Here is a 72,089-nt window from a genome sequence, read left to right on the forward strand (position 1 = left end):
GATTCATGGACCTAACATTCCAGGTTCCTATGCAATATTACTCTTTACAGCATCAGACTTTACTTCTATCACCAGTCACATCCACAACTGGGTGTTGTTTTTGCTTTGGCTCCATCTCTTCATTCTTTTTGGAGTTATTTCTCCACTCATCTCCAGTAGTGTATTGGGCACCTACTGACCTGGGGAGATCATCTTTCAGTGTCCTATCTTTTTGCCTTTTCATACTGTTCATGGGGTTCTCAAGGCAAGAATACTGAAGTGGTTTGCCATTCCCTTCTCTAGTGGACCATGTTTTATCAGAACTCTCCACCATGACCAGCCTGTCCTACCAGTCACCACCCCTTTTTCTATCTCTGGGTGCTTTTCTTGAAAAGAGTCTAAAAATAAGGCATTTGTAGCCTTCTAGGTTGCTTTGTTGACAACCTGCCATGACTATTTTTTTTTTCTTTTCAAATAAGGACCATGCACAGAGAAGTCAGAAAACTAATAAAGATCTTACATTCATTTCAATTTGAATTTCCTGGAAAGAGACTCTTAACCTAGAACATTTCCCTTGCTTTACAGGAGCTTAATGAAATTGTGTTGGCCACCAGGTCTGCAGTGTTCAGTTTTAACACTTTAATGTCCTAGTAACTAGCTATGTTTTACCATCCAAGGGGACAGTACTGTTTTACAAAGGCAAACCAATATGCACTCTGGCAAGATTTTCTCCTGGGTGGATAAAATATTTATCTTTCTAATTAAGCTGAGAAAAAGAGGGCTAGGGAGGTGGGGAGAGAATGGTTATGGTAGAAGGAAAGATATGTGAGAGATTAATTCAAGTGTGATCCACCTGAGGGTGGGCAGAAAGGATCAGAGCTGAGTAGGGCATACCTTGCTGCTTGCAGATTTGCTGAAGGACATTGCAGTCTGGGAAGGCAAAGAAGAGGAAAGGAACCAGCATTCAGGATGCGGCGTAGAGGAAGACTGGGTTTGAGCTCAGTGGAAGTCAAGTCCCAGATCACTATACCTAACCGCACTTATTATTAACCATTGTTTAAATTGAAGTAGAGTTAATTTACAAAGTTGTTTTAGTTTCAGGTGTGGAGCAAAGTGATTCAGTTTTACACACACACCCGCATATACACACATATATATGCTATATATTAGGTCTTAGTTGTTTATCTCTTTTATATATATAGTATGTATATGTTTGGGCTTCCCTTGTAGCTCAGTCAGTAAAGAATCTGCCTGCAATGCAAGACACCAGGGTTTGATTCTTGGGTTGGGAAGATTTCCTGGGGAAGGAAATGGCAACCCACTGCAGTATATTTGCCTGGAGAATCCCATGGACAGAGAAGCCTGGCAGGCTACAATCCATGGGTTCACAAAGAGTCGGACATGTCTTCGCAACTAAACCACCGCCAGAGTGTATAGGCTAATCCCAAACTCCTAATTTATCTCTCCCCTCTCCACCCTGCCCCCGGCTCCCACACTATCTGCTTTGGTAACCATCAGTTTGTTTTCTATGTCTGTGAGTCCATTTCTGTTTTATAAATAAGTTCGTTTGCATTATTTCCTTTAGATTTCACACCTTAGTGATACAGTAAGGTATTTGTCTTTCTAGGTCTGACCTAAGTGCACTGTTATCTGGTGAGGCCCCTCCTGCTGGCCAGCAGCCCGCACACTGGCCACCGTGGACCAAGAGCAGGCGGTCTGTCTGCGCCCCAGGACTTAGCTCGGCCCCCCACACCGCTCTCTGTCCCTCTCCGTGAAGTCCGTCCCAGGAGGGAGCAGCCCAGGATTCCCGGGGTTCCTCCAGGATGGAGGGGGGGGCCTGGACACCTACGGGAACAGGGGCAGCAGGCAAAGGAAGCGCCGGCGCCTGGAGGGAGGGCCGGATGAGACCAGCCGAGCCAAGGTCCCCACGAGGTGGGGCAGAGCGGGCCGGCGCGGGCACAGGCGCCCGTCCTGGCACGCACCCGGGCGCGCACGTCCCGCACGTGGCCGGCGCGCACACGCTTCCCGCAGGAGCCCTTGTTGCTGCGCTTGGTTCAGCGAGCCCAGAAGCAGTGGGAAGAGCTGCTGAAGTCAGCGCTTCCCAGGGAAGAGACAAGCAGGTAAATGACTAAGAAAGCTCTGCCGGCAGAGACCTACATTTGGCTTCTGGGAAGGAAAAGGATGACAGCCGGCAGAAAGATGGGGCAGTCCGCCAGCGCAGAAGAGGGCGGTCCAGGGCCTTCTCTGTGGGCCGACTGCTTCCTGCTCTCTTTCTGCAGGCTGGCCTCCAACGCTCCCACCTTACGCCTCTCAACACACCTCTAAGTTTCCAGGAGACGGATTCTGATTGGTCCGGATGACTATTCTTAGTCAACACCAGGGAGAAAGGGTGGGTCACACAGACTTGGTATCTGTGGGTACTGAAGGGATTTTTCCAAAAAAGTGCTGGGGGCTAGGCAGCCAACCCAGAGGTCCGTGTGTTACAGCTAGGAGCACCTGCCGCTGCCATTTCACACGGTTGGCCCCTGTCGGGCTCATTGTCTGGTTAATTGTCTTTTCTTTTTTATCTTTTTTTCCCCAATTATATTTATTAGTTGGAGGCTAATTACTTTACAATAATGTAGTGGTTTTTGCCATACATTGACATGAATCAGCCATGGATTTACATGTGTTCCCCAAAACTAGTACAGCCACTGTGAAGAACAGTGTGGGGATTCCTTAAAAAACTGGAAATAGAACTGCCATATGACCCAGCAATCCCCCTCCTGGGCATACACACCGAGGAAACCAGATCTGAAAGAGACACGTGTACCCCAATGTTTATCGCAGCACTGTTTATAATAGCCAGGTTAATTGTCTTTTCATATGAAGTCCCCCAACCCAGATTTCCCCAGGCCATTACATTTTCAAACCTAAAGACATCTTGTTGCTTTGGTCCCATCCTCAGAACTCTTAAGACCATCTCAAGTCTCCATTTGGTCATCTATTCTTTTTAGCTCCCTCTGCCCATAGGCAGTGCTCAAATAAAGGTTTGATACGGAGTTAACATTCTGGATAAGAGGCTAGTCTTTGTTTTGATGCAAGTCACTGAAAAAATTGCATGTCTATGTACACACTGCTATGTTTGAAATAAATAACCGACAAGGACTTACTACATAGCACAGGAAACTCTGTTCAGTACTCCACAGGAACCTGAATGGGCCAAGAATGTGAAAAAGTATAGACACATCTGTCTGTATCACTGAATCATTTTGCTGGACACCTGAAATGAACACAACGTTAATAACTACACTTCAATAAAAATAAATACATTAGAAAGAAAATGGTAAATACATGGAAAACAAAAAGCACTCATTTCTAATAAGCAATGCTTATTTTTGCTTTTAAACAAAATAATGTATATAATAATTTATTATGGAGTTTGTAACAAACATAGAAATAATATATATAACAATAACCAAAAATAAATGTAGGATTAGTTTAAAGCTCTCTCTAGCTCACATAGCTCTGGAAGTCAACATTCCTTGTTTCTAGAGAATTGACAAGATATAAATCTACCTAATTGTACTACAATTCAATTCTTCACCTTGAGACTATTTTAGGAGACTTTGTGATCTGTCTGACTGAAAATTAAGCTATTCTACTACCTGGAATATCTTAACTAGAGAAGGGATAGGAAATCTAATAACTACTCCATTGTGTCTGAAAAGAAATGAGTTAATATGTAGAACAAATGCTGAAACAGAGTAAGCCTCCCTGTGTATTACATTTTTGTTAATATTGCTACTATTATTTTGATGCAAATCATCAAGAAAATTGTCAGTATTTTAGGTGTCACACACCCACACAAAGGAAAACATTTATACAATAATAATAGTTAGTAATGATAGGCTCAAACTACTCCAAAGCTTACCATCTCAACACGCCTACCCTGGCTTATAGCACCAAGAATTATCATTATTTCCCTGTACTAGGAATCTGGTTCATATATTCTTATTAAAGGAAGTATCACAGACTTTCTTCCTTCTGTAATAGCTTAGGCATCCTGCTGGGTTGAGATTTAAGTATCAACAAGCCTTGCAATGAGATACCAACAAGAAACCCAGAAAAATCGGGGGTATCACACATCTTGTCTGACATAGGCAACAACTTTCCTCCACTTCTGGCTCTCTGTTTTGTATAACAAGCCCAACTCTTGTAGTTATATTACATTAAATGTCCTCAGAGTCATCACCAACCCTGAAAATCCCACACTGAACTCTCCCTCCCAGGCCAAATCCTCAGAGGCTTCATCTGTATTCCAAGGGAACTTTGTTTTCTTTTTCTTCCCTTTCCTCAACCCCTTTAATCCTCTAGTTCAAGCAATTAGCTTTACAAATATTAACTGCAATCAAGGTCTAGCACATGTGGTAATTTTCCCCCTAATAAATCAATCAATTCTTTCTGTGGAGTGTTTCCCCCCCCTCCTTACTGTCATTAGAGAATGACAATACTACTTCAGGATCCCCAGCAACTTGATTTAGTCAAGGAATGTCAATCACATTTGCCAGATTTTGCTTTAAAGATGAGAAAAATGGGATAGATTCACAAAGGCCTCTTGTCTTAGAATAGGAAGCTTGATAAACCCTTGTTGAAGCTCTCTTAGCGACGCCTTGGCATATAATGATCCATTTGGAAGAAAATCGAAATCACTATTACTAGTGACAAGTCAGACAAAACCTAGAAGCGCTCACTAACTAATCTAAAAATTAATAATTGGAATAATCATCCATCTACTGTTTCTTGGCAGGGTAATGTTCTATTATACCTAACAGGTTAGTACAGCAAAGAAAAAGAGAAATAATCTAGCAAATGGACAAATTTTAATGCTATCACTTGTGAAAAAAATGGGTTTTAGTTTCGAAGGGAATTAAAGGATCTTGTGGTCCATGTTTATCACTGTGCTTGTCAGAGCTGGTGTTAGGGTTGGGGTGGGGGGCTCTTAGGGAATAAGGAATGAAGGGGGCCCAGTGACAAAGCTCCTGGATCCCCATCTCTCCCAGTATAAAAGCTCAATTTTTATCTCTTATTATACCCAAGAGTTTAGTTGAGGAAATGATTTCTCTGGTTAAAAATAATTTGAGAATTGCGTATATGTATAGCTGAGAACACTATGACTAACTGACTAAAACAAATGCTAGAAAAATTAAAGAATTTTTAATTTAGTGATGGACCCAGAGCCAAACCCGAGAGCCCATCTTTATCCCCAGCACTGTTCCCACAACCCACCAAATCTCGTTCCCTCTTACTCGCAGGGAGCAAATCAGGTGAGCACCCCTATGGCTTTGGATTGGAGCCTTTTCTTTTTTTAAGAAAATGACCTTAAGGGTAAAAACCAATGAAGCCAGATTAGTACAAGAAGAGACATAAATACAACTTTGGAAGTAACAGAACTGCCTGCAATGGTACTTTTTTCTGGATACTGGTTCCAATCACACTGAGGAATTATATCATCATTCAGACCCAGAAAGGGGTCATGGTGGGGAGGGTGACAAGGCTTAGTTCCCTTCCCTTATGCCACCAAGTGTATTGCTGTTAAGATTGAGAGAAGTAAAGATTTCAGTAGGATTCTTGATGAAAACTTGCTGACATTAATGACTCAAATTCTCAGAGAGACTGCAAGGAAAATGGTGTCATCACTGTCATTCAAGACACTTAAGATGAAATTTCAAAAGAAGGCTGTCAGGCATAATGACTGCCAGGTTCTATTATATCACTCTCAGAGGGTGGATCACACACACACCATGCAGCCTGTGGGCGGTTGGTATTGGAGTCTGAAAGGGAGCTGCACAGAGAGGAGGGCGGGTGGGCGTCGGGCCTGAGGGCGCCCTTCGGAGACATCCAGGGGACATCGCTGCGGGTGTTCACATGGTGACTTGCGGTAAAGCTATGATCTATGACCTGGTCTTTCATCTCAGATACACCAGAACTTGGCCTCAGCAGGGCAATTTGATGAGATCATGCTCTTGGTGCTGAATAGAATTAAGGAGAGTCTGAGCTATCAAGGCAATGCCAGTTTAGTAATTTGCAACGGGACCCTTCCTCTCCAGTGACCAGATGGCCATGCCTGCTGCGTTCCAGGGCTGAGACACCTGCAGAGCCCAGCCAGTCATCAGAGGGTAGCTGTGTAGAATGGGGTCCGAGCCCTGATTCCCAGCCCTGACTGCACAATGCCATGACCTGGAGTGATTCAACATGAATGCGTGCTTGGTTCTCAGTCGTGTCCAACTCTGCTACACTTTGGACTGTCAGGCTCCTCTGTCCATGGCATTTCCCAGGCAAGAACACTGGAGTAGGTTGCCATTTCCTCCTCCAGGGGACCTTCCCAACCCAGGGATCAAACCCGCATCTCTTACATCTCCTGCATTGGCACACAGGTTCTTCACCTGCTGAGCCATCAGGGAAGCCCACTTCAACATGAAGGCCCTACTCTAAAATCAAACAAATCTGAGTCTCAGGGATTAGGACCCAGACATTAGCAGTTTTTAAAAAAAATCTCAAGTGATCCATTGAGCAGCTGGATGAGCAAAGAGATCATCCAGGACACTGTGAGGCTTTAGGTCTCGTTTCCGCTCAAGGATCCATGAGTTGTATGTCATAGACCAGCAGATAATTTTTTAACGCTGGGAACAGATATAGGTTTGCCAATTTTTTAACTTGTCAAGTTAAGACACTAAAGATTCAACTACTATGATTTCATTAAGGAAAGGAAATCTTACCAAAAATTAGGAAGGGCACAAATTTAAGAATAAAAGGTGAGTTCACTATGTTATATTTATTTTTCTCATGCTTCTGTAGATCAGAGAAAACCACTACAGACTGATGCAAACTTAAGCACTGATGTGATCTGACTGCTGTCCATGCACATAGTCAGGGCTTTTCTTCGTGGGCAGCTTTAGGTACATTTGACTAGTTTTGTTCATTAACTAACATTCTACACTGGCTACCCCTCTCTCGCCATGTCGTTTCTGAGGAGGTATTAACTATAATGATTAAGTTATGGGTAGTTTCTGCTTCGAGGCTTGAAATTGTTCTGTTTCCTCCAATTACAGAATATGTTGATTTAATTAACTTAGCTCTGCCTAGACACCTTAAAGCTTCTGGGATGGGTACAGCACATGTACCCCCACATAACTGCTTACTGGGGACAGTTACGCAGTACCCCCTTGTTCTGCTAGTGGACAATGATGGCAATTGCTCTAAATGCAGTGGAGAATTAATTGGGAAGCCAGAGAGTCGGTGATGAATTTTTATTCAGTTGTGTCACATTCCATGAAAAGGAATTATGCTGTAAACTTAATTTTGAGCACCTCTTTGGAATCTTGTGTTTGCCCTGTCCTGTGACCATGGTTTATGTGCCTGCCTCCTTCCCTGAAAGGACACTGGTATTCTTGAATTGGTCCTATGCCTAGCTGTCGATCTTCAAGAAGACAGCCTCTGGCAATTACTAAAAATGGGTAGATATGCCAAGTAGTCCAAAGTTCCCCTCAAAGTTCTATTAACCTAGAGACTCATTATGTCTCTAGGTGTAGAATCTTCACTGATTAATTTCTTCTAAGCTACCATGCTTAAACGTGGATTGAGAGACTATAAGCTAACATAAACAGGTGTTTTTGACTAAGGGGGAAAATTCCATCTGCAGATGTCGGTGTTCCCCAGGCACCTAAGATGTATAACAGATGATGGGCTACTCTACCCTGTTACTTCCAGCCCAACCCAACCCAACTGAAGAGCTGCTCATCTCTTCCAGGACAAGGGCTGGATCTGAATCCAGCTCCACAACTCTCCTGGGCAAGTTGTCTGCTGATTCTGAGCCTCAGTTTCTTTATCTATGATGTGGGCATATCATTGTGATCTTCTTCCTTGTCACTTTATGGGGTAATCATGAGAATTAGGTAAGACACTTGGCAAGGTATCAGACATACTATGTTCTAGCTGAAAGTTCACTTTGTAAGTTAGAGCCTAGCACACTAATGTGGCATAAATAGACATTCATTAAACACACACACACACACACACATAAATGAGTACTGTATCTGTTTGCAGAAAGAGGAATCTCACTGGAAATGCAGAGTTAAAAATCTGTCCCTGAATTCTGAACTTTAGTTTTCAGATCTTGACAATTTAACCAAACTCAGTTTGTGACTTAATCTTGCTCATCCCTTTGCCTCTTGTCTCCCTGACCAATTACCTCTGCTGGGACCTTTGCTTTTCAGTGATGAATTCCCAGTGCCTTCCATCTGACCACAATCTGTTATTTCCACAACAATGCCTCTGTCTTCTTTCAGATTCTGATATTTCCAGAACTACTGTAGATCCAGAACTACACTCCCTTGTCATTATCCCAAAGCAGTCAACTTTTTAAAGGAAAACATTTAGAAATCTAGATATTTGCATCTGCATCTCCATATTTCTGTGTGCCAGGAAAAAAAAAATTCTCCATCGACACACGGGTTCTAAATCATTGATCCAGGAGAAAAGGAGTTAGGAGTCCCAGTAGTCTGTCTATGGATCTTTAGATCCAAGCAGAAACCAATTCAGTCCAATATTTTATCCTGCTACAAAGAACATTTTTCAAAATCAATTAAGTGCCAGTATATTTGTGTGTGTACATATATATATTTATATGTATATATACATATATATGTATAAAAATTTGTGTGTGTGTGTGTGTGTGTGTGTATATATATATTCTTCCTACCTCTAATGAAACTCCTCTTCTCCTCCCACCTAAAACAAAAACAAAAATAAACTAACTTCTCAAGTAGCTGATCATTTACCAAGGGAGCCAAGCCTGTTTCTGAAAGTTTCAACTCACCCAATCAGACAGTAATTAGAGAAAAGGGGAGGCATTTATCAGGTTACACAGAGGACTGCATCTGTTATCTTAGACCTCTGTTACCAGGGGATAGAAGAGCAGATACTTGCAGGCACTTTGAAAGAGTTTTATTCTCTAGGTTCTTAGTCCTAAGATTTCAAATTAGAAGAAGCAGAGAAAAGGAGGAAGAAAGCCAAGCAAGCACGATGAAGCCGCCTCCACCCTGGGATTCTGACATTTAACCTGGCGAGAGATGCCGTCCGTGGTGAAGTTGCCGCTCCAGTTGGGATCTGTCTGTTCGGCTTCTCTAATAAACACAGTCAAAGGGGCAGTCATTTCTCCTTGGTCACACAGGTCTGGGTTCTGAACCTCACCCTCATAAGACCATTTCACATCATGCCAAGCCAACAGAAGAAAGTCATTTTCTGCACGGCTGGGACGTTAAGCTTTCTGTGTGCCCTCGGAGTCGTTGCAGCCCTGGGGACACCTCTGTGGATCGAAGCCACCTTTCTCTGCAAAACTGGGGCTCAGCTCGTCAACGCCTCAGGGCAGGAGCTGGGCAAGTTCACGGGGGAGATTCAGTACGGGCTTTTCCATGGACAGGGCGTGAGGCAGTGTGGCCTGGGAAAAAGGCCCTTTCGGTTCTCATGTAAGTAACTGTTCCATTTGAATTATTTAATAGTGTAGGCACGCTCTTCCAAGTGTTGCAAGAAATTATTTTTAAGAACCTTGCCCTGTTTATTGCATGACTTGTTGAAGAGGTATGAACCATCTGAAATGCATAGATCTCTTCTGAGCAGCTTCTTCTTTCTAGTTTTTGTTATTTCATTCTTTCTATTTTTCTTATGACAATTTACAGTTAATGAGTTACCAGGGAATTGAACTTTTGGTAAAGATAAGCATTCTTAAATATTAATATTTATTTAAGAAATTATGGGCTCTTTTTTAAAAGAGGGGAGCTTGGAGAAATAGGAGAGCTGTAAGAGAAGATCTTTGTTTTGTTCTTTAAAAAAGAACCCGTGTCATGTACATGTGTGGCTGAGTCCCTTCGCTGTCCAGCTAAAACTATCACAACATTGTTAATCGGCTATTTCCCAATACAAAATAAAAAGTTTAAAGGAAAAAAAAAAAGAACCAGTGTCATAGACTCCTTAACCAACTCTAGCTGTTTTTATTCCTTGCAAACATAACTTTGTTTCCTGTCTATACCCCTATTTTCCCTGTTAGGAACTTTACTGTTGATAAATATTCTTTCTTTTTTCCTTACCTAATTTGGATCACCTGACTATAGAAATTTAAAATAATGTGCCATGCTACCTGAGAAAGAATTAGATGCCTATTTAGGATAGAAAATTTGCCGCTGACTGACCTTTGAATTACATAGAGCATAAGAGACAGATTTTCCTATTGCGATATTTGTGAAATGGAAGTGTTACCCACAATATTTACTACCTGTGTGTCTTAAGAAGAGAATTTTTAAAAAATTACCATGTGAATAGGCAACTCATTAAATGAAAATTAATAAGAAGTCATTTGTTATATCTCTCCCAGCACACATTCAGAAATTATTATTATTTCAAAAGGGCTGGTTTGGAACAATCTTATGAAGACACAGCCAGTAAATTACTGCATAAATCAGTCTTCAGGAAAGGAGGTTACCAATTGAGGCATTTAAAATGAATTATTATTTTGCCTGGGTATTTTTTTTTTTTCCAGCATAGGTGGAAAGCTAAATTAATTGAATTTATTATTAACATATGCAGTGTCTAATTAAATTTCAGTGCTGGCCTATTTATATTTCCACAACATTCCTTACCACTTCCTAGCACCATTGGACACCAACTTTCAACTCACATAGGCTATTAAGTGACAGGAATTTGCACAGGGCTCCAGAAAGTCCCCAAGAATTAGTCTTCAGCTTTTTAAGAAATCATCATTGACTAGATTGGATGGAGTGGATCCCCACCCTTTTTATTGAATGGCTTTATTTCATTAAGGTAAGGGGGCTGTTAGAGTTGCTTAGCTTCCCAAGGGGTGCGGGGTAAGAACAAAGCAGAATGTCACACAAATTGCAACGGCATTAAAAGACAAAAAAGGAAAAAAGATGAGTGAAATGATTTAACCATGAGTCACTGGCAAGCTAAAGTGTGAGTAAAGCTTCTCATAAATGAATTTAGACAAAAGCAGAGATCCTGCAGGGGTTTTCTGGAGTCTCTGCATTTTCCAGTGAAATGAAGATAAACTTAGCTCATAGCACAGGATATATTCCAAAACAATAATATGTTTTCTAAATATGCACTTGACAGTAAGCCCTATGCATATTTTGTCTCATTGAATCCTCCCAGGGCCACATTCCTCTGTAGTTCAGTGAAGCAGTTTTTCATGGCTGTGTCCTAGGCCGGCCCTATCTGTAATGAAGTTGTTCTCATTGGGGGCCCCTTTGCTTTCTGTGAAGTTTCAGAGCTGGTGGGGTTTAAATAATACCCCCGCCTACCTCACACCATTACATTAGTCCCTGTGATTCTCTGAATGTTTTCCCCAGGCTAATGAAGAAAATTTTGCATTGGACAAATTTAGTTGGAGATTTATTCTGAATACGTTGGACATTGTCAGTGTCCATATTCTAAATGAGTTTTTGTTTGGTTCTGCTATATAAGTTTATGTGTATCATTTGTATGTGCAACATATGTGTCACTTTTAAAACTCAGATATATAATATAACATGAGGATGAAGAATGAACCAGAAAAATAGTTAGGCAATGTTGTCATGTTTACTCGTATTAAATATTCCCTATTGACCACTCTCTCTCTTTTAATTATAACAAAAATCTCCCCTGTGAGCCTGTACAATTATGCTGGGAAAACTTCTGCCTCGTTTACTCTGGCTGATCCTCACCCATTTATGGGTCAGCGGTTCATCTTCTCGAGATCCCTAGCATTCATATGGAGCACACAATCTCATTCATTATAATGAAGGACTGTTTTCCTTTCAAGGCAGCACAACTGGCCGGCTTAATTTTTCCTGAAATGTCACCTGTAAAATTTTAATGATGGTGTTTAAACTTTAAAAGTAGCCATCAAGACAAAAAGGATCAGTTTGGAGCTCAGGGTGTGTGGGTGGTTTTGTGTTTTGGTTTGAAACACTGCAGAACATTATCAAAATATGATCCTCAAGAATCATATGGTATTAATCATTCCTAGATGCGCTGATCTCTTCATTGCCAAGACAGTTCAATGAGCTGGGGAAAACATATGGGATAATTTTTTTTTTTAATCAGAAAAACAAAATTTAACCAATCACAGAATTTCGTAGCTTGCAACTTGAGTCATACTTTTTAAAGCATCTTAATTTGGACCTTATGATTGAAAATCTGTAAAAAGCTTAACAGAGGTTTAGCTTACTTCATATTTTAGAGAAGCAGAGCTTCTTGACCGATTGAGGCACATGACCCAGATTGCAGAGCGAGCGTTGAAACCACTTCTGGGAGCAAGAAGGTGGCTTCTCAAACATATTTTGGGGTAGAAGAGTTGGGATTCTGGATTTCTGTGACCATCACTGAGGGTTGACACTCTATCCCCGCAGTCTCCTGCCTATTCCATCTGTTCCGGGTGATCTACCGGTCACCATTCTGTATGTCCTGCATCTTTCCCATCACTCTGCCTACGCATGGTGGGGCTGCAAACGTCTTTAATGTTCCTCCCCCTGCTAACACTGCCTGTCCCTCCCCTCTTCCTTAGCGTACTGCCACAGGGAAGCAGGCCCAGTGGGGGTAGGAGGGACACCTACTGTGTGCAGGGAAGACTACCTGGTGGGAGGGAGGTGGGTAGGATGCACTTGTACTGTTTCACTCAGCCTGCAGGGCCCCTCTGGCCTTTTAGCTTAGGTGCCCTATTGTGTAGCCTCACTCACCCATCAGAACAGTTCAGCCAACAGAGAGGTTGTTTTCCTCCCATTGAGGAAAAAAAGTGATTAGAAGATAGTAATGTTCTATCTATCTTCACTAACGCGAAGGGGAGAGCCAACTTCTCACGGCCAGATAACTGTTTCCTCCTCTTTCCTTCCCAGACCTTGATGCTCGCTCTGTTATCTCATCACCTGGATTAAAAGTTCTTGCGAAGTGTATTTCTCTGCAAGGGGATCCTGAGCCCTAAGAAGGCAGGGGCTGTTATGCATCCTGGTGCTCCCTCATACCAGGACCTAGTACAATGCATGTCACAAAGATATGCTTCATCAGTGTTTGGTAAACTGACACTATCAAGAATAAGCAATTTGGGATGGGGGCAGCACTCTGCCACTCGCTGGAGATTAGACTTTAAGCAAATTATGTCACTTCATTGGTTTTCAGTTCTTGCATCTATCAAATGGGAGGTGAAACTAGGTGATTTCTAACATCTCTTCCAGTTCAAACACTCTATGATCTGTATAACAAGAGGCTGGCTGTTCCAGACAAGGTCCCTCCAGCTTTAAATTTGCATGACCCTTCTAGTTTCAAATGCTCACAGCTTCCACTGACAGATGTTAGCCACCATCATTAGAAGTGGCGAGTTTTGTGTGCCTTTGCTCTCTCATGCTTAAAGCACCTGATGTTTGAAGTATTCTGAAATACCTACCGTTTATTAGGACCCAGACGAATTTCATTATCAGTCAGTGCTGCTTTTTTTCCCTGTCATAACCTTTCACTTTTTGTGTAGAAAATTGCAGGTTAAAGAAGGAGAAAATGAAAAACGGGATGTTTTGGAATTCTAGGGAGAGGGGTTAGTGGGTTCCAAAGAGCAGGAGCAGCCATAAACCTTCAAAGAATTAAGACAGAATTATTGAGAAAGCAAAAAATGGAGATCTAAAGGCAGGGAGAAGCTGTCCAACCTCCTTCTATTTTTTCTCTTCATTTTCCATAGAAACTCCTCTTCCATCCTCACTGCAAAACTCCTCTTTCCTGAATCTGATTTTATTAACTGGTAATGTCAAGAAATGAAGAATGACTAGTATATTTAACACTCCAAGGATGTTCTTTACCCAAAGGCAGAACTTAAGCAGAAATCATCCTCAGCTTAGTGAGAAATACAGAAAAGGTGATTTTGAGAGAAGGAACTTCTGGTTCTCCTTGGCTAGTCCAGGACAAGAACATTTATCTCTGCCTCCTTCCTAACAACTCCATCTAATATCCTTATTGGAAAAAATAATCCACAAAATCAGCCTTGTTTGACAATTACAGTCTTGCTTATATGTATAAACAGGCTTCCCTGTTGGCTCAGTGGTAAAGAATCCACTGCCAATGCAGAAAACACAGGTTCAATCCCTGGGTCAGGAAGATCCTCTGGAGGAAGAAATGGTAACCCACTCCAGTACTCTTGCCTGGAGAATCCCATTGACAGAGGAGCCTGGTGGGCTATAGTCCAAGGACTCGCAAAATAGTCAGACCCGACTTAGTGACTGATCAACAGCAACAAAATATGTATAAACACACACACACCCCACCCCCACCCCCACCTTCCCTTTAAATTACCCTCCATCCTGACAGCGAGTAATGTCACTGACCTGTGTTTTCTTGGGAGAGGAAGTCGAGGTGGATGGGGCTGCTTCTGAAACTGTGTGTGGCAGGTTCTCTGGGGAACTTTTGGAACTTAACCCTGGTGTGTGAACTTCACCTGTTGGAAGATGTCTCCTAAATTGTTCTTATAATTTGCTGCTCTGCTTTCTCGTTTATTTTTTTCATCCTTAGAAGAAAGCTTGTTTAAAAAACTGGAGTGTAATTGCTTTACAACGTTGTGTTAGTTTATGCTGTGCAACAAATTGAATCAGCTATAATTATACGTATATCCCCTCCCTCTAGAGCCTCCCTCCCACCCACCCCCATCCTGCTTTCTCTTCTAATCTCTGAGGGTGACTCATCTTCCCCAAGGACTTTCAGACAGTCCAGAAGAAAAAAATACTAGTTTCAGCTGCCCATTTACTATGTGTCTCACGGGTGCCAGGCATTTTGCATATATGATCTCCAGTCTTTAGATGGAGGCGTTATGATCCTGCTTCTCTTGAACAAATACAAGTGGAAGAAGTGGAAACTCAGGGAGGTCACAAAAATTTCCCAAAGCCACAGACCTACTAAGTAGCAGACCTAGGATTGAAATTCTCGATCTACACATTCCTCTCCCATCTTCTGTCTCCATACATTATGCAAAGAGATGAGGAAAATGTACAAGCAGGACTTAGTTTCACCACCTATTTCAAAGACTATGTTGGGCTGCTGAGGACGTGGAGGAAACGGAAACACTATGCACTGTTGGTGGGAATGTAAATTGGTAACCACTATGGAAAACTGTATGGAGTTTCCTCAGAAAATTAAAAATAGAATGACCACACAACCTGGCAATCCCACACCTAGATATTTATCCAAAGAAAGCAAAAACACTAATTCAAAAAGATATATGTAAGCCTATGTTCTTAAGCGACATCATTTAGGATAGCCAAGATATAGAAACTGTGTCCATCAACAGATGAATAGATTAAAAAAAGATATGTTTTACATATACAATGGGATATTAGTCATAAAAAGAATGAACTCTTGCCATTTGTGACAATGTGGATTGACCTGGAGGGTGTTATACTTACTAAAATAAGTCACACAGAGAAAGACAAATACCGTATGTTTTCAATTATATGTGGGATCTGAAATAAAAAGTGAACAAATAAAACAGAAAAAGGCTCACAAATACAGAGAACAAACTAGTGGTTATCAGAGGGGAGATAGGTGGTGGAGGCAAAGTAGGTGAAGAGGATTAAGAGTTACCCATTACCAGTAAGATACAACATAGGAAATGTAGTTAATATTTTATAATAACTTTGCATGAAGTATAACCTATAAAAAGATAAAACTACTATGCTATACATTTAAAACTAATATAATATTGTAAGTCAACTTTACTTCAGTTTATTTTAAAAGAAAAAAAAATCTCACAGATGAAAAACCAGTATGTTAGTACTTCACAAGACCTAGTTCTCATATAATCAAGTGATGGTAGTTGGCCTTAAGATTTGAATTCATTCATTGCCTCTTCATTTCACATTTCAGTGGCCCTGATATTTCAGCCCCAATTTTGACCTTTAGAAAATAAAATAGTTAAGCCGAGCCTGTTTAAGAATCTAGGTTGAGCAGGTCGCATGCTTGTGGCTAATCTTTGGGTTATGTAATTATATTACCTTGATGTTGATAGTTAAAGCTGAAGGCAGAGATACCTGATTTTAACTGTGGTTAGCTCATTTAAAAATCTCTGCCGATGAAAACCTTTATGGTAAGATCTTCAAAGTTAGTTACTTGTGTGAGTACATGTTCTCAGTCGTGTCCGACTTTTTGTGACTCCGTGGATTATAGCTCGCCAGGCTCCTCTATCCATGGAATTTTCCAGGCAAAAATACTGGAATGGGTTGACACTTCCTTCTCCAAGGGATCTTCCCGACCCAGGGGTCAAACCCATGCCACCTGGGAAGCCCTACTTAGCTACTTGCACTACAATAATTATTTAACCACAGCTATGATGAAAATGGCAGGCTCCTTCCTGAGGTGACATGAACAGGGTTCAAAACAGAAGCAGGAATAAAAAAAAAAAAAATGCAGGCACATTTGATTCACTACAAAAACTGGTATGAAGAGTCAATGGGATAGAATTAAGAGTACAAATCAAGATCTCTCTTCTCAAAAGATGAAAAATAAAAGCTCATTTTAATCTCTGAACTGTATTAGGGATTTCATAAAGCTAAAAGCAGGTAGATTGAAAAAAAAAAACTCACTTAAATGAAACAATGTCAGATTTGCCTTTCATCCAGTCATGTAGCTAAACATCCAGAGTGGCTGTGGTATGATACCCTTTTATTACAGGTCTGATAGCACTGACTAATAGCTAACGGTACCTGGCAGACTAATTTATGCAGGATTCGTATTTCGCTCCCTCTCAGCATGTTATAACTGTGGCAAAGCCATTCTTGGGAGTTATTACCCCAACATAATCATACCCTGTGGATTCGGAGCAGTTAAATAGGTTCTGTTATCGGAGACACATATGCACCAAAGCATCTGCCGTCCCTCAGCCGCTGTGGGTGATTAAGACTCACTGATGGGGCTGCTTCCCATAGGCTGGAGTCAGATAGGTAGAGTTCAGCTGAGAGAAATTCAGGCGAGGTACTGAGAAAACTGCATTTTAAGTGGTTCTATCATATCATCAAGTCTCTTCCTTTTAAGTGCTGGGGTCATGGATTTCATACTCCCTGACCATGGAGCCATCAGAAGCCTGGCTCGATACCTGGGTGTGAGATCTGGGGTGATATTAAAGGAGATGAATGCATTGAGTTTATGTCAGGGAATGTCTTTTACTGGATTTTCATAATGACAGGCTGCAGACGGGCTGAGGGGAAAAGTCAGATAAAGAGCATTTCTGTAAGAAGAAAGAAATCTTCCCCCTTAGTCCCTTTCAAGAAAATGAATAGCTGAGCACCAAGGGGCCAAACACAACTTCTTTTTGAAACATCCCTTTCATGTGAAGGACAAGTCAAGAAGAAAAACAGGACCTCTGAAGCTACCACCACGGCTTTAATCTAGGAAGAAGAGGCGGCACATTGCTAACGTGATTGTCAGAGGCTGCCTTCGTTTTGAGAGCTTCACAGATGGTGTCACCTGCAATTTACATCTGGCCAGATGAAGACAGATAGGGTCGATGAGACCTAAACCATTAGATCAGTGGTCTGTAACCCTGCTGTGCTTTAGAATCACCCAGGGAGTCCTGAAAACTACCGATGCCAAGGCCCCATCCCCGAGCAGCTGGATTGGGAACCCTGGAGGCAGGGCCTGAGCACTGGGTGGCTTAGACGCTCCCAAAGTGAGTCTAATGTGTAGCCAAGGTTGAGAAGCACTGCGGCGGATGACAGCCGAGACTGGCGGAATCGGGTGAGGCCGAAGAGTCAGGAGCCCTCCGTGTTAGAGTGAGGTCACCAGAAGGAGGGCGGGCGGAGAAGTCATGTATAGTATTATTCCCAAACAGTTGGGAGGTTTTCTGGTCAAGTTCAAGCTGGAATGCTTGCCTTCCATTCCCTTAGCGGGCGTATTTCTAGGAAGGGTCTCACATTTCATCCACACCCATCTGGGCTCGGAGGGAACAACAGATCTGAACGGTGGGCTCACAGTAAGAAACTGAGCAAGCTTGGCTCCCAGCCTCAGTGGCTTCAAAGGTGTTCGGTCTTTCCAAATCTGCCCACCAGTTACAGGAGTCTGCTCTTCTCCTGGCCAGAGTCAGGATGCCAGTTCTGCCTAGGGGAAGGAAGACTTCCGCTGACAGGCGAGGGCAGGGGTTGGGGTGTGAGGCCAACCAATTCAATGGAACTGGGTGGACAATCTAAACCACCTTCTCCAGCACTTTATCAAGATAAAGCTAGTATCTTGGCCTCCATCTCCCTGTCTCCTGAAGACTGTCAGGGCCCCTCTTTAGAGGTGTGCCATCAGAGAATGTGCAAGGAATTGCACAAGGGAAATAGAAGCGAGAATGGGGACAGTAGATCGGGTACTGAGGGAAGTGTGTGACAAGCAGCAAATAAATGATCACATTTGAAGTTCTTGGATTATGTACAGCAATAGTCACCTGTCAGGTCAGGGGGAAAAACAAACAAACAAACAAATCCCCTGAGCTGCAAGACAGATCGTCTGAATGCCATGAAATCTCTGGGCTTCTCTGGGAGGATATTAGGTCCTCACGTGCAGATATGGCTCCACCTATGGGCTGGATAACTCCCACCAGTCCCAGGGATCAATTCTCAGACTTGAAAACGCGGGTGTTCTCACACTGCACTTGGCTTTTGAATCTCTCACTCTTTTTCCAAAAAATATTTATTTATTGGCCATACTCGATCTCAGTTGTGGCATACAGGATCTTCAGTCTTTGCTGTGGCATTCAGGATCTTTTTTTTTTTTTAGTTTCTACATGTGGGATCTATTTTCTTGACCAGGGATTGAACCTGGGCCCCCTGCATTGGGAGAGAGGAGTCTTAGCTGCTGGACCATGAGGGAAGTCCCTTAAGTATCTCACTCTTGGTGAAAATACAACTCTTCTGCCATTTTCGTTATGTTAAAAAAATGCTTAAGTGATTATGTAAAATTTATAGAACTTCCATATAAATGATCTCATTGTGTTGCTCAAAAGTTATGCAACTTATTTCTATTATCATCCACATTTACAGACAAGGAGCTGAAGCATCATGAGCGGTAAATGGCAAACAAGATTTAATCTCAAACTTGGGCTTCCCTAGTGCTTCAGATGGTAAAGAATCTGCTTGAAATGCAGGAAACCTGGGTTCAATCCCTGGGTTGGGAAGCTCCCCTGCAGGAAGGCATGGGAACCCACTCCAATATTCTTGCCTGGAGAATTCCATGGCCAGAGAGAGGAGCCAGGCTGGCTACAGTCCGTGGGATCACAAAGAGTCAGACACGACTGAGCAACAACACTTTCATTTTTCTGATTGCAAAAGCTACTCTTTTTCCAGCCTGTCATCTTTTGATTAATGTCTAACTATTTTTCTCTCTTCCCACCAGCTCCCCGCTCTTCTTCCTTTGGTCATGTGTGATATTCTGTCCACCTCATACCCTTGATTAGTGACTAAACATAGGCTTAGACCAGGTTTACCGAGTCCTGTTTTAAGAATTGCAGGATGAAAGATGTGACTGTTAGACTAGTATCAGTAATAGATAAACAGAGAACAAGGTTTCAGGATAAAATACAGCAGAAGAACCCAGGAGACAGAAATGAAATAAATTTTAAGGCAACTGAAATGAAAGCCATACATTTAGAGACATCAAATAAAACATGGATTAATGGCAAGTAATAAAAAGAACATACTTAGCAGTTAGTAAAAACAAACAGCTTTTTAAAAAATCTTATTTTTATTACTTTCCAATGGTCTATTGAAAACAATGTCACTTCATATGTAAAATATAAATTCTTTGTGAGTTAGAGCATGCATGCCCTCACCAGCCCCTAAAAAGATCATCCTTGCTTATGTGCTCCAGAGCTCTTCTAGACCCTGAGGACACAAGGGGAATGAGAGAGTACTTGTTCCTAAACACCTAAGAATCTAGCAGAAGTGTTTTTAAATAACTGACCACTTGTAAGAGCTGTATGTACAGTTTTCTCAGTCAAGATGGCGAGGCTATGTTTTAATAATAAAGCCCACATATTATAGGTTTAAATAAACAAAAGACTTAGAATTCCACGATGGCCTGGGATTTTGGGTCTTCACTGCTGTGGACCAGGTTCAATTTCTGGTTGAGAGATCCTGCAAGCCATGCAGGGCAGCCAAAAAAAAAAAAAAAAATTAACAAAGATTGATTTCTTGCTCACAGTACATATTCATCAGAGATTAGCTGTAGTTCCATTCCAGGATTCAGTCACCATCTGTAATATTACCAGTTATTGTAACAAAGAGCTCTCACCCAGGCAACTAAATTCTCTGACCTGGAACTGATGCACACCAAGGATGTTACATGACGGGGCCCTCAAAGGAGCCAGAACATGAAATCCAGTCCAGAATGGGGAAGAGCCAGAACTATGGACGGTGTAATCGTGCCCATTATGATTATCATCAACATGATCAGTTTTGTTTATAAAGTTCCAGGAAACAGAACTACTGTCTCTCAGGGCAAGGCACAGAGAGATCACAGGAAAATAAGGATTAGAGTTAGATATCACTAGATGGCATTGAGCAAGCCATTCTGAGCAAATGAACAGCATGAACCAAGGTAGGAAGAGCCTATTGTGGCCAGAGCGCAGAGGATGCGTGATAGACAAAAGGAGGAGGAAGGGAAGGCTGGAGAGGAAGAAGAGAAGACAATGTGAGGGACCTCACTGGTTAACTTTGTCTTGTAGGCCTTGGGATACCATTTAAGGATGCTAAGCAGGTTTGTGTCAGGACAGAAGACAGGTTAGAAGTCTGAAAGAGAGGCAGGGAAGATAGCCAGAAGGTTCCTCCAAGATTTGGAGGTCCAAACCGAAGCATTGTCAGAAGGCTGAAAGGGGGGCAAATGCTTCCAAAATAATCAGAAGCAAATATCAACAGAAGTTGGTGATAGAGGATGAACCTCAGACTTCCACTGGCTAGATGGTTGGGATCACTTGCCAAGATAAACACAGAAGGGGCCAGTTTAGAGTGGAGATGAAACGGCTTTTGTTCACGTTTAATGAGTTCACAGATGGGTTAGCAACAAGAGACGTCCATCAGTTATACAGATGTGGAGGTCACGAGCAAGGTTGGGGCGAAGGCAGAAAGCTGGGATCCGGCAGACTGGAGGTGGTAGTTGGAGCTACAACTGAAGAGGAGGCTTCTCGAGGCGGGAATCAAATGAGAAGGCGAAAGATGTGTTCTAGAAAGCACTAATATTTCCAGGTAGAAGAGGAGGGACATGCAAAAGGAGAGGAGAAGAGATGGTCAGTGAACTGGGAGGGAGCTGGCTGAGGGGGAACCACGGGAGCAGCAATGTCCAACCAGGGAGCAATGGTCCTGACCAGCACAGAGGAGTCAGTGAGAGACAATGAAAGTAGTGCTTTGAACCTCATACCGGAAGGTCACGGGGGACCTTTGCTAAAGCAGGCTTGATGGAGTGGTGCTCCTGTAGGAAGGGGGAGGCAAGGACTTTGTGGGAGCTGAGGAGGGAAGGAGAGGTAAGGACCCAGAGAGGACTGAGGGGGAGTCCTAAGGCCAGGCTAGGGGTGTGTGTGTGTGTGTGTGTAGGTGTCCACGTGTGGGTGGGTGTGCATGTGTGTGTGTGTGTGTGTGTGTAGGTGTCCATGTGTGTGTGTGTAGGTGTCCACGTGTGTGTGGGTGTGCATGTGTGTGTGTGTAGGTGTCCACGTGTGTGTGTGTATAGGTGTCCACGTGTGTGTGTGTGTGTAGGTGTCCACGTGTGGGTGGGTGTGCATGTGTGTGTATAGGTGTCCACGTGTGTGTGTGTGTGTGTAGGTGTCCACGCGTGGGTGGGTGTGCATGTGTGTGTATAGGTGTCCACGTGTGTGTGTGTGTGTAGGTGTCCACGTGTGGGTGGGTGTGCATGTGTGTGTATAGGTGTCCACGTGTGTGTGTGTGTGTGTGTAGGTGTCCACGTGTGGGTGGGTGTGCGTGCGTGCGTGCATGTGTGCGTGTGTGTGTAGGTGTCCGTGTGTGTGTGTGTGTGTAGGTGTCCACGTGTGGGTGGGTGTGCATGTGTGTGTATAGGTGTCCACGTGTGTGCGTGTGTGTGTAGGTGTCCACGTGTGTGTGTGTGTGTATAGGTGTCCACGTGTGGGTGTGTGTGCATGTGTGTGTGTGTGTGTGTATACATGCGTACATATAGTGGGAGGGTATTGCCTGCAAGCCTATGCCGAGGGGATACAGCGTAGGAGGAAAAGGCCGCAGACAGATGGGACAGGCAGATAATAGAGTCAGAAAGGCCAGTGAGGGAAAGGGTCTGAGAGCGCCGGGAGCAGGCCTAGACGTGGGAAATCTTCTGATGGCCTCTGTTTCCGCTCTGAAACGGAAGAGTTCGGTTCGTGAGATATCTTTGAGCCTTTTGTAAGCCAGATAAGACTGAGGGAAAGGGAGCTGGAGTGGGGCGGGTGCTTAAGAGCTGGGGAATCTGGAATACCGAAAGAGGAGCAGAAGGGGGAAAGGCTGGGAAAGGCTTTGCAGAAATGGGGGGACCACAGTTCAGAGGATCAAGGAGAGGGGGGTCCAGAGACAAGACAGACAACTTGAGGAACAGAGCCTCCCAGCGAAAGACGGCAGGACGGTAAACTTCCTCCAGAGAGCATCACTGACTGTGCTTTCACCCCCAGCCATTAACGTAGGCGTGACTCAGCTGTTTCATGAGTGCAGACTGTAGTCACGAGGGTCCCACAGGCTTTCTGTGTGTGCTCAGCCATGCGGGTTCCCTTTCCCTCCGATGACTTCTATGTGCAGGGATGCATGTGTTAGCTGCTCAGTCATGTCTGACTCTGTGCAACCGCACGGACTGTAGTCTGCCAGGCTTCTCTGTTCATCTAATTCTCCAGGTAAGAATACTGGAGTGGTTGAAGCCATTCCCTTCTCCAGGGGATCTTGCCAATGCAGGGATCAAACTCTGGTCTCCCCACATTACAGGCAGATTCTTTATCACCTGAGCTACCAGGGAAGCCCTCCTATGACCTGGACGCCTTCTACTCTATTAGGAGAGTCAACCCAACATCTAGTTTCTTCCAGCACTGTTTCTAACTTGATATCTTGTCTGAAATCTCTGCTTTCCAGACTTTCCAAAGAGGAACTGAGCTTTGAACCAGGAGTTTAACATGAGTGTTACAGAACATAACTCACCGTCTTTAGATTCCCTTGTATCTACATATCTAGATGGCGTTCTCTTAGTAGTTTGGCCCAAGTCATTCTGTTCCTGGGAATGCCTCCAAAAAGGTTATTCCTGCACATCACCCACCCCTATAATGAGAAGAAAAAGGTATATACTTGGAAATGTTCATGGGAAGCAGTAACCATAATGCTGAAATAATGGAAGTCAGCCTAATGGACAGCAGGGCATCAGTTTGATGGAAAATCCATGCAGTTATCTCAATGGTCGTTATAAAGACAATCTGTGTGACATGGGGAGTGCTTATATCCTGAATAAAAAGAACAGAATGTGACCTCAGAACTTCATTATGATTACAGTAATGTATTTGAAAGGAACAAAAAACAAAGGGAAGCCTTGCTTTTTATGTTGATGGGATTGCAGGTGAAATTCACATCTTCATTTCCGTTTCAATGTCACAACATTTTTCAGTTATAAGGTCCCTCCATAAACAGCAGGAATGTCGGACAAGTTAACAGAAACGCAGAGAGAGCAAGTCCGTTTTCCCCGGTTCTCCCACCCTGGCAACAAAAAAGAACTGTGTCATATTCACATTTGAGGTGGATTCTTTCACAGATTCCAAACTTTAAACCTTATTATTAAACAGCCGTCAGTTTCCATCTAACATGTGGACAATCCCCCAAGTATGTTGGATTAAAATTTTTCTTTTAATAAAGAGATTTCAAATTCCATCCCAGTTGCCAGCCAGGTCTTTCAACTTCTTAAAAAAAAAAAAAAAACCCACACTAGCTCCTCTCACCCCTTTGGCAACTATTCTATTTCCACATTGTCCCAGATTCTCTCCAAAAGCTCTTTCAACTCAGCTTCGATTACCACCAACCTCAGAAACAGCTTCTATTAAGGTCACCAGTAACTGCCTGACTCAAGGGACAAATTCTGGTTCTCAACCAGAAACTCCCAACACACTTAAAACTGCCAATCTGCTTCTTCATCTCCTTCGGCCCTGGGGTGTCTGGCTGGACTGACCTCTCCCCTCCTCCCTTCCCTCCTCACAGATGCGGCACTAACGCCCTCCCATCAGAATCACTGGTTTCCACCAAGAAACCCCAGACCTGCTAACCAGGCTCTGCCCCTACATCCTCCTTGGAGCCAGACATATCCATCTAACACACGCGTGTCCAGCAGCTACATCGTGCATTCTCCACAGCAGCAGAAACCCCCTAAGGAGGTGAAAATTAGTTCTTCGGGGCAAGCAAAAACCCCTACTCCTTCAAAAAGTGTATATTATATGGTAGACAGTACACATACAAATATAATACAGAAACCAATACATAGTATATCCGTGGTATTAAAATTTCATGAGTGGAGGGCGATTAGGAGAAATGTCTAAAAAGACTCATGGGGTGAGAAGCAATATAGTGAAAAAAAATGTTGGGAAATACTGTTCGGCCAGCATCCTTAGGTGCCAGGAAGACAGCAATGGATAAAACAGACCCAGGCACATGTCCTCATGTTATGGGGGAAACATACAAAGAAGTAAAAATACGGAATTTATCAGATGGTGCTCACCGCCGTGGAGAAAAATAAAAGGAATGAAAGGCGTTGGCAGTTTGGGGGGTGGGTAGCTGGGCAGGGGGCTGCGACTTTAAGATTCACGTTGATGTATGGCAGGAACCAACACAATACAGCAAGGCAGTTATTCTTCAATTAAACATAAACGAAGTTTTAAAAAAGAAGGTGTCCCTGAGAAAGTGGCATCTAAGTGAAGACCTGGAGCTGAAGGGACAGGCTGTGAGGATATCAAGGGGATATACAGGCAGAAGGGACAGGACAAGCAAAGGCCCGGGGGTGGGAGTGTTTGGGGCACGTCTGAAGCACAGGCGTGAGGCCAGGGGCGCGGCACACCAAGCCAGGGAACGGGGGGCAGATGGAGTCAGAGGTCTGACAAGAAGTCCAGTCTCGTGCGTGTGCGACCTAGGAGGCCGTCGTAATGATTTGGCTTATGCTCAGTGAGATAATCCACCAGAAGGGCTTCAGTGGGGAACTGAAACAACCCAGCTCACTTTTGAAAGATCCCACCGGCCTCGGGGTTGAGCGCAGAGTGGGGGATGGAGGGGGCGGCAGGGAGAGCGGTGAGGGAGCCCTTGGCAGTCCTCCAGGTGAGACATACTGGCGGCTGAGACCAGGAGGAGCAGTGGGGACAGGGAGACGCCGTCAGGCTCTGAAGGCAGAACCAGCAGGTTTTCCTGATGGGTTCACCATGGAGCGTGAGAGTCAGAGAGGAATTGAGGACGAGGCCGAGGACGAGTGGGACTGCCAGCAACCGAAAGGAAGAAAGCTAAAGCAAGCGAGAGTGAGGAGAGGAGACTCTGAGCTCACTTCGGGACACACGGACATGCCTGCTCAACATCCCAGTCAAGATGCTCAGTAGGTAATTGGAGGATTGGAGGACATACAAGTGTGGGGTTCAAGAAGAAGTCTGGGCTGGAAACATCTGTTTGAGAGGATTTCTGGCCAAAGCTATGATACCGTATAGAGCACTAGGGGAGAGAGTGAAGAGGGAGAGGAGAGCAGGTCACAGAACTGAGTTGTCCTCTGGTTGACTCAGGAGATGAAGATGAGCTAACAAAGAAGATCGAGATGGTGGCCAGGGAGGTAACAAACCCAGGAGACGGCAGTGTCTGGAAGCCAGGAGAAGAAAGTGATTCCAGGAGTGGGGAGGAATGAGCCACTGTGCCAGACGTAGACCGGCTAAGATGAGGAGAAAGATGGACCCCTGGGTTTGACAGCTTGGAGCTCTTTGGTGCCCTGGGAAATGTATTAATAGTATTCGTGCAGTAGGTTCAAGAGAGAAGGTGGAGAGAAGAAGGAGATGCTGAGAATGTAGGCAACTCCCTGAGAGCTTTTGCTGTCAGGGAAATGGAGAAAGGGGGTACGAGCTGGAGGAGGAGTTACGTGAGATTTTCTTTTTAAGATGAGAAAAATGAGAGCATGTTTGCATGCTGATGGGACTGATCCAACAGACAGAGAAGCTGATACTGTGGCAGAGAGGAGACCAGTGTCTTTGAGGTGGTGGGGAGGGATGGACGGTGGGGAAATTGGCCTAAGACAGGGGTGCACCACAGCAGACCTCTCCTGAGCACTGATCACACACTAGGGTCTCCTTCCATGATGTCACCAAATCCTCACAGATGTGAGCGGAAGATGGGATTGGTCTTATTATTACTGTTTTTAATTGGCTGTGCCATGCAGCCTGTGGGATCCTAGTTCCCCGACCAGGCATCAAATAAAGGTCCCCACAGTGGAAGTGCCAAGTCCTAACCACTGGACCACCAGGGAATCCCCTTAGTCTTTTTTTTTTCCAAAGAAATCAAGGTTTAGGGAGTTCAGAGAGCTAGAAAAGAAGCTGAAACTGAAATTCTTTTGTCTAATTTCAAATGCCTGGTCCATCCCCAGGCTGCTCCATGGAGACCCTTATTTTACAGAGAGAAAGAAGGACCCATTAACCTGCTCACAGTCCCAGAGTGGACCCGAACCTGAGTGCCCGACTCCTGGCCCAGTGCTCCTTTTCTCATTTCTAACCAAGCTCTTCCTCCCTCCAAGCCAAGCGGTCACCGTCGCCGAGGCTGTCACTCACATCTGGAAGGCAGCACTCACTTTACACCTTGTTCCTCCAGCTTTTCTTTGTTTTTGGTGAGGTTCACTGTCATTGTTATTCAGTTGCTCAGTCGTGTCTGACTCTGCAACCCCATGGATTGCAGCACGCCAAGCTTGCCTGTCCTTCACTATCTCCTGGAGTTTGCTCAAACTCACGTCCACTGAGTCAGTGATGTTATCTAACCATCTCAGGTATAACTACATAATGTACATTTCATCCTTTTCATTTCATGTACAGATCTATGAATTCTGACTGATACATAGAGGCATGTTAATACCACCACAATCAAGATCTAGAACATTTCCATTACCCCCCACGTTTCCCTTATGCCCCTTTGGGGTCAGTCTCCTCCCCTACCCCTAACCCTGGGTAACCAATGATCCTTATCATTTCTGTCCTTCTCATTTTGCTTTTTCCAGAATGTCATCTATATGGAATCATACAATATGCAGCCTTTCGAATTCACTTACTTTCTGTTAGCATAACGCATTTCAGATCCATGCATGCCATCACGTACAACAATAGTCCGTTCCTTTGTATTACTATGGAGAAATGGCACCCACTCCAGTATTCTTGCCTGGGAAATCCCATGGACCGAGGAGCCTGGCAGGCTGTAGTCCATGGGGTCGCTTATTTATGGACAGGCCACGGCTTGTTTGTCCATTCACCAGTTGATGGATATTAAAATGTTTCCAGTTTTTAGCAAATATAAATAAAGCCATTGTAAACATTTAGGAATAGGATTGCTGGGTCATATGTTAAGTCTATGGTCAGCTTTTAAAGTCTTGAAACACTAGGTACTCATATGTAAAAAAATTTAACTTTGGCCATACACAAAAAATAACTCAAAATGGATCATAGACTTAACTATAAACATAAAACTAAAAAATTTCTAGAAGGAAAACATAGGGGAAATTATTTGTGACCTTGCATTGGGTAAAGACTTCTTAGATCTGACATCTAAAACATGATACATAAAAGAAAAAAAATGATAAATTGGAATTCTTAAAAATAAGGACTGCTCTTCAAAAGACACTGATAAGAGAATGAAAAGACAAATCACAAACTCAGAGAAAATATTTGTGAATTACTTATCTGATAAACGCCTTGTATCCAGCACGCAGAAAGAATTCTTGAAACTCAATAATAATAGTAATAAACAATTTAGTAAAAAATGCACAAAAGATATGAAGAGACACTTCAACAAAAAAAAAGATATATGGAAGGCAAATAAACTCACAAAAGGATGCTCAACATCATCAGTCATTTGGCAAATGCTAATTAAAGCTACAAGATAAACTACGCTTCTATTAAATGACTACAATTTTAAAAAACCTGCCAAGTGTCAGCAAGAAAGGAGAACAACTGGGACTCTCATACATGGCAGGCAGGGAAGTGAAATGGTACAGCCACTCTGGCAAACACTGGGCAGTTTCTCATAAAGTCACACATTCAGGAGCTTTGTATGGAGGATGGGTTGACTACAAAGGGGAAACAGGAAGTTTGGGGAAATGTGGAATAGTTCTGTTAAGATAAATTGATTGTGGAGGTGGTTACATGATTGCAAGCATTTGTCAAAATGCACAAAATTACATTAAAAAGAGAGAATTTTTTTTACTGTATTAATTTTACTTTAATCTTGACAATAGAGGGCAAAGTAAAAGCAAAGACAGTGAGACCACTGTGTGACTTTATACAACTTAACTTCTCTGTGCCTTCTTTATTTTTAATCTATACACGGAGCATATAATAGCACTTTCTTTATATTGCTATATTAAGTGTGCTGATTTATGCAATATACCTAAAGCATGTGGCACACAGCAAATGTCATATAATTATTTGACTGTTATTTTTATTACTTATATATTTCTCTTGGAAGAAGTCTGGTGAAAAAAAGAAGGGTAATTAGGGGTTTGGGTGGTTGAAGGATGAGGAGACCCAGACACACGGAGTCACAGACAGATGGAGGAAATCAGTGATAAGGGAATGAAAGAGAGGGAGAGTGATGCTGAACCCACAGACCAAGCCTGTGCCGTTTTCATAAATAACTCCCTTTCACGTGTCAACAGCTAATCAAGTAATTTCTCGAGGCCAGAAGTGACTCGCTGGATTAATGACAGCCCCTCCGGAGATCAACATGTTCTAATCCTTCTTCTGTGTTGTAATCCTACACCTCAAAGAATAGAAAGAGGAACAAATCTACCTCCTAGACACAAAATATCCAATATCATTAAAGTGACAACTTCCAGTTTTTATTGGAATGGTCTGCTCTCATCTTCAGCAAAGGAAAAGTCAGATTAGTGTTGGTTGGAAAATGGAGGGTTGTTACCGGAGTTCTGATTGGTCATTATAGACCTCAGGGAATTTTTAACAAAGAAAGAAACTTGATAAGATGTAAGCATAATAAGCAGGGATTAGTGCCCTTCTGGGTAACTTTCTCACAACTGTAGGAATTTTAAGAGACTTCGTAAGAATTAACATGCTCCCCATGACATTGACTTTAGCTTCTGGCTTTTCTTTCCAGGAGGCGAATCAGTACAATTTCTTCTGCCTTTGTTTCAGTTTGGTAACAACCCTCCATTTTCAGACAGGTTTCACCTACCTGCCCCGTCAGGCATGAAGGGTTGCCACCTATTCTACAGGTGCAGAGATAGAAGGAACCAAGGTTTTTGATAACTGCTAGTCAAAACCAAAGCAACATCTGACCAAGTGTAAGAATAGCAGGTCAGATTGACTGAGATGTCTCAGAAGCTGGAATTTTTGGAGGGCAGGTGATCACAGACCAGCTGATTCACTCTGTACCCTCAGAACACAGGGCAGCAGGGACCAATACAATCACTAACAACTCAGCATTTCACTAACCAGGCTCAGCATTTCAACACCCCGTGTGCTTCCATCTTCCAAGCAAAGCAGAGGCACTTTCTTATTTTATTTTTATCTATCTATCCCTCCATCCAATTTCTAATTAATAAGGACTTTTCAAAACACAATCACAACACCTTTAACATAACCAACAACATCAATAACAGTTATGTAATATCTAAAACTCAGTCTGTGGTCAATTTTCCTTGGTTATTTCAAAAACGTCTTTTATAAAGTGTTGTTCAAATCGCAAACAATACCCACACATTGCATTTGGTTAGTATATCTCCTAAAGCCTCTTTTAATCTAGAACAGTCATGGGAACTTTCTGTCTTCATTTATCCTTTTGTGCTGTTTTTAATATTCATATATTTATTGAATAGATAATGCATGCAGCGTGGTAATTTTTTTCCCCAAACTGTACTAAGAGGAATAGAATGGGGACTTCGCAGGTGGTGCAGTGGTAAAGAATCCACCTGCCAATTCAGGAGACATGGGTCTGATCCCTGAACTGGGCAGATCCCACATGCCTTGGAGCAATTAAGCTGGTGTGACGCAAGTCCAGAGCTTGTGCTCCAGAGCCCGGAGCCACGACTGCTGAGCTCCCGAGCCACATCTGCTGAAGCTGGCATGCCCTGCAGCCCCTGCTCCCCAACCAGAGGAGCCCCTGCAGTGAGAAGCCCACACACCGCAACTACAGAGTAACCCCCACCCTCTGCAACCAGAGAAAAGCCCTCACAGCAGCAAAGGCCCACCCCAGCCAAAAATAAATAAGTAAAGTCATGTTTTTAAAAGGGACACAATGAAAAGTCCCTCAGTCTTCTTCCCTAGAAGCAATGTTACCAGTTGCATGAGTCATCTTTTAGAAATAGTCTCTGCCTAGACAAGCACGCCTGTCCCCAAGGCTCTAGCCTGGTGAATAAGAGGGAACATGAGTTCAAGCCTCTGCAATTCAGTAAATAAAAACCTTGGGCATGTTATATCTGAGTCCCAGATGTTTCCTCTGGTAAAGAAAGGAAATTATTTGCCAGAGGAAAAAAAAGCTAATAAGGGCACCTATATCATGGCATTGTTGAGAGAATTAAATCAGACATGTGAAATACTTAAATTATTACTTGTTTCTGTATACATCCTCCTTTGGCTTTTCCCCAAATGATAGAATCAGGCACTTTCTCCTTTGGTGTGTTTTTTTCATCAAATATCACATTTTAATGATAAGTCCATACCTGTTCTTAAAGATTCACTTCATTGTTTGAAATCATTGACTTACATTCCACTGTATGGATGTCGGTAGAGAGACATGTAAATAATTTCCCACCTTTTGCTTTTACAAAAAAAAATGCTGCCATGATATGTACACCTATGGCTGATTCATGTTGATGTTTGAAAGAAAACAACAAAATTCTGTAAAGCAATTATCCTTCAATTAAAAATAAACAAATTTTCAAAATGCTGCCATGAATATCCTTGTGATATTCTATTGACCTCATGCGCAAAGCACTCATAGGATAAACTCCTGGAAGTAAAGTGCTGAGCGAAGGATACACGCATTTTAATGCTTTAGTCACGTAAAGCCCCAGAGGAAGCCATACCAATTTATACTCCTAAGAAAAGTACAGGAAGGTCTCCATTTCCCTACGCCTTAACTAACACAGGCTATCACTATATGTTTTCATCTTTGTAAATATGATTCGTGGAAAATGGTATCTCACAGATTTAACGTGCGTTTCTCTTATTATGGGGCTTCCTGGGTGGCTCAGATGGTAAAGAATCTGCCTGTGATACAGGAGACACAGGTTTGATCCCTTGATCAGGAAAATACTCGGGAGAAGGGAATGGCTATCCACTCCAGTGTTCTTGCCTGGGAAATCCCGTGAACAGAGGAGCCTGGCGGGCTTATAGTCCATGGGATTGCAAAGAGTCAGACATGACTAAGCAACTAACACTTTCACTTTTTTCCCTTTTATTATGAGACTATAAAGGAAATAAGGAGTAAGTAAACATCTGTTCAAATGACCTGCCTATGACTCCTGAGTGAGGACTCTGAGAACCCTGGGAGTGTACAATTTTGGACGAATAGGAAGTTGCAGGGATGATATAGAGAGTACTATCATTTCGGGTTTCCTTCACCTACTTTCCCCAGATACATTTATTTTTACTGATACACTGAGGAGTTGGTTCACAGTGACTGAATTTCCAAAATGATACTTAAAAATGAACTTTTTTTGTTTCGAGTGACAAATGAATATGAGCATCTTTCAGGATAAGTATTCTCTCCTTTTTGTGTGAGTGTTTTTCAGTTACAGAGCAATTACTTAAATTCTATGGTAAAGCAATGTTTATGGGCCAGTCTATTCTTGGGGTTTTACATTATGGCATTTCAGAATTTGCTTCATTTTTACATAAAAGGCAGTGTTAAGTCACTCAGTCACGTCTGACTGTGACCCTATGGACTGCAGCCCTCCAGGCTTCTCTGTCCATGGAATTTTCCAGGCAAGACTACTAGAGTGGGTTGCTACTTCCTTCTTTAGGGGATCTTTCCAACCCAGGGATCGAACCGAGGTCTCCTGCATTGCAGGCAGATTCTTTACCTCCTGAACAACCAAGGAAGCCCGTAAGTAAAAGGTAGATTTTTATACTTAAAAGAATGACCTTGTCTGTGCTCGTGAAGAGGACGCTCCCTCTCCAATAGCACTAAGCATGTTTCATGCGTGTCCATATGTTGTGAGTTGTATCTTACAAGTGCTGAGGGGTTTGTTCTGAAACAGTGCACCTCCTTCCCTGGTCGCTTTTGGACACATGATCGGGAGCACAGCGCTGTGGCCACAGGACATGTATTTGCACAACTGACCACTTCCCCCTTGAGACATTTCCTTCCCTTGGCTTCCCTGCTGTTCAATCTGTGAATTTGCTCCTAACTCACAAGCTCTCTTCCTCTCCTGAGCCCATCTTTCCTCTAGCTATAGCTTCTCCACAAGTGATAGCCATTCCCCTGGCTTTAATGACCAGGGCCAGGACTAGGGTGAGGCCACTGAGACGCCTCGGTCACAGAAGTTAAGGAGACATCTATCCTGGGCTTCTGCAAGTACAGGGTTGGCCCCAGAGTGTCACTATCTCCTTAAGCTCTCCTTTTTGCTCTAGACACCTTGCTTTCCTCATCTTAGTTTCACCTCCTTCAGTATTTCTGCCTGCTCCCTAGACCTCCAGATACATACAACCTATTTGTCATCTCTACTTAGGATAGCTTAAATGCAACTCAAACTTCAAGTATCTAAAATAGAACTCTCGCATCACTGCCCACCCCCATGGCCAAACCTGCTCCTTCTACTTGTCTATCCCACTTAATAGCTTCACCATTTATTCAGTTACTCTAGGAGTTATCCTCAATTTCTTTCTTTCAACAAGTTCTATCTTCCTTCTCCAAAATACAATACAAATCTGACGACAACTCACAGCCTCTGCTACTATGCCTTGGGCCAGGCCTCCATCTCTTATCACTGTAAACATCCATTCCCCTAAATCCACCCTCAGGATCCCAGCTTCCACATGTACCTCCCCCCTTCCCTCTCCCCCTTAGACTCATGACTCTGCAAGCCAGAGCAATGTTCTTTTTTAAAAAGATTTGTTTTTCTGGTTTTGGCTGTGCTGGGCCTTCCTTGCTGTAGGTGGCCTTCTCTCCAACTGCAGCAAGCAGGGGCTTTTCGCTAGTTGCACTGCTTGGGCCACTTACGGCAGTGGCTTCTCATGTTGCAGAGCATGGGCCCTAGGTGCCCGGGCTTCATTACTGGCGGCTCCCAGGCCCTAGAGCTCAGACTCGCTTTGTGGCACATGGGCTTAATTGTTCCGCAGCATGTGGGGTCTCCCCATGCCAGGGATTGAGCTGGTGTCCCCTCTATTGCAGTGGACCAGCAGGGAAGCCCCAGAGCTATCGTTTCACATCCGGGAGTAGATTATGTCATTTTTCTACTTAAAACCCTCCAATGGCTTCCAAATGAATTTAGCATAAAAGGCAGCCCGCGCCCCGCTCCCTTACCATGGTCAACAGATGAGGATCTAGCAGGTGTAACAATCTGATCCCAGCCTAGCAACCCCACTGCTGCCTCCACCTCATTTACCAGAAACCTGGACTTGCTCCCTCCCGCTTCAGCTGTGTTCCTTTCCCCTGGAATGCTCTTCCCCAGATCTCTATACAGCCACCTGCCTCTCAACATTCAGGTGTCGGCTCTGAGGTCACTCTCCTGACCACCCCCACCCACTCATCCATCACTCATAGTCCCATCACCCCCTTTTATTTCTCCATGGCATTATCACCATTTGAAAGCGTCTTGTTAGTGCATAATAGCTGCTCAAAGCTCAGGGGCCCAAAACAAAAAGGTACAAGTCCAGCTGGGACAGCTCTTGATCGGGTCTCCACCTGCTGCGGTTGGACAGCAGCTGAGGTTGGAGTCGCCTGGAGGCTTTTCTGGGCTGGATGCACAAGACACCTCCTGTGTCTGCTGCCCCGGTGCTCCTCTGGGTGGCCTCTTCCCAGCAGAGAACTGGACTTCCTGCCCGGCAGCTCAAGCCTCCAAAAGAAAAGAAGTAGAAATGGCTGGTCCTCTTATAGACCAGGCCTGGAAGTGGCATGATGTACTCCTGGGTGTGTGCTGAGTCGCTTTAGTTGTGTCTGACTGTTGGCGACCCCATGGACTGTAGCCCACCAGGCTCTTCTGTCCATGGAATCCTCGAGGCGAGAATACTGGAGTGGGTTGCCATTTCCTTCTGCAGGAAATCTTCCTGACCCAGAGATTGAACCCATGTCTCCATGTCCCCCGCATTGGCAGGCGGGTTCTTTATCACTAGTGCTACCTGGGAAGCTCTGCCATATTCAAATGGTCATAGAGCAGTCATCAGTTCAGTTCAGTTCAGTTCAGTCGCTCAGTCGTGTCCGACTCTTTGCGACCCCGTGAATCGCAGCACACCAGGCCTCCCTGTCCATCATCAACTCCCGGAGTTTACTCAAACTCATGTCCATTGAGTCGGTGATGCCATCCAGCCATCTCATCATCTGTCGTCCCCTCCTCCTCCTGCCCCCAACCCCTCCCAGCATCAGGGTCTTTTCCAATGAGTCAACTCTTCGCATGAGGTGGCCAAAGTATTGGAGTTTCAGCTTCAGCATCAGTCCGTCCAATAAACACCCAGGACTGATCTCCTTTAGGATGGACTGGTTGGATCTCCTTGCAGTCCAAGGGACTCTCAAGAGTCTTCTCTAACACCACAGTTCAAAAGCATCAATTTTTCAGTGCTCAGCTTTCTTCACAGTCCAACTCTCACATCCACACATGACCACTGGAAAAACCATAGCCTTGACCAGACAGACCTTTGTTGGCAAAGTAATGTCTCTGCTTTTTAATATGCTATCTAGACCAGCCCAGGTTCAAGGGGACTGAGGAATAAATTCTACCTCTAATAGGGGAAGTAACATATATGTAAAAAGAGGCAAGGACTTGATGGGGGCCTTCTTTGGCAATAAACTATCACATTCATTTATTTATCTGTTATTTAGCTATCAACTCCTGTTAGGTTATAAACTCCAAAAGACAACAGGGACCTTGTCTTATTTTATGGTTCTATTTCCAGCACCTAGAACAACGTTTGGCACACAGTAGATGTTCAATAAATCAGGTTTGTAGATCAAACTAAATTTATCCAGATTGGTTTTGCCTGGTTTGCTGATGCTAAGCAAGCTGATGCCTTACCAGATAAGACAAATGCTACATTTATAAAGTATTTCATTTCCTCTGCAAACAAGAAAAACTTGCCCTGAACACAAATCTAGAAATAGATTTGGCATGTTTTCTAAATGGAAAATATTTCTTGTATCACCAGAAATTATTTTCCCACAGTTTGTGCTACATCAAAATATTGAAGTCGACTGAAAATACCCCATTCTTTAATCTTGGTGTGGACTAGATTTTCTTTTTTTTGTAGCAAAGGAAGTATAAAAATCTCCTGATGGTTGAACTCTCCCAGTTCTGAAAATGTCATTACAAGTTTAGATTGATTTAAAAAAAAAAAAAAAAAAGGCTACTGAGAAATGTCCTTAAAAGTTTGGTCATCAAAATGTATAGCTTTTGGTTATAAGACTAGCATTTGTTTATTTAAGTAATTACATATGACCAAGGGCAAAAAAAAATCCCTCAAATTTTCCCCACTGCTAGTTTTTACTGGTGAGTTCTATAAAATAATACCATGTTTAAACCTTTTTGTAAATCCCTTGTAAATGAGTAAGTGAGAATGTATTCATCTGAAGGATTTTAGTGATTGTTGAAATGAAAAAAGAGGGATTTAATCTTTTAAATTACACTTGCAGATGACCACTGATGAAATTCCTCCCAATCTTTGTTTTGTCTTCAGTTTTCCCAGATTTGCTCAAAGCTATCCCAGTCAGTATTCACGTCAATGTCATCCTCTTCTCCACGATCCTTATCGTTTTAACCCTGGTGGGGACAGCCTTCTTCATGTACAATGCTTTTGGTAAGCCCTTTGAAACTCTGCATGGTCCACTGGGGTTGTATCTCTTGAGCTTCATTTCAGGTGAGTACAAAATTCTACCTCTGAAGACAAATGGGCTCGTCAGTGTACAAAACATATACCTACCCAAATGTAAAATGACAGTACATATATGTGTGTTCACTGTGGCAGTATTTATGAGAGCAAAAGGTGGAGAAAAGTATAATTATCCAACAAGAGGGGAGACAACAAATTCCTTACGGTAGTCTATCCAACTAGCTGGCATCAAATCGTTTTAAAGAAGATGTAATCAAAAGAGCAAATGCTCATATCAAAAAGTGGAAAAAGCAGTATATAAGATTTTATAAAGATAAACTTAATTTGATTTCCTATATAAATATAGAGAATGTATACATATATTGTATATAGACTCTCCATATATATAGCCCCATCCCCCACATATATATATATATATAGAGAGAGACAGTCTATTCTGTTGGTGGTAATCTCTGAGCAGTAAAATTATGAGTGGTTTTCATTTTTCTCATACTTTTTAATATGTCCAAATGTTCGGTAATGTGCATGTATCTATTCATAATCAGAAAACTAAATACAAGCCATAAAAAAAGAGTAAAGAGCCAGTGTACCCCCACACATGAATTGCCATATTCAGGCCTATAGGGACTTTGTGTAGCCTAAGTAGGTGTATCTGAACAAGTAAAACTCTAAACCCAGAAATTAGTTCATCAATAAACATCCTACTCAATAACCAAGGCTGATGGGAGACAATATAAAACCAGTTCATGCCACAGGGTGCTTCCAATATATTTACAAGGAAGAGAAAGATACAGATGAGAAAATCAAAAGAGTCTAGCTCATATGCACCGCTCTTCCATGGGAGGTCTCTGACTTCACTCCACTCCAAAGTCGCAGAGACTCGGTGTTTGTCCCGTCTCCAGGAAGCGAGTAATTTTATTAGTGACTTCACAGAGAGACCAGAGAGAAGACAGGTCACACTAGCGAGTGCTGAACTGAAGATCCATATTAGACTTTCCTTCTCCCCTGCAGCCTGCCCTTTGGCTGCCAGCTCCCCCTCCAAGCCCCCAGCTCCCAGCTCCCAGCCCCCAGGCCCCCGGGCCCCTTCTCTCTCCTGACACCACCCCCTTCTCCCCACACAATTCAACTCTGGTCACCCACTTGCACGGCTCCTTTATCAGACAAACCCGTGCAGTTAACCGACGCGCACTCACCTTGGAAGGCAGGACTCCAGCCTCTGTCTATGATAACCTGAGCAGTTTGCTACCGCCCTGGACCCTTGGGCTTTTTAATCAATAGAAATTGCTCAGAGGCCAGAGGAGGCATCCAGGCAAGGCTTTATGGGGACTTGTGCCGAAGCATGCGGGAGTAAAGAGATGTAACAGATGCCCTTGCTTTCTCCCTGAGTTTACGGGGCACTGGCTCCTTAAATGGGATGAGGATTGGGCGGGGGGAGGCGGATCTGTGGGTCAGGCTGGAGAGGTGGTCTAAGTGCTCTTCCCACCCCCTCGGGGGGCTGCGTGCAGCGGTCATGAGGGGTACCCTGCTTTTGTTCCCTGCAACTCAGAAGCGGCAGCTGAGCTTTGGCCTTTTCTTATCTTACTGTTCATAATTTGCCACAACTGCCCATGCATGCAGTGATTTTTAGTCCCTTAGAGTTTCTCCACAGCCTGTCTCTCAAAGAGATATTTGTCCAGGCACAAACACTCTAGTAAAATGTCCTGGGTCTCAGCCTGTCTCAACTTCTTGGGGTCTTAACCCCTTTCAACATGCGTGTGTGTGTGTTCCTCAGGTAAGAACACTAGAGTGGGTTGCCGGGGGATCTTCCCAATTCAGGGATCGAACTCAGGTCCCTTGTACTACAGGCAGATTCTTTACCACCGAGCCACCTGGGAAGCCCCTTACCCCCTCTACATCTTGCTAATCAGATTATTTATCCAACTGAAGTAGTTCTCTCTAGTAAGAGTTCTGCTAAGATAGCTTCCATATTTTTCACAAGTAAACAATACAGTTTCAATTGGGCAGCAATGATTACCCTATGACAGCAATGTCTAAGTCCTTCCCATCTTTGGTACCTTCACAAAAGCCTCCAGCATGGGGCTCTGCACACAGTAAGCAATTCAGTACATATCCATGGACTTGGCATAAGCAAGTCCAGAACGAGGTGTGAAGCTGGTCACGTACAGGTCAGAGACATCAGAATTCGAATGGGACAGAATTAGCAGAGGAGGCCCGTAGAGGGGGTGGGACAGGCTCCGGAGAGACAGGACAGAACCATGTAAAGAGAAGCCAAGGCCTCTGCAATCAGGGCTGAGGAGCAAGAGCACGGGTTCAAGGTGCAGACAGACAGACAGACAAAGACAATGATTCATCCCAAGGGAAGGCCAGGTTAAAAGTGGGTATTGGGGTTACTTCACCCCCACCCAACACAGCAAACCAAACTGGCGGATCTGGATGGTGTGCTATTTTAGTGGAACTCCTTGCATCAGACAAGGGCCAAGTAGACCACAGGATATATACTACCTTATCAGAGGGAATATAATGTTCGGCAGTGGTTCTTCAAGTTGAGGCCCCAGACCAGCACCAGCTGCATCACCTGGGAACTTGATAGAAAAGCAAATTGTCTGACTTCACCCCAGACCTCCTGAATCAGACACTCTGGAGTGGAGCCCAGCAATCTGTGTTTTAGCAAGCCCTCCAGGTGACTCGCAACTTCCCAGGTGGCACAGCGGTAAAGAATCTGCCCGCCCGTGCAGGAGACACAAAAGACTGGGTTCGATCCCCTGGATTGTAGAGATGGCAACCTGCGCCAGTATTCTTGCCATGGACAGAGGAGCCTGGCGGGCCACAGTCCATGGAGTGCCAAAGAGTTGGACATGACGGAGCATGCACGCCAGGTGAGTCTGCCGAAAGCTCAGGTTTGAGAACCAGGGCTATAGGGAGTTGATTACGCAGACGCTGCAGGACTAACAGAAGGGGGGCCCGGAGGTGGCGATGTCAGAAAGCAGCGGCCATCCCGCGGGCGCAGAGAACCCAGGGAAGAGTTGAGGGTTACCATAACCTTGAGGCTGGAGGAGAGGCCCCAGGGCGCTGGGTCTCAGCCCTCTGAGGAGGTGGCACTGTCCCTTGAGGAGACGGCACTCTCGTGCGACACCAGGGCGCAGCTCTGGGAGTGTGGAAAGAGCCTGGGAACTCCCCAGTTGCTGCCTGGAAAAGCGCTAGCCCAGGACAAGACCAGCCAGACCTCACTTCCCGGCCTGCTGGCCTCCGCTGTGGGCAGGGCAGGAGGCAGCCAACAAGGCAGAACCCGAGTGTGGGGAGTCTGGAGCCAGCGTCACAGCGGAGAGGAAGGAACAGTCGGTCTGATGCCAATCAGGTGGCGCGGCTATCTCACACTCCAGCTTCTGAATGAAACCTGAGAACGACCCATTCGGGAGACCCATTATTTGACAGTTCTAACGGGCAACCGAACTAACGGTATTTGAAAAGCAGGATGAGTCAGAAGGATGCAGAATTTAATCCAAGTCCCAATTCTTATCTCAGCTTTTGGCCAAGTCCAATCCAAAGAAAGCCTAAGCACAGAAATATATGCGGGAACACAGGCCCTGTGCTTATACTGTATCGGATTTATCCTTGAACTTATTGCAAAGGCAGGTGCTCAATGAAGTTTTGTGGATGAGGGAAGGACGAGAGGTAGAATGGAATGAACCAGCTACAGACCGGCCTCTGGCAGAGGATAAAGGCTCCGTGTTGCCAGATTATCTGTTTTCTTAAAGTCACAAATTCTTATTTTTCAATGGGATTTATTTTTTTATTTACATTTTGGCCCAACCATGAGGTATGTGGGATCTTAGTTCCCAAAACAGGGATTGAAGCCGTGCCCCCTGCATTGGAAATGCAGAGCCTTATTAATCATTGGACCACCAGGGAAGTCCCCAATTTCTTATTTTGAAATGCCAAAATTTTCAACAATTTTTAAAAAACTGTGCATGACAACCAAACATGTGTGACGGTCAGACGGACTGACACTTTGTGACCTCTAGAGGTGACAGGCCATTCTTGAATCACAGACTGACTATTCCATCCTGTTTGGTCTACCTACCTATAGGACCCGGAAGTCCCGGGAGGCGTGGAAAAGTTTCTCTAAAGAGATAACAGTCTCCGCGACTCCCAGGTTTAACCCCCACTCATGGACAGGTGGGGATTTCACAGCCCTTACCACAGACACTCAGAATGTGAACCAATGGAGCATACACTCAGAGGCGGGAGCCTGTCCTGGGGGAGGGGTCCCTTAGGCCCTAGGGTGCAGGGATGGGGGTGGGGCGGTGGGGGTCACACATCAATAGAGACCCCTCCCCCGGGCAGCTCCCTTCCGCTGAGTGTCCGCTGAGTCTCTACCCAGGTGGCCTCCCTCACAGCAAGCAGAGAAAAGCTGCTTCCTCCCTTGTTTTCTTCTCCTCTCGCTCACCCTGGCTTCCCCAGGATCCCCCCCTCCCTTCCCTGCGCTATGTCACTCCAGGGCTGTTTCTTCGGCTGTCCACCTCCCTGCTGGGTGGGAACCCCAGCCTTGGCATCCCGAGGTGTGAAGACAGGAGAAGGGGAGGGGAAAGAGCTCTTCCTGCTTGTCTGTCTGGGACCTTGCATGCTGCCTGGAGTAACAATGCTCTGAGCATCTCCTGGTGTGTCCCGATGCACTGCATGCCAGACGCTCTGGGGAGAGAAGGAGAGGGAGCCAAGCTCTGGGTGAGGCCAGCAACGGTGCAGTCACCACAGCTTGCTTGTCTTTACGGCCCAGTATCCTGTTGCCATCCTGGACCAGAAGTGCCTCCCACTTCTCACGGCCTCCAGTGTGGCTCACGATCCTCGGTCTCCTATTATCATTCTCTCATGAAACCACCCAAGTCAGTTAATTTGCTTTTTCTCATCTTGTCAATTATAACCTAGATTTGAGATATAACACTAGGTTTCCTAATGGTCTCCCATGGTGCATTTTGGGGCTTCCCAGGAAGGGCCAGTGGTAAAGAACCAACCTGCCAATGCAGGAGATAGAAGAGACACAGGTTAGATCCCTGGGTTGGGAAGATTCCCTGGAGGAGGGCACGGCAACCCACTCCAGTATCCTTGCCTGGAGATTCTCATGGACAGAGGGGCCTGGCCGGCTACAATCCATAGGGTCGCAAAGGGTCAGACATGACTGAAGCGATTTAACACACATGCATAGTGCATTTTGGACAGTGATTCTCTTCCTGGATGGTGTATTAGAATCGCCAGAAGAAAGTTCTAAACATACTGGGACTTCCCTGGTGGTCCAGTGGTTAAGACTCCACCTTCCAATAAAGCGGATGCAGGTTCGATCTCTGGTTGGCAACTAAGAACCCACATGCCTCAGGGCCAACAAGAGAAGCCCACATCCTGCAACTACTGAACCTGTGAACCCATGCTCCGCAACAATAGGGGCCCACGCACGGCTGTGAGAAGCCCTTTCACCACAACTAGAAAAAGTCTGCATGCCACAATGAAGACTCAGAGCAACCAAAATTTAAAAAAAAAAAAAGAGTTCCAAATAAACAAATGCTGGATCCAACACCGCACTAATTAAATTGGAATCTCTGGGGGTGGAGCCTGGGCACTGGTCTTTTTAAAGATTTCTAAAGCAGAGACATTACTTTACAACAAAGGTCCATCTAGTCAAAGCTATGGTTTTTCCAGTGGTCATGTATGGATGTGAGAATTGGACTATAAAGAAAGCTGAGCACCGAAGAATTGATGCTTTTGAACTGTGGTGTTGGCGAAGACTCTTGAGAGTCCCTTGGACTGCGAGGAGATCAAACCAGTCAATCGTAAAAGAAATCAGTCCTGAATACTGAGATGCTGAAGCTGAAACTCCAATACTTTGGCCACCTAATGCAAAGAACTGATTCACTGGAAAAGACCCTGCTGCTGGGAAAGACTGAAGGTGGGAGGAGAAGGGGACGACAGAGGATGAGATGGTTGGATGGCATCACTGACTCGATGGACATGAGTTTGAGAAAGCTCCAGGAGTTGGTGATGGACAGGGAAGCCTGGTGTACCGCAGTCCACGGGGTTGCAAAGAGTTGGACACGACTGAGCGACGGAACTGAACTGAACAGTTGATTCTAATGTGTGCCCAGTGTCAAGAACCACTGATTCAGGTGCACATGTTTCATTTATTCAACAAACCCTGACTGGGTGCTGCCATGGACCAGCCATTATGAGTGGGTGCTGGTGTTACCACAATTCACAGGCATACCGTCCTGCCCTCATGGAGTCAACCATCTAGTGGGAGGTTCAACAGAAGTGTACACAGGGAATGAAAGCTCACAATAATCACCATAAAGGTGATAAACAGACTGCCATGATGGAGAATGAAGGGGAGGGGAGATCAACTCTTAATACGGTGGTTGGCAAAGGCTTCTCCAGGTAGCTGAGTTCTAAAGATAAAAAGCTGAGAACCCTCAGAGAATTTCCCAAGGAGAGGAGAAAACACACAGGAGGAGATGCGAGGGGAAGAGGCCAGCTTGCTGTAGTCACTGAAAGAAGGCCCATGTGGCTGGAGGGTAGGCAGTGAGGGGAAAATGGCCAAAAAAAAAAAAAAAAGAAAGAAAATTAGAGAGATCAGCTAACATCAGTTAATGTCAGACCTCAAAAGCCACCGTACGTCTTCTAGAATTGATTCTAATTGCACAGAGAAGCTTTTTTGAAAGGCCTTAAGAAGCTATCTGATAGCTGATTTACCGTTTAAGAAATGTCTGGTGAAAAACTAGGCTATTGCATTGGAGATGGAGAGAGGTGAATGGATTCTAAAAACATTTTGAAAGTAGATCCAAAATGTTTTGCAGGCAGCTTAAGCAATTGGTAGACAGTGGTGGCATTAACCAAGATGAATAAGTTGGGGGAGGAACAGGCTTAGAGTTCAGGGCAAAAAAGTGGTGGGGAGAGGAACTTAGCATTAGAAATCAAGAGTTCTACTTAGGTCCCATCAAGTTAGAGATCCTATGAGATGTTCAAGAGGACATGTCAAGCAGACCATCAGATATATGAGTCTGAAACTCAGAAAAGAGGTCTAGACAAAAGACATAAATTTAGGAGTTGTCAAGATATACATATGATTCAAAGCAATGAAAATGGATGAGATCATCTAGAAAGAGAGTGTAGATACAGAAAAATTGGCCTAGGGCCAATCCCATCAGTTAATTTTGGGGTTGAGAAGAAGGAGGAGCCAGGAAAGGACACTGACCAGGTGTGTCTGGAGAAGAAGAAGGAAAACCAGGAGATGTGGTTTCCTGGAGGCTATGAGATGGGGAAGCTTCAAGGGTACAGGTCAACAACAGAAAACCAACACACAGTCACCAAAGCGGGAAGGTAGGAGGGGGGAGGGATAGATTAGGAGTCATGATGAGCAGATACTAACCATGTATAAAATAGACAAACTATCTTTATCAAATATAAAACTATACATATAAAACCATATATAGAATAGATAAACCGCAAGGTCCTACTGTATAGTACAGGGAACTATAGTCAAAATCCTGTAATAAATCATAATGGGAAAGAATATGAAAAAGACTATATACGAATACACACACACACACACATAACTGAATTACTTTGCTATACACTAGGAGCTAACACTGGCTCAGACAGTAAAGAATTGGCCTGCAATGTGGGAGACCTGGGTGGGGAAGACTCCCTGGAGGAGAACATGGCAATCCATTCCAGTATTCTTGCCTGGAGAATCCCCATGGACAAAGGAGCCTGGCGGGCTGCAGTCCATGGATCACAAAGAGTTGGACATGACTGAATGACTAAGCATAGACAGGAACTAACACAACATTGTAAATCAACTACACTTTAATTGAAAGTTAAAAAAAAAAACAAAACAGTACAGGTCACCAGTGAGCTTTGTGAAAAGGAGGCCACCTACAAGAGTCAATGAGAGGGAGGTGAGTGTGGCCAGGGAAGGCAGAATGGGGAAAACAAGGTGAAAAAAAAACTTCCTTCAAGGTTCATAATATAGTAGGAAAGAGATAAATGTACTCAAATAAAGGAGATAGAGAAATAGAGGGAACCCAAACAGAAGCAGTGGAGTATGGAAGCAACTAGACCCATAAGCTTCACACTGGAGAACTGACTATATGAGTGTGTATGCCTTTTCTATATTCCATTCAAGAAATTTTCCAATTGATGATAGAGACTCTAATTCCCATGTGCCTGTAAGAAAGCAGGTTACATGGAAGACTTGCCAAGGACCCACGGTAGAATATCCTAGGCAATTCAGTGAATATTCTCTGAGGATGCTATAAAATGTATTGATTCATGCCTTCCAGAGGTGATGAAAACCACCAAAATGTGGATTTACCGCAAATTGTACTTATTGTATCTTCTCTTATATGCAGCACCATGTTTGAGTTACACCAAGCAAGGTAAACAACGAAAATACTGCTTTCAGTATAGGGGATGCTCCTAATATGGGAGTAATTAATTAGGATAATTGTAACCATGGCATGGAACATTAATAAGCACAGTCATATATAAAATATGAAGACAGGAAAATAAAGAACAGTACAGAAATAGAAAGATGCTTATGTCACAGATCGTTTCAGGATTAATAATATCCGGGCCTCTCTAACAAGTCTGTGTGTGCACATGTGTGTGTGTGTGTTTGGGTGTGTGAGTGCCAACTCAGTTGCTCAGTTGTGTCTGACTCTTTGTGACCCTATGAACTGTAGCCTGCCAGGCTCCTCTGTTCATGGAATTTTCTAGGCAAGAATATTGGAGTGGGTTGCCATTTCCCACTCCGGGGGATCTTCCCAACTCAGGGATTGAACCCAAATCTCCTGCAACTCCTGCATTGGCAGGCAGATTCTTTACCACTAGCGCCATATGGGAAGCCCTGTAATAAGTCTAGGGCATATTATTCTGCAACTGTCAGTTCAAAAACCAACTGCAACTTATTTCCACATCAATCCTTATGGAGGAGCTGTTGTTCAGGGTCTGAGAAATAAATCAAGGATGTCCAGGCATCAAAGCTACAGAACCTGAGGAAGGAAAGGATTGGTTGTAAGAAAAGTCAGTGATAAAAATACTCCACTACTCAGCATAAACTTTGGAAGGAGACCACGGGAGGGAGAGAAGTAATATTAGCCAGTCTGTCATGGCAATGGGCAAGGAGTTTTGTTTAGATGTGCAGGGTACCATCTGAAGGGCCAGAATCACAGTGAGGGGACTGCATTCTAGGTCATGCATGGTAAGGATGCAGTAGAAAGACTGTTTAGATCACTTAGCACAGGGCCTGGCTATGTGTGATCTCCTGCAAGGAGACCCTCAATCTTGTCCTAACACAATTGCAAAAAGACTCCTGTCTGTTCAGAATGGTCACTTGTGTCTTCCCTCTGTTTCATTTGTGTTTAAGTTTTTTATTTTGGCTGCACTGGATCTTCATTGCAGTGTGTGGGCTCTTCACTGCAGTACAGAGGTTGCGGCATATGGACTTAGTTGTCCCAAGGCATGTGAGATCTTAGTTCCCCGACTGGGGATCGAACCCACATCCACTGCACTGGCAGGCAGATTCTTAACCACTGGACCACCAGGGAAGCCCCACCCTCTGTTTCATATAGAGCCAAAACCTAAGTCCTTCCTACAACTTTCAAAGCAGCGCTTGCTCTGCCCACCGCAGAAACCACACACATGCCTCATGTCTTACTCCTCTCTGCCTGGTCTTCTTCCAAAGCCACCTGGTTCCTCTGCGCTCACTGTTCCTTCTGTTTGAAATGCTCCTCCCCTCAAATACCTGTCTTCTCACTCCCCAGCTTCATCAAGAGGCACTGACATGTCATCTTCTCTCTGAGACCTCCCCTGGCCATCTCTCTTTTCTGCTTTACTCTATTCTCCTTGGTACACATCACACTCTGAGAAACTACAGAATGGACTTACTTATTTTGTTATTGCCTCTCTCTCCATTCTCACCACCACTAAGACACATCTCCCATCAAGATAGGAATTTTCATCTGCTTTTGTGGGAGTCGGGATACTAAGATATAGAAGACAGTATCTTATTTATTTTTTGGCCATGCCACGTGACATGTGGGATCTTCGTTCTGTGACCAGGGACCAAACCCATGTCCCCTGCATTGGAAGTGCAGAGTCTTAACCGTTGGACCACCAGGGAAGTTCCTCATCTGCTTTTTCAGTGCTGTATCTCCAGTACCTAGAATAGTTCACTAAGCATCCAGTAAGTATTTGTTGAATAAATGAATAAAACAGAAGCAGCTCTAAACATTTTCTAGTAACAAATGACCATCTCCTTTTCTGAAAATCAATTTGGATTAGATAAACATGGTGTTTTAAGACCATTTCTTCTTGGCATGAATCATTCTCACTCACGTGACATTTGCAAAACTTCACTTAGATATGGGCTCTGCAACTCTCTGTGACAGAAAACATACATTACAGAAGAACAGGGAAAGCTGAAACACACTGGTGTTATGAGCACTGAAGAACTGATGCTTTTGAACTGTGGAGCTGGGGAAGACTCTTGAGAGTCTCTTGGACTGCAAGGAGATCAAACCAGTCACTCCTAAAGGAAATCAACTCTGAATATTCATTGGAAGGACTGATGCTGAGGCTGAAGCCCCAATACTTTGGCCACCTATTGCAAAGAGCCAAGTCAGTGGAAAAGACTCTGATGCTGGGGAACATTGAAGGTAGGAGGAGAAGGGGGTGACAGAGGATGAGATGGTTGCATGGCATCACCAACTCAATGGATGTGAGTTTGAGCAAACCTTGGGAGATAGTGAAGGACAGAGAAGCCTGGTGGGCTTCAGTCCATGGGGTCGCAAAGGGTCGGACAAGACTGAGCAACGGAAAAACAGCAACTGGTATTATAACTTCATCCACACCTGCTATTTAGAAACACATGACCAAATGGTAACCTCGATCTACTCTTAGGGATTAGCTGGCCTTACTAGTCTAGATGGTAGCCGTTGGTCTCTAAAGTAGTCTGGAACTGGAGCAGTTTCCTTTTGGGGAAGAAATCATGGCCAGAGATCTCACCAATGACACTGCTTTTCTAGTGAAATCACATAATTTCACGGAAAATTAGCACTGACACCTGAAAAGTTGTGGTTATCCTACCACTGTGTATCATCTCTTAAGTCTCCTTAAAGAAGGAAATTTTCAATTTATCATGCTGTAGAGGAAATGGAATGCCTCTAAGAGTTGCCATTGCAGGGACGGAAAACTTTTCTCCCTTCCCTTCCAGGTTCTTTGCCTGGCCTCCTAATTAAATTGATTAAGGCAGATTAACAAGAAAAGACCAAATTTAATTTCGTACTGGAGCTCATAAAACATGAGACTTGAAGAACTGACCCACGCAGGCAGCCTTTCCACCTTTCAGACAAAGAAACAATAAGTTTGTGAAAAATTAACAAGACTAAGTGGCTGGGGCTTGGGGTAGTAAATCGGTGAAGAACTTACAAGTTTTGTTTAGACAGCCATCTTGGCCCTGAATTCTCCATCTCTGGGGATAAGGATGTCTTCTACCCTCCAGGTGCAGAGAGGGTACCCTTCAAGTGCGCAACTTATTTCCTGATTTCAGGGAGACAGAGGAGGGTCAGAGTGTCTTTCTTGTACTAGCTGTTTCTTATGTAACTTAAATTCAAAATAGTCAATATGTTGAAGTGGGATAATTTAGGGTGGCAAATCCTGACCCCAATTATCATCTCTAAAAGCATTTAAAGATGACGTGTTAGTTTTTTGGAAATCTTGGCCGTTGCTTTAAATGAATTGAAATTCTAATTTACTATTTCCCAAATGCAATCTTAGTGATAATAGAATGTTTCAGAGTTGGGGTTTTGTTTTATTTTTTCACCTTTGAGGGAACATTTCCACCAGACTCCCATGGATCCTGGCAGGATGTTCCCACCCCTGAGAGCACAGTCAACCTTAGGGGTCACCAAGGGATGAAGAAGCAGTGTTCCTGTGGGCTGTGACCTTCATTCCCTATATCGCAAGGACTGGAGGAGAGAGAGATGTCCAATCCTGCAGCCCCAGACAGCTGCCAGAGGGGAGCCCTGAGTGTGCAGTGTCTAGTACATGACACATGTTTGTTAATTGACTGATAATTCATGGTGTGACAGCCTTATAACTCGGCTATCCTATTCAGTTAGAAATTAACCGAGTAATCAAAGTCATTAAAAGGAGAAGGGGGAGGAAAAAAACCACTATGGTATCAGCCAGATGGTGGGGAAATCAAACATGTGAAAGGAAAATGGCTCGTCTTTGAGTAAGACCCTGGCAGAAAAACCTCAGTCCTATGCCTGGTTATAGTCTAAATCCCAGCTTGAGCAAGGCGTGTTGGGTTTTCCTATATCTGCTTACTCTAATCTTGTGAGCAGGGGCAGTGTTGGTCAGATAGACAGACAGACAGCAGTGTTGGGGTGGGAACTGAAATGGCCCCAGCTGAGTTTGGGCTCTTGGGGGGACACACAAGTAACTGGGCAAAGAAAGAAGGAAGCGCGCAGGCATGATCCTAACCTCTGCGAGGCTGTGGGCAACAGCATGAATGAAAGTCCACACACCACGTGTCTAAACAGTTCAGAGTTGTAAGCTAAACTATTCAATCAAACATATTCTATCCTTCTCCCTTGACAAATAAGGTCCTGGAAGCAAGATGCAAATTAGAATACTCTTTTAAAAAAAATAATATTCTCTCATAATTAAAAAAATTTATTTATTTGGCTGTGCCTGGTCTTAGCTGCAGCGTGTTGGATCTAGTTCCCTGACCAGGAATTGAACCCAGGCTCCCCGCATTGGGAGTGTGGAGTCTTAGCCACTGGACAACCAGGGAAGTCCCAAATTTAGAATTCTCGAGCTCTGGAAATTCTGCACCTGAATGTGGCAAAGGGAGGCATGCCAACCCCTGTCTCTTCGCTTCTCTTCCCGTGACTGGTTCCATCCACACTGTAAAGGGCTTCAAGCAAGCACATGTGAACACTCTGCCGTGTATCCAACCTCTGACCATGCCTGCCAAACAGCTGTTTTTTTCCTTGGCCACTCTCAGGCCTCGGAGCTGTATAGTACCTGCCACAAAACCCACCCCTGGGGAGATGGACCCTGAGAAGACACTCATGCCAGCTCAGGAAGAGTGCTCGGGGCTGTATGCGGAGAAAATTCTTGAGTCCCAGGAGTACCGTCTTCAAGGCAAGTAGATGGGGAAACAATGGAAAGTGACAGACTTTATTTTCTTGGGCTCCAAAATCACTGCATGAAATTAAAAGACGCTTGTTCCTTGGAAGGAAAGCTATGACAAACCTAGACAGCATATTAAAAAGCAGAGACATCGCTTTGCCAAGAAAGATCTGTATAGTCAAAGCTATGCTTTTTCCAGCAGTCATGTACAGATGTGAGAGTTGGACCATAAAGAAAGCTGAGCACCGAAGAATTGATGCTTTTGAACTGTAGAGTTGGAGAAGATTCTTCAGAGTCCCTTGGACTGCAAGGAGATCAAACCAGTCAATCCTAAAGGAAATTAGCCTTGAATATTCATTGGAAGGACTGATGCTGAAGCTCCAATACTTGGGCTACCTGATGCAAAGAGCCAGCTCATTAGAAAAGATCCTGAAGCTAGGAAAGATTGGAGGCAGGAAGAGAAAGGTCTGACAGAGGATGAGATGGTTGGATGGCATCATCAACTCAATGGACATGAGTTTGAGCAAACTCTGGGAGATAGTGAAGGACAGGAAAGCCTGGCATGCTGCAGCCCATGGGGTTGCAGAGTCGGACACGACTTAGTGACTGAACAACAGCAAGAGTATAGTCTAGAATGCAGTCAAGGACTCTAGACGGACCCATTCCACTGACATCAAGGATTCCTCCCCTCATGGGGGAGCGGTATCAACAGGAGAGAGAGAGCAGGACCCTCTGAATATGGCGCCCATAGCAGGAACCCCCTTATTGGAGTCTAAGGGCCAAACTGGAAACATGTGAACCCTGTTCTTGTCATCACTCACACCTATTCTTGTCCCATACACCCCTCTCTCCATGTCCCCAGCAGCCACGCCAAGAAGAGAAACTCTTCTTGGGTATCTTTTGTTCCATAAGCCATAAATAGCTATCAGTGGCCCCATATTTCTTTTAGAGACGGGGGAAGAGAAGCAAAAATGTCCCAAGTTCACACTGAGTGGTTTCCCTCCGTGTGTCTTAGCATCACTGAGGGGTTGGCAGAGACTCAGGCTGGGTTTCCATGCTCTGACTCTGAAATGACCAAGTCTACTTCACGGATAACTCCTGAATCCAGAGCGAAATCATAGACCATCCTCTTAACGACTACAGCGTGTTTTGGGAGCTTGCAGGCTTGAAGTATTAGCTCCAGCAAAGGGCTGTTGGTTTTAGGATACCCCAGCAACACTGATTTTAAGAATTTGAAATGTGGTCTCACTATGATGCACCTTTAAAATATTTAACACTTTGAAAAAGGAAACCGAGCTTGAATTTTTCTTTCAAGCACTAAGGATATACAGTGTTTCACTTCTATCTGAAATTCACCATCTCCTCACACAAAGAAGGTTCTCATGGTAAAAGCAATGGCATTTTCTCCACAATTTTCAAATAAAAGATAAAGAGAAAACAGCATTGCAGCCTCTTTGTCAGCTTGAACAATAAAGGAATAATAGTTTTGCCAGTGGGGAGCTCTGGTTTTAAGCTCAGAATACAAAAGTAGGCTGACAATTTTTACAAAGGAATATTCCCCGAGGCTCGTGGGAAGTGAAGTTTCTAGAAAATTATATCATTTGATTATTTGGGGGTGTATGATGGCGAGGAGCAAGCTGGTGGGGCCAGTCCTCAGTGAAATTCTAATAGAAGAAATGGAATTTCACTTTTCCGGTTCACTCCCGCCCCCAACCCCACTCTACCAACCCAAACCCAGCCTTTGGGAAAGGAATGGGGCCAACATTTGCATGTTAGCACCTCAGCTCTGGAACGTTCTCCCCACACAGTCCAGCCTCCCTTTGCTAACTTTTCCTACAGCTACTTCCAAAGAACCTTCTAGGAAGCTGCCCACCTTCTCAGGTATAGCCACCCACACCTCCCTTTACTATAACGCTCACTGTGATAGGTTTAGAACAGTTTTATCTGAGTTCCCTGCCCAATTATACTCTGTTAGAGCAGAAACCACCATATGCCTTTTCTTTAATGTTGAAAGCTCCACCACTATTCCCATGCTTGGCCCATCAATAAGTCTCACTGAATAAAGGATTGAGTGAATTAATGAATGGGAATTTAAGCCACTATGTTGCTGCTCTTGGGACATCTGAATTAACTGTCATTGAAGGCAAAAGCACTTATTCCTCTTCAAGGAGTCACCAATCTAATGCGACAGCATGTGGAAGAACCAGGCACTATAATACACTCTCCAGGGTAGCCTGACTGATGGAGTCAGGGGGTTTCGGTGTGTGGTAGAGCGCAGTACAGAGAAGGAACTGGCCCCCACTCCAGTGTTCTTGCCTGGAGAATCCTAGGGACAGGGGAGCCTGGTAGGCTGCAGTCCTTGGGGTCGCTAGGAGTTGGACACGACTGAGCGACTTCACTTTCACTTTTCACTTTCATGCATTGGAGAAGGAAACGGTAACCCACTCCAGTGCTCTTGCCTGGAGAATCCTAGGGACAGGGGAGCCTGGTGGGCTGCCGTCTATGGGGTCGCACAGAGTCGGACACGACTGAAGCGACTTAGCAGCAGCAGAGTGCAGTAAGGGATGATGGTTAAGATTTGCAAGACAAAAAGAATACATAAACACCGGAGGAATAGCGACCAATTAGTAAGTATTTCTCTGTGACAAGTCTAAGATCAAGTGTTAATCTTGAATCATCTATCGTATCCACATTTTACAGTCAAGGAAGTGGAGACTGGGAGGTTAAAACTGACTTTTGGGACTTCTCTGGTGGTCCCGTGGTTAAGACTCTGAACTTCCACTGCAGGGGGTGCAGGTTTGGTCCCTGATCAGGGAACTAAGATCCCACATGCAGCACTGAGTGACCAAATAAATAAAATGTAAAATGGAACTACTTTCATATAACAAAAGGGAGATTCAGAGTGTGAAACCAAATTGTTTAAATCAAAGTCAGAAAACCATTTCAGCAAGTCTGCTTTTACCTAGCAACCTGTCATGACGACCTGGGATCATATGGGATGCATCTGTAGCTGTGGCTCTCCATGGTGCCCCTGACTCTGCCCCCCTTGCCACGTGCTTCTGCCCCCCTGTGCCACCCACCCCTCTGGGGGGCTCCCTTCCTCCATCCTCAGGGGAGAGGGCCTGAGTTTTCAGGCACCACTGAATATGATGTGCCCCTGTCCTGCAGAGAGCTCCAGGCCATAGTCACACCATTTAAAAGTAGATTAGGCTACCAATGAGTAATAAATGAGAGGAAAATAATAATAGTGGATTAAACAAAATAAATACCTGTTATTCTGTCCTGTAAAAACCTACAAGTTGAAGTCCAGGGCTGGTCTGGTGACTCCCAGTATCTGATATCCAAGATTCCTCCTTTCCTATTTTTCCATAACACATGGCTTCCATTTCTAAGGCCACATTGCCCAAAATGGTGCTCCAGCCATTGCATACATATTTCAGCTACAGGAAGGACAACAGGGAAAGAAAGTGCAGGCCCCTCATGCTGCACACTTCAAGGAAACTTTTCTAGCCCCACATTCCAGCCTCCCTCAACCAACGTAGTCTTTGTTCAAGGCAGCCACGTGCCTAGGTAAGAATCTTGAGTTCTGCTACCAACAAGGAGAACAGACACTGTCCACCTCAACATGTTAGACACGGCTGCCTTTGTGCGGGGACACCTCTGGGCAGCTGTGGTCAGGTGGGAGCCGGAGGAGGGGAAGGAGAAAGCTTTCTGCCCTTTCACAAGGGGGCTAGATGACAACTATTTCTCGTATGTGGCCTGTGAATTACAGAGAAATGTGTTCTCTTGAAGTCACACCATCGCAGTGGTTGCGGTGTAGCCTGATTCCACCACTGTGCTTTTAAGGTGCCCAGCAACTCAGCCTCTCTTCACGCAAAGTGGAACATCTCCTAGTTTTTGTAAGACTGGCTCAGTTCTACCCTGCAACAAGTCTTCTCACTCAGAGCCATAACCCAGGCGCTACCACCCGTTGTTGGAGAATCAGGCTCATGATTACAAATTTGAAGTATGTTTTTTCAGAAGAATGCAAATGAGATGGTGGGAAAGGCTTTCTTTAGTTTGCACCTAAACCCTCTTCCTTGTCCCTTACAATCAGGAAATAGTTGTCCCAGAACGTTGTTTGTTCTTTCTCTTGCAGGTTCCTGTGGCTGTCTTGTCATGATATTGTTTGCTTCTGAAGTGAAAATCCACCACCTCTCAGAAAAAATTGCAAATTATAAGGAAGGGACTTACGCCTACAAAACACAAAGTGAAAAATATACCACCTCCTTCTGGGTGGTTTTCATTTGCTTTTTTGTTCATTTTCTGAATGGGCTTCTAATACGACTTGCTGGATTTCAGTTCCCTTTTGCGAAATCTAAAGACACGGAAACAACTAATGTAGCCTCAGACCTAATGTACTGATAGGCAAACATGTCTGTCATGCTCACAGTGAGAGAGCGGGCCAGCTCTGGTCACTTGGCTGTGGTTAATTTTGCTCAACCTTTTAGATGCACAGATTAAAGCACCAAAGCCTATGTGATAATATATACAAACCGGATGCTAAGGACACAGGCCAGAAATGAAGAGGAGCTGAAGAAAGGCTTCAGAAGGTTGTTTAACCTGGTGGGAAATTGCTTCCCCTGGCTAGTTGCGACAGTTGGCTAGAATGAACAAACCATCACTCCACATCCATACCAGAGTGCAAAATGCCTGCTCTGTCAGGAAGAAATCAAGAGGCATGAGGAATTTTAAAACAAACAAATACTATTTCTGATAATATCCACACATTTGTTGCCACAGATACCAGAAGACGGAGTTGGAATCGCTTTCCTAAAATGATACTGCATTAATTGAGCAATGCTAAGTATAGCGGGCACTTTTTAAAAAGTCATTCAAAGCACTGTCTTATTTTCATGCCTGTTAGTCAAAATGTGTAAAAGTCTAAAACGGAAAAAGAAGAAACACAGTACTTTCAACAGACATAATTGCTGGGACCACTGGGGAATCATGAAAAATTATTCTTCCTAGTAAATTCATTGCAAAATGGCTCATTGGAGCTGTTGCTTTCAACTTTTTAGTGTCTTAAGCCCTAAGTCCCACTTAATGAAAATCATATTACGTTCGGAATTATGACGGGGTCACTGTCATCTCGGGCTGTGGTCTGTCACAAAGCATGACCCAAGCTGACTTTTTTCCCTCAGTTACCCATGAAGTTGGTCTGTTGCTGACCAGAGGCCACGGCTGAACCTAGAACTGACCGTTCGCCTGTCTCCCGACGGCTGCCCTGGAGAAGGCCCTCAGGAAGAAGCAGGGGATGGTGGAGGGCAGACCACCCGGCCCTCAGCCACAACTGCTCAGGACTCAGCCCCCATACAAGACGCTCTGAAAGGGCTCATTCTAAAACATCCTTTTTTTCGGGGGGAACAATTTACAAGAAACAATGACTGACTGTATACTTGCTCTGATGGTGACCCACAGCCCACAGGCTAACGTCAGAACACTCACTTCGTGTCCACATGTTAGTCTCTCTGCCATCATTCAGGAAAGATAACCTGGAGAGTTTCTAGAAGACCACGAGTCCATCTAGTGAGAAAGAGGCTGCTTATTTCTGTAATGGGCCGGGGGCACCCAGTTCTGGAAGTCTTCAGGAAACACTTACATCCCGAAGCATCTCGTGGTCCCATCTGCTCCTTCAAAGCAGCTGCCCCAGGGGTGGGCAGGACAGCTCAAGGGACTCCACAGACCAGGGCAACTGGCCTGAGATCCCGAGAGGCCCCACAGTCCGGTCTGATCCTTTCTCTGTGCTTGCTTTTGAAACATGTCTGACACCAAGCTTTCTTCTTTAGGAAACACCTCCCTGGTTGTTCTCTGTTTCATAAGCAGAGAAAACTCAGAGCAGCAGCTGAAGATCCAGGGACAGCCTTCACAGGCAAACGGATGCTCTTCCCTGATGAGAACGATCACTCCCTGAGGAGGGGAGGCAGGGCTGCCGGTCCCTGCAGAGTGGGTTGCATCCCAAAACACAACAAGATACCAACCAGGCCCTCAGAGGACACCCGGTAAGCTGGCTGCCTCTCTTCTCTCAGAAGAAACCTCTGTGCCATGGGGCCGGTGAGGAAGGCTTTCCAAGGCGGCTGTGGCCGGGTCGATCTCTGAACGGCCCTCTGGGCGGATCAGAGCCCAGGGATGACAGTCCTCAGGCTGCGTCTGACCTCCCGCCCCCGGGGACAGCCTCGGTCTCAAACTCACGGGGATGCGGGGCCCCCCGCTGGCCCCGGGGCAGCAAACAGGGGCACAGCAGGGCGCCCCTTTCCCGGTGTCCACACGCACCATCGGCATCCGTGCCCATTACCCTGTAGGAAGCAAGGAGCGGAAAGCCGGTGCTCCGGGGCAGAGCCGGCAGGGACGTTCGCAATAAGCTCCCTGGAGCAGCGGGAGGCTGCAGAAGCGAACTCAGGCGTACGGGGCCGGGGCGGAGGCGGCGGCGGAGGGCGCCTTCCCTCCGCGCACGCGGTGCCCATTACAAAGGGCCTCTGCTCTGGAGGCTCCTCCAGAGCAGCGGCGGTCACAGCCCTTGACACGCCCTCACTGCCGGTGCAAAATGAGGACGGTGCCCGCACACGCGGAAGGGCCCCGCCTGACCGCATCCTTGCCGCCGGAGGCTGCATAGACTCGCGCTGCCACGCAGGCGCCCCCTTCGCCCTGCTCACGTGTTGCCCCCTCCCCACACCGGCCCTCTGTAGCGGATGATGTTTGGCATTCCCCATCAGCTTCCTCTCGGGCACACAGCTAAGCCACGGGTCCCAGCTCCTTTGAAGCTGGGGCCACGGGAGTGAGTCTGTGTCGATGGGATGGATGTAGGCTGAAGTGACCTGAGCTACTCTCGGGCTTGGCCCTGAAGATCCCCACTTGCGATCCTCCACCTCTGCCCTCCCTGGCACTACAGCCTGGGAAGTCAGGGGATCCAGGAGGTGAGGTAACGAGACAGAGGCCGGCTTTGTGACCTGCCTCAGAGTGTGACAGAGTGGTAAATAAACTTTCTGAAAAGCCGCTGAGTTGGGGTAGTTATTTTTTAGTACCCAAGCCTAGCCAACAAAGCCTTGCTCTCCAGGAAAGCTCTGCTTCAGGCCAAGGAGACCCTCTCTAAGCCCCTTGAGATACAGCCTCAGGCCAGGGGCACCCTCCACCACACCCACTGAGTGTCTGTCTGTACCATTGACTTTCTTGAAGCCCCAGCCCTCTAGCCATATTACTCATCCCCTTATCCCAAAAATGAAGACCAGAGAGTGAATTTTCTGCATAAATATCTCAAGAGTAAATGAATACTATAACTTACGCTGGTATCCTTCAGCATGCTTTCCAAATGCTGGTTAGTAAATCCCTTTTCATTCATTCAAATCTTTCATCTACAGTGGATCTAGCTGTGTGTAAGGCATTGAAGATGGGGGAGGAAATGTACAGTCAGAAAAATGTTTTTTTCATTTTTTAACAAACATTTTTTTCTTGATCTTTGGCTGAGAGCCAAGAAAAATATCTTTCAATTGCCTTGGAAAAAAGTGAAAGTGTTAGTCGCTCAGTTGTGTCTTAACTCTTTGCAACCCCATGGACTGTAGCCCGCCAGGCTCCTCTGTCCATGGAACTCTCCAGGCAAGAATACTGGAGAGTGTTGCCATTCCCTTCTCCAGGGGATCTTACCAACCCAGGGATCAAACCCAGGTTTCCTACATTACAGGCAGATTCGTTACCATCTGAGCCATTAGGGAAGTCCTTTCAATATCCTTATTTCTTTTTAAAGCCTCAATTTATTATTAAAGGCAGAGCTTATTTGCAGTAAAAACTCCAGCTAAGCAGTTGAGACTCCTTAACTACATAAATTCTGCACCCCCCAATCAACAATTATCCTAGAGTTCCGATTTTCACAAGATGTTGTAAGAACTCTACACTTAATAAGACCAAGTAAAGGGTTTTTTTTAATGTATCTGAAAGAGTCAGGCGAGAGAGATGGGGAGCCTTCCACAACCACCCAGGTTCGTGGTGTCAGCGGGGTGACACCCAGCTGCCTCAGGCGGCCACTGTGACTCCCAGAGCCCCACTTGCCCTCACTTCCCCCTTCTGAGGCGTCATGGCATTTAGAGGAGGAATCTTCCACAGTTCTGGGTCAGACACGTCCTAAGCCCAGTCTTGGGGCCTTGAGTGGTGTCCTTCCCGCAAGGCTGCTGACAAGAGCCTCATTCTCTGCTGTCAACTAGGGCTTCACCTGGACGGCAATGACGATGACCCCTGGGCACTGCCTCAGTTTCCCCAGTGTTCTCTGGTGCTGGAAAAAGGTGACCCTCACTCCAGCAGAGATTTTAGGTATAATCTAGTGTACCTCCTCTCCTTTTCCTGCCCCTCCTGGCCCTAGGGATTTTTTAGCAAGGTTGGAGAAAAAGGGGTTTCCCTGGTGGCTCAGATGGTAAAGAATCTGCCTGCAATGCAGGGGACCTGGGTTCGATCCCTGGGTTGGGAGACTCCCCTGGAGAAGTGCATTGCAACCCACTCCAGTATTCTTGCCTGGAGAATCCCATGGGCAGAGGAGCCTGGTGGGCTACAGTTCATGGGGTCGCAAAGTGGCGGACATGACTGAACGAATCACACTATCACTTTTTGGAGAAAAAAGCAAGCTTCTTCTGCAAGAATGTATCTGACTCTGTTTCACTCCTAAGTTAGTGACCATTGAACTCAATATCACTTTTTACGTTCACCACAGTCACCCCCCTTCTGTCCAAATTGCATATGTAGCTATACCTGGACTGCGCAGAGGTGTTGGAGTACAGAAGCGGGAGTGGAACAGGCATGGAGGAGCAGAAAAGCAAATAGAACCAGTGAAACATCGCCCCACCCTGCAAACACACATTAACATCAAACTGGCAACAAGGACATGCTATATAGCACCGGAAACTATGCACAATAGTTTGTAACAACCTATACTGGAAAAGAATCTGTAAAAGAGTATGTATACATACATACATATGTGTATATATACACACACACATATATATATATAATGTACAACTGAATCCTTGTGCTGCACGCCTGAAACCAATACAACACTGAGATCAATGACAAAGAAACGTTGACACTGGGAACTCTGTTTCACTTTTTTTTTTTCAGTTTTTAGCAAATTTCACAGCCGCCCTTCCACACGCACAAATATGCTATTTCCTTCTTTAAAATTCATAAATATACAAAAACATAAAATATATTTATGCCATATCCATTAATCCTCTATTCCTCACCTCAAAAGAAAGAAAACGTCCTATTTTACTTCATATATTTGTCAGGAAACATTTAACTTAGAAATAAAGACCCACTTAAAATATCTTAAGCAAGAAAGGAGTGAGAGAGAGAATGCATGGGAGAGGGATTCACTCGAAAGACACACGGCGTCTTCATCTCCCGGGTACAGCAGGGTGCCGTGTGCGCTCAGCCCATGGACAGGCAAGTCTGTCGGCAAGTCCAGTGAGAGCAAGGTTGCCCTTCCCTTCCTTTCTCGTCTCTCCTACCCCTCCTCTGAGTGTGTGGATCTAAGGCCACATGCCTCTAGCCCCTGTTTTCTCCCTAAGCCTTTAATTCACTTTCCTCTCTCTCTGCCCACCAGCTTTCTTTGTTTTTTCAAAGCATGAGAGGAGAAACTCCATCTCTACATTGTCTACAGGATCTACACTATCCCCTAAGATCCAGGACCATTGAGTGAGAGGCAGTGGGGGAGGGAGGGGGGAGGGAGTGGGAGAGAGAGAATGACCATCAGAATGAAGCAGCCGGCCTCTGGACCAGATGCCCTTGGGCAGGTGCCCACCCTTGTCCCACAGAAGCAAAGAGGGATGAGTCACAGCTACAGGGAGGGGCTGGGGGCAGAGAGAGAGAGAGAGTGTGCGTGTGTGTGTGCGTGTGTGCGTGTGCACACATGCGCGTGCTTGCGTGTGCCTCTGCGTGTGCTCATCCCAGAAGAGGATGTCAGTTTGGCAAGTTCCCCAAAACTACCCTTCATGGTTGGTTATGTGAGTCTGTATCCTGCACATTAATCTTCACTACTCATTGTCTTTTAGTGTCATTTCTTGCCTTCTAATGATGGACCAAACTTCCTTCACCATTTCTTACCCATTCTATTGTTTTCTAAAATCGGAGAGAAGAGACACGGAGTTACATTGAGAGAAAGACATAGAGACACAACTTCACCTTTTCTGTGTACCGTATTCACAGATATCCTGGCCGACTGAACAGTGCGAACTTCCTTTTAAAAAGGGCAGGAGAGCACTCTAGATGATTCCTATGGAACAGGCAAAGCAGTTTCACTCCAGCTTTATTCTTTCTATTCTAACAAAACGTGACGCCCTGTTTCCATCCTTTCTCTGGCCTTCCTCACCCACCGGACAGCACACCTATGGGCCACTTGTACATAACAAGCTGGGTGAGCGAAACGGCCCGAGTGGAGATGGTTCTGATCGTGTTTACAAGCACACATTTCTCTGCAGGAAGCTCACTTCAGGCCTTCTTATCTCCCTCTTGCCTTGCTTCTAGCGATTCTGTGAATCACATTAAAGTTCTTTATCTCATGAAACACATGCAGGATCAATAGCCATGCTTTCCCGTGTGTTAATGTCTGCCAAAGAATGCTGCAGGGACTGACTCACTAGAAGCATGCCTCCCCTCTGTTGGGGAAGATGCCACGTGAACCCACAGAGACCCAGCCACTGGATTCAAGGTGAGAGCTCCCCCCGCCTCACCCGAGTGGTGTTTGGTTTCTGATATAGTCCTTTAGCATATTCACAGAGTGTCCTGCTCTTTGGAGGATTCTTAAATTTCCTCCTCCTCTTGGTATTAGGATTTGTTCTTCTTCTTCCAAAGACCATGGTTGGTTGGCTGTTTCAGTGTTGGTATCATCTCCCCCCACCCCCACCATTGTTTAGTCACTGAAACGCCTATAGCCCCATCTGTGGCTCACCTGTGGTGTCTAGAATTTTAAGGATACATGTGTCTTAGTAACAAGCCTCACTCTGGGCTGGGTTTGGATTCCAACGATTTTTAAATTTTTGAAATGTATTTACCTATTGCTTCTACTGGAGAAGGCAATGGCACCCCACTCCAGTCCTCTTGTCTGGAAAACCCCATGGACGGAGGAGCCTGGTGGGCTGCAGTCCATGGGGTCGCTGAGAGTCGGACACGACTGAGCGACTTCACTTTCACTTTTCACTTTCATGCATTGGAGAAGGAACTGGCAACCCACTCCAGTGTTCTTGCCTGGAGAATCCCAGGGACGGGGGAGCCTGGTGGGCTGCCGTCTATGGGGTCGCAGAGAGTTGGACAGGACTGAAGTGACTTAGCAGCGGCAGTAGCAGCATTGCTTCTACTTCTATTTTATAATCTCATCATTAATTGCACACTACTTTAGAAGTTGCTTTAAGTTTTTTTGAACAAGGAGGATATAAATTTTACAAATCCAAGTCTTTCCATCATCTTTGGACGACAAGAGCATAAGGAGAGATGTAAATAAAATATAACCCAATCCTCCAAATGCTTTCACTGTAAATCAATTCTGTTTTGTCCACTCAGCAGTGGTCCCCAGAATCCCCGATCCCTAGAACAATACCTGACATGTGCTAAGCCCTTGGTAAATCTCTGTTGAATGATGATGGTCAACTTTCAACTCTTCTTTCTGTTCCAGAGATCTGACTGCTTCTATTATTTACTGAAGTCCCGATACTCAGGCTCCTTCCTACCATCTTGCATGTACCCTTCCCCTTGGTTTCTGTCTAACTATGAAGCCACCAGGGCTTTCACTTCTCCATTTAGGAGGGGGTGGCAATGTTAGATATAAGTTTTATTGCTTAGCTACATCTTCCCAATCCTTTGCCAGTGAACGTCCTACAACATTCAAGAGAGGACGCTGATGCTGGTTCTAGTGAATAAAATGACTCACGAGACATTGATTGAACTTCAAACACACACCCTACAGGAAAGATGTACAAGGCGTTGGCCCCTTCTCTTAGAACTTAATCAGTTTCCTAAAATCACTGAAACTATGCTGCCACTAAAACACAGACTATTTTCTCAGTAAGTGAACTCCAATGGACTCCGCTTGCTAAAGCGGGGAAGCGACTTGGTTTAAGCCCAAACTCTTGCGCTCACCAGTTCTGTAATGTTGGGGCAGAAGTTAACTTTTCCTGACTTTTCTTTACCCATCTGAAACCAATCTAAATATCCCCAGACTTCCCCAGTAGATGAACATAGATAACAATCATACTAGATTTAATTTCCAAATTTCATGGCTCTTAATAGCCTCCAGCCACAAAGAGAACCGAGGCATTGATCCCTATCCCGCCCTTTCACCCATGTCCCTCTTCAGTTCAGTTCAGTCGCTCAGTCGTGTCTGACTCTTTGCAAACCCCACGGACTGCAGCACACCAGGCTTCCCTGCCCATCACCAACTCCCGGAGCCTGCTCAAACTCATGTCCATCGAGTCAGTGACACCATCCAGCCATCTCATCCTCTGTCGTCCCCTTCTCCTCCCACCTTCAATCTTTCACAGCATCAGGGTCTTTTCAAAGGAGTCAGCTCTTCGCATTAGGTGGCCAAAGTATTGGGGTTTCAGCTTCAGCATCAGTCCTTCCAATGAATATTCAGGACTGATTTCCTTTAGGATTGACGGTGGATCTCCTTGCCGTCCAAGGGACTCTCAAGAGTCTTCTCCAATACCGCAGTTCAAAAGCATCAATACTTTGGTGCTCAGCTTTCTTTATAGTCCAACTCTCACATCCATGCATGACTACTGGAAAAACCACGGCTTTGACTAGATGGATCTTTGTTAGCAAAGTAATGTTTCTGCTTTTTAATACGCTGTCTAGGTTGGTCATAGCTTTTCTTCCAAGGAGCAAGTGTCTTTTAATTTCATGGCTGCAGTCACCATCTGCAGTGATTTTGGAGCCCCCAGAAATAAAGTCTGTCATTGTTTTCATTGTATCCCCATCTATTTGCCATGAAGTGATGGGATCAGATGCCATAATCTTAGTTTTTTGAATGTTGAGCTTTAAGCCAACTTCTTCACTCTCCTCTTTCACTTTCATCAAGAGGCTTTTTAGCTCCTCTTCACTTTCTGCCACAAGGGTGGTGTCATCTGCATATCTGAGGTTATTGATATTTCTCCTGGCAATCTTGATTCCAGCTTGTGCTTCTTCCAGCCCAGCATTTCTCATGATGTACTCTGCATATAAATTAAATAAGCAGGGTGACAATATACAGCCTTGACGTACTCCTTTTCCTATCTGGAACCAGTCTGTGGTTCCATGTCCAGTTCTAACTGTTGCTTCCTGACCTGAATACAGGTTTCTCAGGAGGCAGGTCAGGTGGTCTGGTATTCCCATCTCCTTCAGAATTTTCCACACTTTACTGTGATCCACACAGTCAAAGGCTTTGGCGTAGTCAATAAAGCAGAAGTAGATATTTCTCTGGAACTCTCTTGCTTTTCCCATGATCCAGTGGAGGTTGGCAATTTGATCTCTGGTTCCTCTGCCTTTTCTAAAACCAGCCTGAACATCTGGAAGTTCACAGGTCATGTACTGTTGAAGCCTGGCTGGGGAATTTTGAGCATTACTTTGCTAGCGTGTGAGTTGAGTGCATTTGTGTGGTAGTCGGAACATTCCTTGGGATTGCCTTTCTTTGGGATTGGAATGAAAACAGACCTTTTCCAGTCCTGTGGCCACTGCTGAGTTTTCCAAATTTCCTGGCGTGTTGAGTGCAGCACTTTCACAGCGTCATCTTCCAGGGTTTGAAGCAGCCCCTTTCCTTCGTTCTGAAAGTCTCTAAGTCTCTGAAAGTCTCTAAGTCTCCTGTTTCCTCAGGGTCACGTCTGCCGCCTCAGCTGACACTGTGGCAGCTCACAGTCCGCCTGACTCTGAGGCTTCTGTGGGAAGATTGCTTTCCCAAGGCCAAAGAAGTGCGCCCCAGGGATGCTTTGCAACCCCAGAGTTCAAGAATGCACGGCGTCTGTGATAGGGTGAGGGTGTGGCGGAGAAGAGCAGACCCTGTCATCTGTGCGTAGTGCCTCAGTGTCACATGGAGGTGGAGAAGGTTGAAAGCTCTTCCTTCTCTTCAGAAAGTCTACCTTCTCATTTCTGTCTTAACACAGAAAATCCTTTTACTATATAAGTGGAATTAAGCCTCATTTGATCACCCTGGGAGGGGTATGTGTATATGTGTGTATTATATGCGCTGTGCTCAGTCGTATCTGACTCTGTGACCCCATGGACTATGGCCTGCCAGGCTCCTCTGTTCATGGAATCTTCCAGGCAAGAATACTGGAACAGGTTGCCATTTCCTTCTCCAGGGATATATATACACATATATATGTACATACATACACACACACACACATAAATCCACATTTTTTACAGCATTAATAATTGTTGTCAGAGCCTCTTCTAATGCCCAGTTTTGATTGGGAAAGATCACGGAAACACAAAAAAACCACCATTTACCTTCCACTTTGAGAGGGTGAAAAGGCACAGATTTATCAGATGAGAGCACCAAATGTTACACTCTGCCAAATAATAATAAGAGTTTCTTAGTTGAGGTTCTTGTAAGGAAAAGAAACCACTCTAACAAAGCAAAGAACAGAAATGGAACATGTTGAAGGAATGAGGCATCTCATAGAATACAAAGACTTGCTGAACTCCAAGGATCCCAGGGCTTGTAATTGGTTCCTACAGACCTCAACCACTAACAGGATTCTCTAACCATCATATGACTCTCCAGTCCAAATGCATATTCCCCAAATAAACAGTCAAGCCTGTTGGGGACGAGATTCTACATCTGAGCCAGCGATGATTGGGATAAGGTCACAGGCAGATGCGTGGCTCCCAGCAGCTCACTCCATGAGAAGAGCAGGATGGTCAGATTTCAGGAAGGTACAGCATACCGGGGCTCCCTCCATGCGTTACTTCCAGGCATGTGGCTCTTCACCCTCTATAAAGTCCAAGCAGTTCCCTCCGGCTATTCTCATCCTCACAGGTATTACATAAGTAGGCTAAGCAGGGACTCTTCAGATGCAGTGATGCCTTCTTCCAGGTGAGGAAAACAAGGTTTACAAAGCTTAGTAGACTTAACCCAAGATCACAGACAGACTAGGAGAGGAAGTAGGACTTAAACCTATGTCTCTCAAGCTGCAAAACCAAACTTTGTGTGTGACTGTGGGGGAGACAAATGACTACACGGGTAGAAATGCATGAATAATAGGTGAGTGGGTGTCTGGATCGGAACCACTAGAACTGAAGGAATGTAGTCACTTGCACTCTTAAACTAAGCTATTTACAAGATGGCAAGGAAAAGGGGAGGAGGGACCAGAAGACAGATGGAGGAAAGAGAAAAGCAAGAAATAGATTCAGATCAAGAGGGAGACTTCTGGAATCTGTACATAAACATATCTATCTATTAATACAAGGCATCAATGGAAGAGCCTATTCATTGTCCCCCCCAGTGGCCTCTCTCCCCTTACAATACAGTAAAAACATTCTGAGTAGAATGAATGGTTGCCCAGCTAGGGGTTTCATTTCCAATCTCCTTTCCTGGGCGTGGCCAGATGATTCTAGCCTTTAGGACATGAGCAAAAGTGACATGTGCAAATGCCGCATCATGCTCTTGAAGGGCCTGTCCTTTCTTCCTTCCGCTTTCTACGCTCTGGAATGCAGAGGTAATGGCAGTAGGTGAAGCAGCCACATTGGACCATGAGGTACAAGCTAAGCATGAGGATGACAGAGACACAAATGGATAAAGCCTGGGTTCCTGGTGATTAAGAAGCCACTACACCAATCACTGCCAACCCAGGCTTGTTTTCAAGCCCGAGAAATAATTTTATTACAGTTATATTGGAAAAAATAATATAAGACCATCCATCATCCAGTAGGCACCGGTAAATGCTAAATATTTATATGATTAATATGCAAGCTTAATAAAAGTCAGTACATGTGGCTAGGGAATTAGTAGCAAGTTCTATGCTTTCTTTTTCTATTTACTGTAAGATTTTAAATAATTATATATCAATAGCAAAATTATTAATAAACTATACTTCAGCAATTGAAATTTTTTAATGCTTACAGGTTTTAATACAGTTATTCCTCTTCAAGAATTTTTTTTTTCTCATAGGGAATTTTTTTCCAGAAATTTCTATCAAAGACACAATAACTATAATTATATACTTTTGGCTTTTGTATAAGGTTTTTTGGACTAAATTCCTTTAAAAATAAAAATTTTAAATTACTGGTTATGAACACAGATATTTTTAACTTTTTATTATGGAAAATTTCAAATATACACATGATTAAAGAAAGTAATATAATGAAGCCCTGTTTATCTATTACATGTCTTCAACTGCTAACTCTGGACCAACTTTCTTTCATCTATATGGACTCATCCACTTCAGATCCTGCTCAAGTGGGTTATTTTGAGGCATATCCCAGACATCACATCATTTCATCCATAAATATTTTAGTGTATATCTTAGGATAAGGACTCTTCTTAAAAACATGATCATATCATTCTTTGTTATTATGATCAAACATACAGGATTTATTCATTTTTTAAAACATATAGTATTCAATTTCCTCCATAAACTTTTTTGTAGGCTCCAAATACATTCCTTAAATTGCAATCAGTTGATATATCTCTTTTAGTATATAGGTTACCTGGAGTTTTATGGGAAAGACCAACGATCTTCTGGCTTGTTTAAGCCACATACTTGGAGTCTCTCTATCAAGGCAAGGACACCCTAACACCTTTCTCCCTCCTCTAGACCTCCAGCGGCTTTAGCCCAGAATCACTGCAGGTCACAGCTGCCAGAGCAGGCATGGGATTCTACTCTGGTCCCCAGGCCTGGGCCAACACAGACAAGGGCAGGACCAGAGTCCAGCACCCGATCCTGTCCTGGGTTGAGATATTTCTAGTCCTTATCAGGCCATTCATCAGCCAGAGCAGTAACTAGGACTTGTTGGAAGCACTAGACAGCCCAGGTCTGTTTCACCTAAAGCCTGAAATTCTTTCCCAGGTAAGTAAGGTTCTATGCTAAGACTTAGTCAATTTGTATAGTGACTAAGACACAGCAGTCCCCAACCTTTTTGGCATCAGGGACCAGTTTTGTGGAAGACAATTTTTCCATGGCCAGGGGGACGGTGATGGGGAAGGTTTCAGGATGATTCAAGAGCATTACATTTATTATGCACTTAGGTTCTATTCTTATTACATAAACTCAGATCACCAGGCATTAGATCCCAGAGGTTCGGGACCCCTGGTAAAAGACCATCTAGGTCAGGGATCAGTGAACTTTTTCCTTAAAGGGCCAAATAGTAGTTATTTTAAGCTTGGAAGGCCATACGATCTCTGTCACAACTGTTCAACTATGCTGCTGACTCTGAAAGCAGCCATAGGCAGCAAAAAAAAACACCAAATAAGTGTGGCCATATTCCAATTAAACTTTATTTCTGGAGACAAACTGGGATTTCATCTAATTTTCACAAATGTTATTGTGTACATTACACATTATAATTGTGCACTATTAAATTACACTATTAAATAGTAAAATATTTTCTGTCATGAAATATTATTCTTTTAGTTCATTTTCAACCATTTTAAAATGTCAAAACCCCCCTAAGCTTGCTGGCCACACATAAACATATGGCAAACCAGATTTGTTGGTCTGTGGGCTGTCATTTGTGAAGCCCTGATCTAGCCGAACCTTCTCATCTCTTTTACTGGAAATTTTAACTGAGGATCAGAGATGTGAATTAATTCAGCCAAAGTCACACAGCAAGTTTGATGACAGAGGCCACATCAGAACCCCCAAGGTACCAAAGAGCAGAATAATATGCAAGAACAGTGCACTCAAGAACCACTTGAAAGACCCAGGACAGAGAACCAGAGCTTATACTGCATGCCATATGGATACATAATGACAATAGACAGCCTGACTACAGTGCCCGTTTCCTAGTAACCACAGCCTCTCTGATGAAAGATTGCTCCCACTTGTTATTTATAACTTATTTCCCAATAGGGAGGGTGAGTGATTTGTTTATATTTAGTTATAAGAGCCAGGGAAACCCTGATCTACCGTCTCAGGATAGACACAAACCTTCTGGCCACAGCTGCCAGGAGATGGGAGGAAGCAAAGAAAGCCGCAGTGTACGTGCGGTCTCTGTCCCCAGCAACAAGGGTCACATAGAGCAGTTACCAACTGCCTGACACAAAGAACAGATGGCGGGAGGGGAGGCGGGAGGGGACGGATGCATCCCTGTTTACACTCTACGGAGGCAGTCGTTACCAAAAACCTTCCTACACCTTGTTCATTACCGGGAGCAGCTGTTCATTTTGCCTGCCTTTTGACTTTGTTAGCTTTACTTTGCTTCTGGCTTCTAGCATTATTCGCCTGAGAATGAATCCTTCTGTCTTTGAGGGGGTTTTCTTGATTCCATAGAAAATTGGATGACCTGAAATCCAAGAAGAGCGCGGCAAGCATTAGAGAACTGTGAACAGCCTATTAAATAGAAGAGAGTTAATAGGCCTGAGTCAAGAGTTTCCAGGTGGAGTTGGGTAGAATTGACAAATGAAGCCAAAATCAGAGAAGGGATGCACTGAAAGGGTTATCTGGAGATTACCTAGTGTGGTCCAACATCTTATTTTACTTCTGCAGGCTCAGAGAGGGTAGGTGACTTTTGTAAGATCACACAGCAATTTGAGTATGCTCATATCTCATCACTTCACTTTTTTTTCGTATCTCATTACTTGTTGCCCCATGACCTTTCTGCTGCCTGAACAGCCTCTAAAACAAAGGAGAAAGTATCTCAAAGCAGGCAGAGGTGGAGTGTCAACATGATGAATAGGTGCAGAACCTTCGATTCTTTTCATCTACAGATGTAAACAGACAATTATGTGTCACTGCACAATCACAGGAAAGTAGTCAAAAACTAACTTTTTTTTTTTTACAAGACTGAGAAAGACAAGCCCTGAAACAACAACCCACAACTATTTGTGTGGTGCTTTCAGTTAACAGAGATCCACATCCCCCTGAGTTTTGTAAAAACTCTAAGAGGTCAACAGAGCAGGAACTGTTGTCCCTGTTTTGAAGAGAATCCGCTAAAAGTCATAGACACCTGCTATGTCCCAATGTTCTAAATGTGTCTTAGGTGTGAATAAATCCTCATAGTGATCCACTAATGCATTTAAAATTATTATTCCCATTTTTCAAGGTTAGAAAGTAAGGCACAGAGAGGGGAAATGATTGCTCCAAGATCACTGCCAGTATCTAGATATGGTGGACACACCCTAAGGTGACCTCCGCACCCCAGCAAGTCACCGTTCTGTATGATACCCTCCCTTTGAGTGTCAACAGGACTTGTGAATTGCTTCTTATCAACAGAATATGGGATGTAGAAGGATATTACATAATGATAAAATGGTCAATTCTCCAAGAACACATAATAATTCTTAATATGTATGTGCCTAACATGTTGTAGCATGAAACTTCAAAAGGCAAAAATTGATAGAGCTGCGAGGAGAAATAGATGAATCCACTATCATAGCTAGAGACTTCAATACCCTCTCCCAGAAATGGACAGATCCAATAGGTGGAAAATCAGTTAAGACATAGTTTAACCCAACAATGCCATCCATCAACTGGATATAATTGACACATAAAATACTGTGTCCAACCAGAAGCAGAATATATGTTCTTCTTGAGCTCACATGGAATGTTCACCAAGATAGACCACATTCTGGGCTATAAAACACATCTAACATACTATAAGGTATCAGGTTGGTGCCTGCATTCTATTAGGTATTAGAGAGGCCATGAAATACATTTAACTGGTCCACCAGTTGAATTCTTACAGTTGTTATGAAAGCTAACAAATTTAAAAGAATAAAAAATATACAGTGTCTACTCAGACTACAATGGAATAAGATGAGAAATCTATAATAGATCACTGGGAAATCCCAAAATGTGTTGAGATTAAACATACTTCTACATAGGACATGGGTCAAAGAAGAACTCTCAAGATAACTAGATAAAAATAAAACACAACTTATCAAAATTTGTGGAATGGAGCAGAAGCGGTGCTTAGAGGGAAATTTATAGCATTGAAAAAAATGAAATTTATAGCATATATTAGTAAAAAAAAAAAAAGATCTAAAATCAATCGTCTAAGTTTCCACTTTAGGAAACTGGAAAAAGAGTAAATTCAATCCAAAGCAAGGTAAAGAAAACAGATAATATGTAAAACTAGAGCAGATATCAATAAAATTAAGGACAGGAACTGAATAGAGAAAATCTATGAAACCAAAAGCTGGTTCTTTGAAAAGATCAATAAAAATCAATGAAGCCTCTACCCAGGCTAAGATAAAAAAGACAGAGGATGCAAATAACTAGCATCAGAAATTAAGGAGGGACATCACTGCAAATCTCATGGACATTAAAAGGGTAATAAAGGAATACTATAAACAACTTTATGCTCACAAATTTGATAATTTAAGTAATAAAATTGACCAGTTCCTTGAAAGACACAATCTGCCAAAAACTCACACAAGAAAGAGACCATCTGAAAAAGCCAACAAACCGTGGCAATGGTGGTAGGCTATCACTCTCATAATTGCGTTACCTTATACGGCAAAGGTGAAGGAAATTTGCAGATGTAATTAAAGTCCCTAATCAGTTTGACTTTCAGTTAATCAAAAGGGAGAATACTCTGGGTGGGCCTGGTTTAATCAAGTTAGTTCTATTGTAAGAGAGCTTAGGCTTTCCCCAAGATCAGAAACTTGAAGCAGCAGAACCTCCCTTTTTCTTTCTGGTCTTGAAGAAATAACTTCTACAGTCACAAGGAGATGAATTCTTCCAACAACTATGTGAGTTTAGAAGAGAAGATGAGCTAGATGAGAGTACAAGGCCTGGCCCAAAGACTTGTGAGACCCTAGGCAGAGGACGCTAAACCATGTCCAGACTCCTGACCCAGGGAAACTGAGATAATGAATGTTGTTGAAATCATCTAAGTTTGTGGTAATTTCTTATGCAGCATTAGGTAACGAAAACAACAGAGGAGCTTCCCTGATGGTTCAGCAGGTAAGAATCCACCCGTAATGCAGGAGACACAGGTTCAATCCCTGGGTCAGGAAGATTCCCCTGGAGAAGGAAAATGGCAACCCACTCCAGCATTCCTGCCTGAAAAATCCCAGAGACAGGGGAGCCTGGTAGGCTACAGTCTGTGAGGTCGCAAACAGTTGAAGACAACTGATGCATGCATAGAAGAGGAGCAAAAATTCCCACCCACTCTGACTCCAGGACATTTGCTTTAAACACTGGTTCTCAGATTCTTTCTGACACCAAGTGGGAGACGTTTTCCCCCAAACAAACTAATTCTCCATTTCTCCAACACCACCTAGGTGTTCTACAGTTGAAATACCAAGGTTTTTAGGAATTCTGTGGATAAAGACCAAATATATTTCCTACTGTATGTACCACACTGGTCTTTAAGAGCTTTCAGAGCAGGACTATGACCCAACACCAGTGTCTAAGTGACCAACCAAAGATCACATGGCCACTGATGGGGGGACCAATGCCCCAGTCTTCAGGTTTGAGCACTTCTGACTTCTCATTGTATCCCTAGCCTGTGCTACCACCCATAAAATGCATAAAGGTAGGAAAAAGTAAAACTTTTAAAGGAGAATTTTTAATATATAAGAGGCAAGAAAACATTGGTTAACGGTTAAGAATTTTCACATAAGTCATATTCATTATGATTCTGTGAGGTAAGTCAAAGGAGACTCAGAAAGTGCAGCTCATAGAAATGAAATAACTTTTCCAAGGTTAAGGGCACAAGGGAGGCTCTGGGATTTGACCTCGGGCCTGATACTCTCTTTCTCTTCCTTACCACACCACGAAGGAACAAAAGAGGAATATATCAGCTATCTTCTAGTTCCCAGGCCTTAAGGAAGGACTTAATCAAGAAATTTCTATCTCCACAGAAAGAAGAACTAAAGAAAATGAGTGATTAAAGCGCAAAGGATTTAACTTAATCCTAAGGAAGAGCTATCCATGGGTAAGGTTAATTAAAGCACTTAACAAGATTTTATTTAAGAAAAAACACCAAAAGGCTCTCAAATTCTCCTTCCAGATTTCTGTATATAAAGCCTCCTATGAAAACAGCAAGAAGAAAGGTTGGGGATCATTTTGCAAGCTGGTCAAAACACTTGCAAGAACAAGGTTTTTCAAATTTGACCATAAGGATGAACTGAGTAACACTATAAAGATCAATCATAGTTTGCTTAGAAACTATAGCAAATGGTAATAACATTAAGTGTTCAGAGGTTAATTTCCAAGTTTGGAATAAAAACTAGTTTTTCTCATGAAATCATTGGAATTAATTTTCAGAATTATCAACGAATAAAGCAAATGGATTCAGGCACAAGTTTCTGTACTTAGTGTATTTCCTTTATAGGCCAATGATTTCAGACCCTCTACCATCCTCCCTAACCCCCTGCCTCACTGAAGGGTTGCAAAACTTCCCTCCTCTCCCACGACTCCTGCTTCATACTCTCCTTTTGCTACGATACATCCACTTCTGTGTGAGACCCTGTGTTCAGGCTGGATGCTGCGGTACACTG

General features: G+C 44.2%; 1 protein-coding gene across 2 annotated transcripts; it reads left to right on the forward strand.

Moving 5' to 3' along the window:
- Positions 1–9,173: 9,173 nt before the first annotated feature.
- CLRN1 (clarin 1) lies at positions 9,174–53,889 on the forward strand. 2 transcript variants are annotated; one of them, XM_043474153.1, is made up of 5 exons: positions 9,174–9,485; positions 36,092–36,271; positions 40,956–40,986; positions 41,912–41,922; positions 53,571–53,836. In XM_043474153.1, exons 1-5 carry the CDS (start codon positions 9,233–9,235, stop codon positions 53,834–53,836), a joined length of 741 nt encoding a protein of 246 aa, XP_043330088.1. In that variant the 5' UTR covers positions 9,174–9,232. The 2 variants fall into 2 exon arrangements, with proteins under 2 accessions (XP_043330088.1, XP_043330087.1); XM_043474152.1 differs by lacking the exons at positions 40,956–40,986; positions 41,912–41,922 and having other exon boundaries at positions 53,571–53,889.
- The last annotated feature ends 18,200 nt before the right edge of the window (positions 53,890–72,089 follow it).

Source organism: Cervus canadensis, chromosome 7 (assembly GCF_019320065.1).
Source record: "Cervus canadensis isolate Bull #8, Minnesota chromosome 7, ASM1932006v1, whole genome shotgun sequence".
NCBI lineage: Eukaryota > Metazoa > Chordata > Mammalia > Artiodactyla > Cervidae > Cervus > Cervus canadensis.

Excerpts from the sequence above, each read along its gene's own strand:
- CLRN1 (XM_043474153.1), top strand. The coding sequence starts at position 9,233 with ATGCCAAGCCAACAGAAGAAAGTCATTTTCTGCACGGCTGGGACGTTA. Across the intron at positions 9,486-36,091 it reads AAGGCCCTTTCGGTTCTCAT|TTTTCCCAGATTTGCTCAAA; the intron begins GTAAGTAACTGT and ends TTTTGTCTTCAG. Across the intron at positions 36,272-40,955 it reads TCTCTTGAGCTTCATTTCAG|CCAAGCTCTGGGTGAGGCCA; the intron begins GTGAGTACAAAA and ends AAGGAGAGGGAG.